We start from the raw sequence: 72,089 nt of genomic DNA on the forward strand, positions 1-72,089 counted from the left end.
TATAAGGAGGTAAAGGTCCTTAATTTAAGAGAAAAACCTCCTTAATATAAGGAAGAAACGTTCTTAATTTAAGGAGGTAAATGTTCTCAATAAAAGGAGGTAAAGGTCCGTAATTAAGGAGAAAAAACCCCTCAATTTAAGGAAGAAACGTCCTCAATATAATGAAGTAAATGCTCTCAATATAAGAGAAAAATTCCGTAATATAAGGAAAAAAACGTCCTAAATATAAGGAAGAAAATTCTCAATTTAAGAAAAAACATCCTCAATATAAGGAAGAAACGTTCTTAATTTAAGAGAAAAACTTTCTCAATATAAGGAAGAAACATCCTTTAAATAAGGAAGAAATGTCCTCGTTATAAGGAGGTAAATGTTCTCAATATAAGGAGGTAAAGGTCCTTAATTTAAGTTTAAAACATTCTCAATATAAGGAAGAAACGTTCTTAAATTAAGAGAATGAAAATCCTCAATATAAGGAAGAAACGTCCTTAATATAAGGAAGTAAATGTTCTCAATATAAGAGAAAAACTTTCTTAATAAAAGGAAAAAACGTCCTCCATATAAGGAAGAAACGTCCTCAATCTAAGAGAAAAAATCCTTAATGTAAGGAAGAAACGTTCTTAATTTAAGAAAAAAAATCCTTAATATGAGGAAGAAACGTCCTCAATATAATGAAGCAAATGTTCTCAATATATAGAAGAATCGTCCTCAATATAAGGAAGAAATTTCCTTAATATAAGAAAGTAAATGTTCTCAATATAAGAGAAAAACTTCCTCAATATAAGGAAAAAACGTCCTCAATATAAGGAGGTAAAGTCCTTAATTTAAGGTAAAAACATTCTCAATATAAGGAAGAAACGTCCTTAATATATGGAAGTAAATGTTCTCAATATAAGAGAAAAACTTCCTCAATATAAGAAAGAAACGTCCTCAATATAAGGAAGTAAATGTTCTCAATATATAGAAGAAACGTCCTCAATATAAGGAAGTAAATGTTCTCAATATATAGAAGAAACGTCCTCAATATAAGGAAGTAAATGTTCTCAATATAAGAGAAAAACTTTCTTAAAAGGAAAAAAACGTCCTCCATATAAGGAGGTAAAGGTCCTTAATTTAAGGTTAAAACATTCTCAATATAAAGAAGAAACGTTCTTAAATTAAGAGAATGAAAATCCTCAATATAAGGAAGAAACGTCCTTAATATATGGAAGTAAATGTTCTCAATATAAGAGAAAAACTTCCTCAATATAAGGAAGAAACGTCCTCAATATAAGGAAGTAAATGTTCTCAATATATAGAAGAAACGTCCTCAATATAAGGAAGTAAATGTTCTCAATATAAGAGAAAAACTTTCTTAATAAAAGGAAAAAAGTCCTCCATATAAGGAGGTAAAGGTCCTTAATTTAAGAGAAAAACCTCCTAAATATAAGGAAGAAACGTTCTTAATTTAAGAGAAAAACTTTCTTAATGAAAGGAAAAAACGTCCTCCATATAAGTAGTTAAAGGTCCTTAATTTAAGGTTAAAACAATCTCAATATGAGGTAGAAACGTCCTTAATATAAGGAAGTAAATGTTCTCAATATAAGAGAAAAACTTCCTCAATACAAAGAAAAAACGTCCTTAATATAAGGAAGTAAATGTTCTCAATATAAGAGAAACACTTTCTTAATAAAAGGAAAAAACGTCCTCCATATAAGGAGGTAAAGTCCTTAATTTAAGGTAAAAACATTCTCAATATAAGGAAGAAACGTTCTTAATTTAAGAAAAAAAATCCTCAATGTAAGGAAGAAACGTTCTTAATTTAAGAAAAAATCCTTAATATAAGGAAGAAACGTCCTTAATATAAGGAAATAAATGTTTTCAATATAAGAGAAAAAACTTTCGTAATAAAAGGAAAAAACGTCCTCCATATAAGGAGGTAAAGTCCTTAATTTAAGGTTAAAACATTCTCAATATAAGGAAGAAACGTTCTTAATTTAAGAGAAAAAAATCCTCAATATAAGGAAGAAATATCCTTTAAATAGGTAAGAAATGTCCTCATTATAAGGAGGTAAATGTTTATAATATAAGGAGGCAAAGGTCCTTAATTTAAGGTAAAAAAATTCTCAATATATAGAAGAAACGTCCTTTATATAAGGAAGTAAATGTTTTCAATATAAGAGAAAAACTTCCTCAATATAAGGAAAAAACGTCATCAATATAATGAGGTAAAGGTCCTTAATTTGAGAGAAAAAAATACTCAATATAAGGAAGAAATATCCTTTAAATAGGGAAGAAATGTCCTCATTATAAGGAGTTAAATGTTCTCAATATAAGGAGGCAAAGGTCCTTAATTTAAGAGAGAAACCTCCTAAATATAAGGAAGAAACGTTCTTAATTTAAGAGAAAAGTATCCTCAATATAAGGAAGAAATGTCCTCAATATAAGGAAGTAAATGTTCTCAATATAAGAGAAAAACTTCCTGAATATAAGGGGAAAAAAATCCTCAATATTAGGAGGTAAAGTCCTTAATTTAAGAGAAAAACCTCCTAAATATAAGGAAGAAACATTCTTAATTTAAGAGAAAAACTTTCTTAATAAAAGGAAAAAACGTCCTCCATATATTGTTAGTTAAAGTCCTTAATTTAAGGTTAAAACAATCTCAATATGAGGTAGAAACGTCCTTAATATAAGGAAGCAAATGTTCTCAATATAAGAGAAAAACTTCTTCAATACAAAGAAAAGCGTCCTTAATGTAAGGAAGTAAATGTTCTCAATATAAGAGAAACACTTTCTTAATAAAAGGAAAAAACGTCCTCCATATAAGGAGGTAAAGTCCTTGATTTAAGGTAAAAACATTCTCAAAATAAGGAAGAAAACGTTCTTAATTTAAGAGAAAAAAATCCTCAATGTAAGGAAGAAACGTTCTTAGTTTAAGAAAAAATCCTTAATATAAGGAAGAAACGTCCTTTAAATAGGTAAGAAATGTCCTCATTATAAGGAGGTAAATGTTTACAATATAAGGAGGCAAAGGTCCTTAATTTAAGGTAAAAACATTCTCAATATAAGGAAGAAACGTTCTTAATTTAGAGAAAAAAAATCCTCAATGTAAGGAAGAAACGTTCTTAATTTAAGAAAAAATACTTAATATAAGGAAGAAACGTCGATCTCAGTATAAGGAAGAAAAGTCCTCAATATAAGGAAGCAAATGTTCTCAATATAAGAGAAAAATTTCCTTAATATAAGGAAGAAACGTCCTCAATTTAAGTGAAAATAATCCTCAATATAAGGAAGAAACGTTCTTAATTTAAGAAAAAATTCTCAATATATAGAAGAAACGTCCTCAATATAAGGAAGTAAATGTTCTCAATATAAGAGAAAAACTTCCTCAATATAAGGAAAAAACGTCATCAATATAATGAGGTAAAGGTCCTTAATTTGAGAGAAAAAAATACTCAATATAAGGAAGAAATATCCTTTAAATAGGGAAGAAATGTCCTCATTATAAGGAGTTAAATGTTCTCAATATAAGGAGGCAAAGGTCCTTAATTTAAGAGAGAAACCTCCTAAATATAAGGAAGAAACGTTCTTAATTTAAGAGAAAAGTATCCTCAATATAAGGAAGAAATGTCCTCAATATAAGGATGTAAATGTTCTCAATATAAGAGAAAAACTTCCTCAATATAAGGAAGAAACGTCCTGATTTAAGAGAAAAAAATCCTCAATGTAAGGAAGAAACGTTCTCAATATAAGGAAGTAAATGTTCTCAATATAAGAGAAAAACTTTCTTAATAAAAGGAAAAAACTTCCTCCATATAAGAAAGTGAATGTTCTCAATATAAGAGAAAAACTTTCTTAATAAAAGGAAAAAGTCCTCCATATAAGGAGTTGAAGGTCCTTAAATTAAGGTTAAAACATTCTCAATATAAAGAAGAAACGTTCTTAAATTAAGAAAATAAAATCCTCAATATAAGGAAGAAACCTCCTTAATATAAGGATGTAAATGTTCTCAATATAAGAGAAAAACTTCCTCAATATAAGGAAGAAACGTCCTGATTTAAGAGAAAAAAATCCTCAATGTAAGGAAGAAACGTTCTCAATATAAGGAAGTAAATGTTCTCAATATAAGAGAAAAACTTCCTTAATATAAGGAAAAACGTCCTCCATATAAGGAGGTAAAGGTCCTTAATTTAAGGTTAAAACATTCTCAATATAAGGAAGAAACGTTCTTAAATTAATAGAAAAAAATCCGCAATGTAAGGAATAAACGTTCTTAATTTAAGAAAGAAATCCTCAATATAAGGAAGAAACGTCCTCAATATAAAGAAGAAACGTTCTTAATATAAGGAAAAAACGTCCTTAATATAAGGAAGAAACGTTCATAATTCGAGAGAAAAACATCCTCAATATAAGGAAAAAACGTTCTTAATCTTTAAGAAAAAAAATCCTCAATATAAGGAAGAAACGTCCTCAATATAAGGAAGTAAATGTTCTCAATATAAGAGAAAAACTTCCTGAATATAAGGGAAAAATCCTCAATATAAGGAGGTAAATGTCCTTAATTTAAGGTAAAAACATTCTCAGTATAAGGAAGGAGCTTCCTCAATTTAAGAGAAAAACATCCTCAATATAAGGAAGTAAATGTTTTCAATATAAGAGAAAAACTTCCTTAGTATAAGGAAAAGAACGTCCTCAATATAAGGAGGTAATGGTCCTCAATTTAAGAGAAAAACATCCTCAATATAAGGAAGAAACGTCCTCAATATAAGGAAGTAAATGTTTTCAATATAAGAGAAAAACTTCCTTAGTGTAAGGAAACGAACGTCCTCAATATAAGGAGGTAAAGGTCCTTAATTCAACGTAGAAACATTCTCAATATAAGGAAGAAACGTTCTTAAATTAAGAGAAAAAAATCCTCAATATAAGGAAGAAACGTTCTTAATTTAAGAAAAAAATCCTCAATATAAGGAAGAAACGTCCTTAATATAAGGAAGTAAACGTTCTCAATATAAGAGAAAAACTTCCTCAATATAAGGAAAAAAACGTCCTCAATATAATGAGGTAAAGGTCCTTAATTTAAGAGAAAAACATTCTCAATATAAGGAGGTAAGGGTCCTTAATTTAAGATAAAAACATTGTCAATATAAGGAAGAAAAGTTTTTAATTTAAAAGAAAAAATCCTCAATATAATGAAGAAATGGTCTCAATATAAAGAAGTAAACGTTTTCAATATAAGGAAGAAATGTTCTCAATATAAGGAAGAAATTTCCTCAATATAAGGAAGAAATGTCCTTATTGTAAAGAGGTAAAGGTCCTTGATTTAAGAGAAAAACATCCTCAATACAAGGAAGAATGGTTGAATGATTTTAATCACTTGACTAGAATAACAAGAAGGTCTTCTTGAGAATAAGAAATATTTTCAGTGTACAAAAGAGTGGTGACCAATTACTTATTTTTCAACCGTCGAAATTCAGAGACGGTTGTGTTTCATATTGAGCGCCCTCTCTTGTCAACCTTTTTATAGAAAAAAAATAACATATTTTATTCTCTTTCAAAGTTAGTAAATGGAGCTTATCATAACTGCATTAGGGAATAATGTAGTCAGAATTGAAATAGTGAAAGATGCATTTGGGGGTATATACCAAAGGAAAAGGCACGCTTTTACTTAACGTTTAGCATTTAAAAAAATGCACAGGAGAAGGAAAGCCGCATAATAATCATGTGAAAGACATAAAACGGGCTAAAATCATTTAATGCATGTAGCTTGATTTACTCCTGAGCATAAACAGAGACAATATAGAAAATTCATGTCTGAAATTCATGAAGTCAGCAAATATTATACTAAGTGCCTCATCACAAAGCTAGGGGTGGGGAAAAAGTACAATAGTAATTCGTTGAAATAGATTTGATCACAATATGAACAATAACTTACCACAAACTCACATAAATCAAGGAAAACAAGGAAATTTAAATCTGAAACAACATCATGATTGTCATCTCGTTCTCCCACTAGCTCGTACAATAGTGTTGTTAATGAATAATGATGAAAAGGTTACTATAAATATTTGATTGGTGTAAGGCAATAAGTCATGCGCGGTAAAAAAAAAAACCAATGCATAATATATCAATTGCTGAATAATAGCACGACGAAACCTGAAATAAACAGTGAACTATACACATATAAGCACATGTAACCTGTTCGTTGAAAGGAGAAACTTGGTATTCATATTAAGTCTACTTTCTTATTTTCTCTTTGAAATGTGTAAAATTATATACAGTGATGCATTATATAGATATACATGACAAGTGAATGAAATTGCCCCTCTCCACAATCCAACTACAAAAACTAGTCGCTTCTCTTTATAATGTCATATGGAATAAATCTACGGAGGCTATGCACGGGTTATTGATGTACAGCTGAGATAGAAAAACAAACAAATCCTATAGCGAACACATGCCAAATGCCCAGAGCGAGAAATCTATGTTGTCGCCCATAAAAAAGTAGTTGTACTTTTTTTGGTCTGCATCGAGTTAATTTTCAGTCGATATTATAGACACGTCTTACAATGTTTTAAAACCATGTTAATATGTGCTTATGTAACTTTCTATTGATTTTTTTTAATATAACGATATTTCTTATATGAGTTTGTCTTTACACCCCGTATTCATCATCTTCGTCTCCCTCTCTCTCTCCCTCCCTCTTTCCCTCTCACTGTTTCTCTTTCTCTCATCCTCCACTCAATCTCTCTCTCTCCCTCATCACACCTCTCTCTTAATCGATCTATTTATCATTTATCTATCTATGGAGGTGCCGTGGCCGAGTGGTCTAAGGCGCCTGGCTATACATGAGTCCGGGGTTCGATCCCGGCCGTGGCACCTATGCCCATGAGCAAGGCATTTAATCTACAATGCTCTTTTATCTTGCTTTCAAATAAATGGAAATGCTATAAGCATTATTGGTAACTAGGTGTGCACTTGTTTGTTAAAAAAATCTATCTCTCTATTTGATAAGATTTCCATTGTTGCTATTTTCGCGAGGTCAAATAGTGTTACTATTTACAGAGCAAACCACATTACCAAGCCACATTGTTTATGTTGTTATGCTAGAATAATAATTTTCTATCATATTTTTGTATCCTCAATTTTCTTGTCGCCTTTCGATTCGGTTTGTTTGTGCCACTGTATTCAGTAATTAATGAATGCAGATTAACTCAGATCATTTGAATATCGATGATTAATCATCATTATTCAAATGAGTTCGCTTTGACACTCATCTATGATTTAGGCCTATACGTTCTCATTTTGAATAAAAGTATTAATGATAGTGGGTATTTTTTAAGCGCATGATAACTAATATAGTTCTCTATGCACTTGACAATTGCGAACATACGAAATATAAATGTACCAAAAGAGAGTAAAACTTGTTCAATTATAAAAATTTTACCACCTCTTTTGGTTAATGTTATATACCTTGTTTAACTACTGAACATGTTTGGATGAAAAAAAAACATGCCCGCAGATCTTACACCGAATGTATTCCACGTTAACACATTTCAACATATATTTATGGAATGTTGCACATGCATGCACATAAAAACTTGCGTTCCATAAGAGCGAAAAGTGTAACCTCCACTGAAAGCAGGTACACCACTCTTGCAGCGAAACACCACCCCGTCATGACTCCGTGGATACGCAGAAACTTTCAGCCAGTGAGCAGCAGCGCGTGAAGCAAGTTGATCATCAACTAGCCAATCAGCGACTTCCTTTGCTTGTCGCTAATTCAACCCACATAGTATAGAGGCGAGACAGCTCCACTACCCGTCTGTACTTACAGTGCACTTCATAGATGACAACCCTGCTACGGGGAAAGTCTGGCGTGGGCAGGCTGGCTGTTGTGTGTCGTGTTGGTTCCTCTCTCGCAGCTATCATCTATAATCTCGCCCGCTGAATGTGTGTGGAGGTCATTTTCTAATGATTGCATACCAGAGAAATAAACGCACAAACAAACAGGGCCATTCTTTGTTTGGATTAACCAACTTTACTCACTCGTTGCCTGAATAGATGTGGACCTAAGAACACTTTCAGTACATGCACTGGTCAAACAGCAAGCTCTGGCAGTGGACTTCATCTCATTTTACCCAAAGATGATCGTGAGCTAGCATATTATAATTGAGCACGAAAGCTAGCAGTTGCACTTGGGCGACCGTGATTTCTCACGTTACTTTTTACTGATTTGTGTACCATGGAGCTATTATATTCAGTGAATACCCTCCTTGTTCTATTGGCCTGTTTCTGGTGTCAAGTGTCTTCCACTGGTGTTCTTTCTTCAAAAGGAATCAATGTATGCCAATACACGTAAGTATAATGATAATTTAAAAAAAAATCCTCTTGGCTGTATTTGCATGGTGCAATATAATGCAAATTATTGTTATCATTTATTTATTTCATATTGTTTATTGTTTGTTAACCAGCTTTACTTTAAAATTTATGACTTAATAATAATCCTTTTTGTTGCTTCCACTAAAACAATCAGTGATTATGATATTAACATGTTGACCGTCTTCATAGGTTCATTAATATCGGTTCAAGTCTATAAATACGAAAGTTTGGTGCATAGGTTCTGCGCTATTGTAACTTCTGCTTTTGAAAGCTGATATCTCTACATGTATGCACAGTAAAAAAAAAAAAGCACGTCCTTTAAGCCTGTCACTCTAACAGCAAGTTGTTTAAACTTTTTTGTAATTGTTTAAACCTATTTAACAACTTGTTTAAACGATTTAAACAATAGTTGTTAGAGTGACGAGCTTAAACAACGTGTTTAAAATTTCAAAAAGCGTTTTTACAATGTATACCATCATTCTTCAAGAAACAGTTTTAGTTTAGTTATTAAAAACAAACTGTTATGTATGACAAACAAATCAAACTAAATAAACTTAGGCCTACATATTGCCGTGCTGTAGCATCTATACATAATGCTCCTTCGTTGCTAATGACAATGATTATCTTGACGCAGTTGATAATTGATGATTATAAATACACGTGGAGATTACAATATTTCCCATTTCCTGTGCCAAACAGTCATGCCACCCACTAAAAGATTAGGAAGAGCCTCAAAAACTGTTTCAATATTATCATCTTTGATTTGTGTTAGAATTATCAGTATTTTCACTTTCCGTTCAATGATTACATGATGGTTTCGTCGATTTCATCTGATGTTATTGTTACTTTGTGGCTTTTTCCACCAAAGGGTTTCCTATCAGTTAAAACCGGTAAAATATCATATTTAGACCCTGAACAAAAAACATATATTACATATAAAAGCTATGTGCTTATGATTGAAATAAACATAAAGCAAACACCTGTATAATTATTTTGAATTTCATATTAATGAATTCGACGATTTTTGTTATTAATTATAATAAGACATAGAATTTGTGTAGTGCACTTGACATCTTAGGTAGATGCTCAAGGCACTTCAGTGCGAATTACACAAATGAAAAAATATTATGACGGCAAAAAAATGAGAACATATTCTATAGTTTACATGATTTTATATTAGAAATGTAATTACAGGTGCATATAAGAAAAGTCCTATCATTTTGTTGTGTTAAGCCACATGTAACATCAGCCAACAATCTATCAACTACAGTTATACACCACCATTGGTCTGTTATTAGTTGATTGATTGACAGCTGTCTTTTTGTTTGAGATTCATCCAGAATAATGTTGCATTGCCATGGCAACAAATCAACTGATTTAACCGGATGAGATATTGCTTGATGACATAGCCCTATTTGATTTTATCAGCTTGCTATAACTATGCGTTGATCCTTGCTTGTCTGTTTTCATGCGTTGGCTTTGTTGCCGTTTTCTTTTTCTTTTCTTTTTTTTCTTTTCCTTTTTTTTGGGGGGCTCCTCTAAATTTTATTCTGAAAGATGATGGGTACTGGGTAATCATGTAAATAAGGGTTTCTATGTGAAGTTGAAGATAATGTCTACTCGTACTCTAAAATTGTAATGTTTTAGTAAAGAGTAAAAAGTTCAATAAATTGAATATCTCATCCTCTGTCGTCATTATTCCTATTGACCCCCTGATAAAGAAAATGATATCACAGGGTAATTTACAAGTTTAATTTACAAGGAAGTAGATTTTATCAGATATTAAAAGTCGTTTCCTTGAAAGTTTGAAGATCAATTCCTCCACCAGGATGTAAGCGTCTTCGGTCAGGGATGTCTGTCTTTAGACAAGTAGGCATATGACCGACATTTGCTCCTGCGACAATTGCTCCGGGCTTTATTTCATCTATAAGATGTAGGGTTAGGGTGCTTGTGCCTGTAGCCCAATTGTAGAGCCCTTCGTTCTCTTTTTTTCAAACGACATACTACCTTTTTTTCATTTCAAATTTTTCACACTCCAAAGTAGTATAATTTATGTTTTCTTTTCTGTTTTTAATCATAAATGCATCTCATTGTCATGTCATAATTGTAATGCATTGTTGTTTTTAATTTTACGTTTTATAATGCAAATTTTGATATATTAGCTTTTAGCTAACATATGAAATCTCTTCAGAAAAAATAACCAAACCTTTGCCTCTTATTTTCCTGATTGAATTATAATGATAACATATATCAGACATAAATGAAATATAAATATAACAACAGCAAAAGTTCACTTTAACTCTTTACATGCCAGACGAATTGGAGATTCAATTAAAAGTCGAATTACAGACGAACAAATTTCAGAAACGAGGGACCGTTTTTATTTCGTCGACCCTCTTTTTAACTTTTCCCCTGACAAGCGAATCTGATATGAGTGATTTTCCATTTGTCATCGCGCTTGGAGAAATAGAAATGGTTCGAATCCAGGCGAGGGATATTATTAGGATATCTGGTTTGTTAGCTGTCTAACCGAGGGCATTAGTCGGGAAATGGTCCATTTCCCCCTCCTAGCTTTGCCCCCTTCTCATATTGACTTATTCAGTTTGTACGTGACCCTGTGCAGATAAATACACCTGTATTCCAAGATGTAAATGTTCATTATTATTACCGGTATATATCAACCAAAAACTCAAAATTATCACGCAGACCCCCCCCCCCCTTCCCCAATTTCCGTTCGAAGTTTTATGAGAGTCACGCAAACCCGAAAGTGTACTGGATTGATGAACACTCTAGATTTTAGTCATTATTTGAATATAGAGAGAATATCATAAGTTCTTGTAATTTTTCTTTGAAAATGTGATCAATACCTCGACCATTTTGAGTGGAATGGTCATCAGGAGTTTGGCCACTGTGTGTTATTGATCAAAATCAACCATTTTATTTTTAGAATCTACCAGAATTTTGGGGTCGATATTGACCAGTTTTACCTGTCTGACACCTTCAATAACATATTCGTTATTTTTACCAATTGAAGAATTTTTTATTTTAAGAGTGTGTGAAAGTGTGGACACACTGTGTGAAACGCATTTGATATAGTTGGGCAAAACATGCCCAACTTTTAACCAACCCTGGGCAACATACTGTCCACACAACTATTGGTTAAAATCTGCCGAAATTTGGTATTATAAAAACTAATGATTGGGTTATGAATTTGCTCAATTTAATAACGATTGCCCAGAATATATCTATTTTTTAACCGACATATACATTTCTACCCAACATTTTAAGTGTGCATGTACGCAACACTGCTCAAATTGAATGTGGTCTTTGTTAGTCTTGTTCACACCTTGATCGTGTTGATGGCTCTCCAATGGCTATCCAGACTGGTCAAGGAGTTTCCATATCTGTCTGATCGGAAAGGGCGATAGGTATATGAGCCACGAGGACATCTCAAGTCTCTACAAATATACATGAAAAGACTCGGATTTATTTTATCTGAGGTTTCTCAAGGTTATAACAGATGTAAAAATAGTGATAATAATGAACAGTCGTAAACATATTTTAGAAAATCCACGCAGCTTTGCAATTTGGACCTACATCACTTTAACGTTATTTTGCTGAAGTTGTTTAAAATGTCTTCATCATTTACATTCATAACCAAATTATTTCAGCAAATCACTAGTTTAATTAATTATCACCAATTACTCTTTCATTTGATAAATTGATCAATTGTTTGGGGTATTTTTGCTAAATAATTTATTAACTAGTTTTACCGTTTATTCTTTTTGTTTGTGAATAATTCTTCATGTTTTTATTATTATTCTATTCCTAGTTTGTTCAACATAGTACTAATATATGCAGGCTTATAAAGCTTGCAGGTTTTTTTTCTAAATGTGCCTTTAAACAAAATACAGGAACGGTCGTTAATGCCATTATTGATAATGTGTTCGTTGTGTCATTTTCTGCCTAATCAATTGAAAGAAAGGGAGGGTCATTGACTTTAAACAGTGAAAGTGGTTTGTTACCCTTTTGATTTTTATTACGTAATAAAGAACGTGTAGGTGAATGAATGACAGCCGAACCAAGATTCTCAGCCAAAATTTTAAGTACGAAACAGGTTGTTTGAATCACCACTCATTCTTTGTTTCAGTTGTGACGCAATCATGACGTCTGATAATGTTAGTGTTTTTCAATTACTCTGACCTTCCTAAACGCTAATTAAACACAACTGTCGAAATTAATTCGTTCCTTTACTAATTCAACAGCCACACCAGCGAAGCCTACCCGAGATCGATCAAAGTTGTTATGTTATTTCCAATAGAAAACAATCGGTTGGTTTATAGTTGATTTCGTAGGTGTGACCTGACGTAAAAATGTTACTAAACATCTGTATCCAGTGTAAGCTGGCCTCTTGACAATGAAGCGTTAATTGAGTAATTTTAAGTCACTCAAAAAAATCCGATGACCGGATGCATGAAAAAAGATTTTTAAAGCTACTTTCGATGAATGTTCAATACGAAGTATTTTTTTTTTAAATTATATGATTTACTTTTTTTAAGTGTTGTGATCGTTAGGCCTGTTTAAAAATTTTCATTGACCCAATGATTAAATTTTAATCTTGCAGATTGGGATTTGCTATTTTCCTTTGCGTTCCCTTCCCTTTTTTTCTAAAATGGTGTGATATATTAAATTATCAGAGGTAAAAAAAAATGGAATAGATGAAAAGAACAGCCCCCTTCTTGTGTGATTGAAAGAAGAATTCTGCACGCTCTCTATCTTTATAGAGACACAGGGAGGGGGACGAGGGCAGGGCAAAGGGCTGGGAGAGAACAGTGAACAGGGGCGGGGTTGATGCATTACTATAAGCAGGTGGGGTGGGGTGGTTATGTATTTAACCATCATGGTCATTGAGAATGTAAGGGAGATGCATGCATGATGTGGGAAAGGCACAATGCGGAACCAGGGGGCATTTTTTTTTTTTGCTTGTTAATTTATTTTGGAAACAAGTACCCCTCCACCTCTCGTAAATCCTAGATCTGCTGGGGAGGGGGATTGGTGCTAGTATGTCACTAATAACTGGCGTACAGATGTTGGTCCCCCCCCCCAAAAAAAAAAAAAATTGAAATAATAATGATAAATAGGTAAATAAATAATGAAAAATATATAAATAAATAAGTAAATAAATGAATAAATAAATAAATAAACAAATAAATAAATGAAATAAATAAAAGATTCACGACCAAGAAAAGAAAGTGAGGAAAAAGAGAGAAATTGAAAAGAAAAGGAGTGTCTTGTCAAAATTTAACACAAAAACAGATTTTTGTAAGAAGAGGTAGATTTTTTTGCTCACTGGCGAGATTTTGCCTTATACACCTTGTCTGGGCCCCTCAAAAAACTATGGCTTAATACTCCACCGTCACCAGAAACATAATTTTGGTGTGTTTTTTTTTTGTCAGAGAGGCTTTCAATACCCCCTGTTGGAATGAAGCCATGATCAATATCAACCCCTTTAGATATAATAGAGGAAGGGGCACTGGAAGGAAGAAAGGAAGGGTACGGTTGACAGGGGTAAAAATAGAAGGAAAAGGGATCCTGAACCTAGATTCGTAAGCAACCACTTTACCCAGTGGTTTTGTCGGTTATAGTTCTTTATAGGAACCGAAATAATAACTAGAATTTAATTCGTCATGCGGACGAATTAGGTGGTCTGTCATGATTTTTCATTCAGAGTCGGCTAATGTATAAAATGAATAATTTAGATATGATTGATAATCTGGATTCTAGACATCCTAAGAATAAATTTTGACCATTGCTCAATGTGATTATTAATGTTTCCCATAGACTTTACACGTAAGCAATTTTGAGAATTACAATTCCAATATTGCAAGTGAAAAACGGGCATGATCCCGGCATCTGATCAAAAAGTGGAGGGCACATTACCGAAAGCCCAGAATCTCAGCTATAACATATTAAAAGCTCCGGCAAAACTGACAAGAAGAAATGGAGATATGGCTCACGAAATAGAGGAATGTCGAATCTAGTTTTGAGAAAAAGTCATGTCCCATAGAGATTACACACAAAATACATGTGATATGAAAAAAAACAATTATAATCTGTTTTATCTTGCTAAATTTTAACTTTCATACCTTTTAATTATCATAAAGGATCATGTAAGAGGTGGCAAAAAGAAAAAAAATGAAAAAAAAATCATCTTTTCTACCCCAGGAATCGAACCTCCGCCCTCGAGAAAGCAAGTCAAATGCGTTATCCATTGAGCCACGATATTCCCCATAGAGATTACACGTAAGCAATTTTGAGAATTACAAGTCCAATTTTGCAAGTGAAATACGGGCATGATCCCGACATCTGATCAAAAAATGAAGGGCACATCTCTGATAGCCCAGAGTCTCAGCTACAACATGTTAAAAGCTCAAGGAAAGCTGACAGGAAAAAATGGAGATATGGCTCACGAAATAGAGGAATGTCGAATCTAGTTTTGGGAAAAAGTCATGTCCCATAGAGATTACACGCAAAATGAGGAAAAATGACATGCCTCTTTTCATCGCTGTTTTACGCAATGATGCGTTTCTCAAAACGAATATTCATGTTAACTGAGGAGAAAGAGTACATTATAAACTACAACATATTAAAATCTGGGCGAAAAATGATCTATATTCGAGAAGTTACAGCCAAATTTGCATAAATTTGATGACGTCATTTTTGAAAAAAATGAAATTTTTAGTTTGGGCGCCTATTTGATGACGTCACGATATAATTTAGGGACAATGGTGACATGAAATCAAATCTACAACTAATACTCTATCGATATATGAAAAAAAAATTGGGGGTCAACGGACTTTTTAAAGAGCTACAGTGAATTTACAATAGGCATGTTTTTGCCCATATATGGCCTATAGTGAGAGCTCGCGCGCACACGTGCTGCAAACTTTAATGGGTGTTAATTTCGTTATTAATGGTTGTAGAAGGTTGATCAAGGTATCAAATTGCTCAGAATTTTATTAGCAATGCAATGATATTAAAAGAAACGATTTTTCTGCGTTGTGTTAAGGTGTAACGCGCGGAAACGCGCGCGCATACGTGCGCGCGCGCAAATTTTTGAAATGCTTAAAATGACCTGAAACGTACCCAAAAAATTTTATAGGTCATTTGGACGATTTTTTTACCTTTGACGCGCGCATACGCGCGCGTCATGACCTCTACATGACCTTTGATGACATTGACAGTTGACCCTTGACATGAAGTTAATGTCATGCAAATATTGTTAATTTTTGATAATTGATAATGAAGATATGATCAAATGAAGAATTTTACAAAATGGCGCGTAGATGACGTCATCATGACCATATGACCTTGAAAAGCTTATTTTGCCGTCTCTATGATAGATTCTATATATGACGAAAAAATCAGCAAAATTGATTCAGCCAATTTCGAGAAAAGTTGGCGACAAACATAGGTGCCAAGAATAAAGAAAGAAATAAAGAAAGAAAATTCTGACGAAAACAATAGGTGATCTGTCGTAGACAGACCACCTAATCTCCAGGCGTAGGATACTATACACGAAGAAATGACGCTGAGTGTTCAACAGGTGAGCGGTATCATGTGGTAGCGAAAAATAGATACTGATGACTGCTACAACATGGCGGTTTCTTCACAATGATGGCAAAGGTTGTGATGACGTAGGTTAACAAAGGGCAGGTGAACATGAGCAAGTTGAAGCCCCTTAAATATTTTTGTGTCCATTATCTTAATTTCCTTACTAAATATTGCGGTTCATAGATGACCAATGGAACAGTCCATTTTTATGGCGGCGCCCTTCTAACAAATCAATGAAAATTTACAAGGGAAGCTGGTTGATGTGGTCCTCATTATCATTAATATATTTCTAACATGAATTTTCATATTTTGTCACGAATTATTTTAATAGTTTTCGCCTAGTTTGGTCGTTCTTATTATCATTAGAAAAATTTCATCGCTATTTTCTTTTGTTATTCTGATTCAGTTTTAAAAACATTTCCTATGCCTATGGAGTTGGATGCTCAAACTCATAAGATTTCTGTAGGGATTTCGATCGCGTGTCAACTGATTACGTCTCCGACTATTTATGATAATGTGACATTCATTCCTGTCGGGAGTGCCCTAATGTCATCAATTATGTTTCATTCATCGGATTTCAAATGCAATGTACCCTAAAGATGACAGATTGGTCGCAGAACTACAGGAAGTTTATGATCATTCATTGCCATGTTTGAGTTCATTGTACTATCATTTTTTATTTAGGACTATATGGGAGAAGGCTGAAACACCCCCCCCCCTTCGAACATTCCCCTATCTTACTCCTCGCCCACCCTCCTCTCCCTCTCTTAGTTGTTGCCCTTTATCTTTTTCCTCTCTCTGTCCCCACCCTCTCCTCCCCTCTCTCCCACTCTCTCCATACCCCTTCTCCTATCCACTTTCATTGTCTTTTTTTATCTCACTTTCTCAAATTGACAAAATAACGAAGAGTACTACTTCCTAACAATGGATGAGAAAAAAAGTGCTAGGATTTTTGTGAATGGGTTTGCATACCAATCAGGCGTTAGGGGAAAGAACATGGCGTTGGCCTTTGTGAAAAAATTCTGAAATTTCTGGCGGGGAAGGGGGAGGTGCCATCAAGCCCAACCCCTTGTTTATCTGTATGGCAGCGATGAGGCCCTTCACTACTGATTTTTCTTTACCAGTAAATTTCCCCCATCGATGTTGACGATGATGCAATAGTAAAATCTTTAGACGTAATAAAACATATTCCTGCTAAGTTGCGTAATTTGCAAGGAGTGTTTTCTGATTGACCGTGATTTGACCACTTCTACTTGAATAATTACATGAGTCATTGCATTTTATTCCTCGTGTTTACAAACATATAATCTAATCATGAATGAAAAGTTACGTAACTCTATCGAAAGTGTCAGGCCTTTGACCTACTTATATAGGGCTAATCATGACGTTAGTCATACAACATTATCTCCCCCAACTTCTGATCTGTGAAAGACATTCAAATGCCATTATTATCTCGAGTAGAAAGTTACGTAAGTACAGTGAAGGTATAGTATATTTGACCTACTTCTGGCGCCAACAGTAGTCACTTTAAATTTCTGTCAGAACTTAATCATAAATGGAAATGAACGTAAGTGCAATTGAATTTTAATTAAAGCGTAATCTATGTGACCTACTGCATGTGGGCCATTAGTCATCCAAAATTGATGCGAGACAAGTAAACGAACGCTATCGAAATGGCAAGAAATTATATTTCGAAACAAAATTCCAGAGTTTTTAAAGTTGAGGTAAGTTGACTAATTTTTAGGGCAATTTTAGTCAATTATTTATTAGGCGACTACAATTTCTTACTGCTACTTGTGGTATGATCATAATTCAGCTGTGAAAATTTTACTTTCATGCTTTAAATTAAAGAGAGAAAATTGGCATAAAGTTTACATCCGATGTCCCTGGAAAAGAACAGGGTGGGCACTGTCTTGTAGTATGCTGCTAAATATTGGTAAGAAACCGCTCGTTCTCGGTCCAAAGATGTATGCTTCTAACGCTGTCCATCACAAACATGTCGCCTTCGTGCCTAAAAAGATTTTCAAATACCTCATTATTCCATGGACATTTTTATTGGATTTACGATTCAGAATAGGCGCGAAGTGAAAACACATATTTACACGTGTACTCTGGGGATGCTTAGTCCAGGTCTTTGAAATATTAGGGCTCAGCCTATTCAATGAATATCATAAAGTCTGTGAAGGTCTTGTACGACGACCAGGACGACAAGATATTTTATTTCCTTCTTTGCATTTCCAATAAGAGTTATGATTTTACCGATGGAGATAGAAAGGTTCAGAAGATGTTAGCTCAACTTTCTCAAGGAAGTCTATCTAGCATATTGCTTCATTGAATATGAAAATGATACTTTACAATACAATGTTATTTTTGCTTCTTCGCTTTTCCCTTGTTCGTTTTCTATTTTTTTTTTCATTTATAGATTTGCACTATATGCATGTCTGTAATATGTCTGTAAAGCGCTTAGAGGCGTCGTTCCGATGTAAGTGCTATATAAATGCGGAATATTATTATTATTTTCATATTTTGTTTATCTTTTATTCGTTGTGCTACTTTCATGTTGTATTTTTTTTTTGCATTGTTCACGGCCTTTGCAAAAAAAGCATAATTTAGCTGATAGAAGACTTTTTAACTGAGCAAAATGAACTATCATATATATAGATATAAAATATCAAACAGGCCTACCACTTGTAGCCTGATTCATTTTGCTCAGATTTGAAGACGTTTAGCCTGGCATATTTTGAGCATGTCCGCTTTAGACCTTGTTAACCCTTGAACGAGAAGGGTAGCCCCCCGGGATCGGGGAGATTATCTCCCATATTCGTCATCACATGGGCGGGGGACAGAAACCCGATTCCCTTACAAACACCCGGTAGCTTTAGACCACTGAACTTGACGGTTTATATTAAGTAGGTGAGCTTTGTGGAAAGAATAGATCCTCATCACTCTAAATGAAAGACATGTTAAAGCTACTGTCTTTGCCGAGGATTATTCGTGTTGATCCCGGCGAGGATTAGCTAAAATGGGTGATTCTGTTCTGGAGATGACCCACACCATTTTGAAATATTATGTAGAAATAAGAATGAAAGTAATTATTCTATGAATTATATGATATTGTAGTTACACAACATTCTTCGGTATTATGTTTTCCATAAATTCTAAAAGGTCTAGATATTTTGCTTCATATCAATGACAACATTATATGCCTATATAAGGTATACATGTTTGTGCCCTCATCGGAAATTGTAAATTTGTATAAGTATTTTTATGTCTAATTGCATTTGTGATTTGTAAACCCGGTTGAATCCGTGGACATGGTGAAACAATTTCCTTAACCGTTATCGGACGATATGCCCTAAATTAAAGGGCAAGGAAAGGCCCTAAAACAGTTTTAAATAGTTGTAATGTCCAATATTAAACGATGATAAAAAAATCTCAGACTAAAATGTTCCTTTTCTTTGCTTAACTTTTAAAGTTTTGGTCATAATGATAACGGAATGGTTTACAATTGTAGTAGTAGTAGCGTAGTAGTAGTAGTATAAGTATAAGGCCAAGTAAAAAAAGATAGTAGTTGATCGTCCGGGTTTTTTGAGAGCGGTGATGAGGGAGGTCCTTGCTATTTGCTATCTTACTATTTTTTTTAAGAATACGGAGCCATTTTCTCGGTCCGATTTTTGACATCAGTGATGAGGGAGGTCCTTACTATTTACTATTTTTTTTGCTATTTTTTATTCACATGATTGTCAGGCCATGTCAAGCTCGAATTATGTGATCGATGTATGCTCAATAGTAATAATAAATGATTAGAAATATATATATACATATTATTATACATGTATAAATATCTACGATTGATTGGAAATCTATGAAAATAAAATCTATTGATGAATTATTACTGATGTATACTGGTACTGTATTGTTGTCAAACAGAATGTTCATGTCAAGTGAATAATTTAAACATTTTAATTTATGTAAGGGTAAAAAAATGCATGGGGGTCTTTTTTATTGTCATGGAGTCTTGTTCAATTTTCCAGAGCCAATCTCATTTGTAGCTCTGGGTATGGTTTCGCATCGCAGTTTTCGGGTGCTTGTTCGTTTACATAATGTTTAATACTACTGCTCAATTTTTATTCATTTTTAAAATTGATATTGAATATTAAATCCCTCATTGAATATTCGATGCATTGCCTCCTGACATTAGAAAACTCGCCAGAAAATTCAATGCATTTCACAAATTCACATGTCACGCCAGCACAGTCAATCACATCATCCAAGCACACATGCAGTTCTCCCAACAGAGTCACAAGCACACAATCACCGTAACACACATCTAAGTACAGGCGCTATCACTCACCAAAAAAAACCCGCTGAAATACAAATTACGTCATTAGAATTGATTTATCTGCGCCATATTTCAAGAGCATGCGACGGATTAGTTCAGATTCAGTAAGCGGGGTCCCCGAAAATGCACTAAACATGAAGAAATCCGCGATCTTTTCCGAGTTTGCAAACTTTATTTCCTCGCTAATTTATGATGGTATCTTCAAAATCCAATAAAAAAACAAATCAGAATTTTTTTCTTTCTTGCAATTACGGCGATATCGGACTTTGCAATTGTTTTTGAAGTTGCGAGAGAGATCCCACAGTAATCTTGTTAATTCTTTCGTTATTCAGCAGCCATAAAAATAGTTAATAACAAGAAAATTGATGCTGCAATTAAAAAGGGAAGATGGCGAGGACGAGAAACAACACAATTTTTTTTTTTTTTTTTTTTTTTTTTTTTTTTTTTTTTTAGAAAATAGTAAATAGCAAAAATTTTCATGCGGCGGCCAAAAGTGATGCGCGCGAGGACGATCAACTACTTTCTTATTTTACTTGGCCTAAGTAGTAGTACTAACAATAATGATAATAATATGTATGATAACGGTAATAATAATAATGATAATGATAACAATAATAATAATGATAGTGTAAACTCTTGAGACCCACCTCCTTGACAAAAAAAATGAAAGCTCTGATAAATCGATGTCAGATTTTATTTTTTACCAGACTTTTAACCCAAATTGATTTTTTTGCAGCTCTTCATAAAATTTAACATAATAGGTCTGGTTGTATACTTTGAAAACAAAAAAGTAAAAATTACTACATTTATAGTCGGCTGAGAGCAACAGATATATCAACTACTGATCTCGACATAACCTTACAATATTCTAGTCAGACAGTTAAATATGAATGTGTTCTAATCAAATTCAATTGATGATTAAATTACTGAAATAATAGTTTCATCAAGCCAATTCTTTCAGTTTTACTATCTTCGAGTGTATATCGGCTCAGAATAGGCCTATGGGTACATACTCCATGCATCTTACTATATGCCCCCTTGTGAAATCCATAGGATTATAGATACGGTGACCGTGATAGAAGGGCCGTCTGCACCATCCCGAGTTTTCAAATTAGCGCGCTATTTCTGATCCGGCAAATTATCCCGATCTGAAATATCTCGAGATTGTTTGTAATGCAGACGCAATTATCGCGCTAGTTCGTAGGATTAATCTCGAGATTGCAATCCCAAGTCAACTCGGGTTTATTTGCAAAATAGCGCGCTATTTACAAATTATCGCGCTAATTCGTAGGTGCAGACGCACTCGGGTTTGGACTCGGGTTAATTTATTCATGACCTTCAGTCCATAATGCAATTCGCGTTCCATTTCCGCCTTGGTAAAAAAAACATAAACAGCGATTATACCGAACGCATGCGAAAGTCAACTTTATCATAGCGTTCACGGAGCGTTCATCAATTCCCCAATCAGCAACGATAGTGTCAAGCCCCCGTGAATGGATTTTGGGAGAGACCAGACCGATGGGGGAGGCGCTCATTATCGACGATGGTCATAGTCAATAACAATACTGACGGCATCATGTCGTCTTATTCCTTCGCAAAATGTGAGCAAATAGCATTTCTTTCCTCCCCCCTCTCTCTCCCCCCTCTGTCGTTGCCTCGGAGTCCGCCATCATATTAAACGAAGAATACTTCACTCGCTTATAATTATAGCGCGGCTGAGCTGAGAGGATTGTTGCATAACAACGGTCGAATTCGGCGAAAGAGTACATGTACTTGATTGCATATCGCGGGAAGTTATTCAAAAGCGCGGGCCGTTGAAACTCCAAGATCGAAAGTGCGCATGCTCGGAATATCGGCTTGTTGCCTCGCTCGAGCAAGAATCGCTCTTCGTGCGATGGTGGAGACGGGGTTTCTTGAATCTCGAGATTAATCGCGAAGAGGGCTGATCGGGCTAAAATCTCGAGATTGAGCAAACTCGGGATGGTGCAGCACCGCAGACGCAAATAAACGTCTTGGGGGGTTCGACCCTCTAACGGAAATGCAAACTTCCATATTGCTATCTTGTTCATACAAACTATTAAAGATAATTTATACTGTCTTTTGTGATCAGCGGGGGATGTGCACAAGCCATGTAGACAAACAGCCAAATCAGATATACTTCTGTTTCCCTGTAGTCAAATAAAACCATAACCCAGTGGCATTTTAGGCGCAAGGATATTAATTTATGTACATTATATGGATAGGAATATGTTCGTTCTGAACTTGACTTATCTATAGACGTATATTAAGTTTTGGTAGAGACGCTCCTTTTCAAAGTGTGAATTCATTATAATAATAATAATAATAATAATAATAACTAGCATTTAGTACGCTCTCCATAGTTAACTATATCACAGCGTTTACAAACGAGTTTAAACAAGAGTACATAATAATTACAATAAAAATACATTCAAAAGAAATTAATCAGAAAAGAGGTATGTTTTTAGAAGTTTCTTGAATTGATCTGAAGAGTTTGATGATTTAATGAAAGTGGGTATGTTGTTCCATTCTTTAGAAGCAGTAACACTGAATGTGCGATCACCTGATTTTGTACGAGTTTTGGGTATGGCAAGCAAATATGGGTCTTTAGATGAACGGAGATTAGGGCGAGTTGGTCTATGGGAAGAAAGGCTATCTTTGATATATTTTGGCATCTGGTTATTAAAGGCTTTGAAGACAAAAAGAAGTAATTTAAAGACAATTCTCTTCTTTACTGGGAGCCAATGAAGAGATTTAAGTAAAGGGCCAGGATCATGACGTCGGTCCACCCTAAAGATAATACGGGCTGCCCAGTTTTGTAAACTTTGTAGGCGCTTCAAATACACTTGGGGAACAGATGTTAATAGGCTGTTACAGTAATCTAATCTGGACAAAATATGACAACGAACAGCACTGTGGCAGGTTTCTTCAGTTATGTACTTTCTTATCTGCGATATGTTTCTCAGATGGAATCTGACAGATTTACATAATTGATTAACTTGTTCTAACATATTCATATTACAATCAAAGTAAGCACCAAGGTTTCTAACAGATTTGGATGATACAATAGTAGCAGAACCAATACCAAGGCTAACATCACTAAGGGAACGAAGGTTATGACTTGAACCTATGACAAGAAATTCAGTCTTTCCTTCATTGAGTTTAAGTCTGTTATGAGTCATCCAACTACAGATGTCTGTGACACAAGCACAAAGAGTCTTCTTTGCCTCATCTACACTGCAAACCTTAGGATCAAATGTTACGTAAAGCTGTATGTCATCAGCATAAGTATGGTAGAAGACATTATGATGACGAGCGATGTCTCCTACAGGTAAGGTGTAGATACAGTAGCCGATCGGCCCGAATACAGAATTATCAGATGAAAAGAGGATATCATTAAAAAAAACGCTTACTGTTTGATAGATCATGTAGGTCCATGGATAGATGCAATCGAAAATCTGATAAGATTTATAATTAAATACTCTAAACTTTGAATAAGACTATTTATGATCAAATAATTAAAAACAAGTATTTACTATGTCATGTAATTTTGGAATGTATATAGAATTATCAAAAATAATCTAACATTGTAAAATTTGGAAGTGATTCCTTACTCAAAACCAATGCGATCCTTCAGTATTTAAAAATATTTATTGGGGTTATTTACTCTGTATCTATATGGGATTTATATAGATCCAAGATAAGAGGAATTTATTTGAATTAAAAAATATATATTTATTACAGTTTTGCATTGTTAAAAGTAAGAATATTCATCTCAACATAGAGTATAAATATTATTTACCAGGGAGGGTATAATGCGACGTCACCTCTAGTTCAAATGAATGTAAGGAAATATTAACACAATTCCTAATTAGATTCTGGAAACCACGGGAAGATGTGAAGAAGCGGTCACTAACCGCTGACAGAGGAATTAAATATTAATTAAAGACAGTTAGGCTTTGAATCGTAACTATCTACACCTGTGTGTCTTCGACCTTCTCATAGGCTGGCCACTTTGTTATTACTTAACGACATCCTACATTTAATTTCTCTCAAGTAGGTAAAGATTATTCTAAATTCATTCACTCGTGTCATTAATTTGTATCTCCTGTTTCAAACGCGGTTAACTAAACCGCTGTCGCCGTGCTCATTCCATGTAATTATAATCACACACTCCACAATTTGACATGGGCGACAGATTTCGGAGGTCAGGTGAGAATTCGTAATTGGTCTTTCTGCTCTCAAATAAGGATTTGACCTAAAAATCCTTTTAAAATCCATTTCTCAGAGTGAAAATACTGTTTGCACGTGGATAAAGCGGTTTTTTTTACATGCGTCAATACTGTATTGACGCAAGAGTATGTCGGATAAGGGCGTGGTATGCGATGCGCTATTATCATACATGTAGCTTGAAGTGCATGGCCATTCTACCTTCACATTTTTTAAAACGAAATATCACAGACTGACAGTGGAGAGACTAGTGGGGGTGGGGTGGGGGCTGACCTAAAACACCATTTAATTGAATATTTTGATTAGTTTCACAGACCAAGATTGTTCGGCAGTATGTCAAATTAATTTTTGATAGACTTTTTGCCTCTGTCGTGTGAAAGCATATCAAATAATACGGCTATATTGTAACTTCTTTGTTCTGTGTGGGGTCTATCTGAATCGCCAGAAGGTATGGGGGCTCATTGAGCATATTGAAGTTAATGATCTATTACTAACGCCATAATTGTCAAGTCTTGTGTCCAGAATTGACAGGCTTGTTTCTTTTTAATCTCAATCTCATGGCAATTTTCGTATCCACATCGTCATTTTCATTTCACTCAAAAAGTTATTTTCCATTTTATCATTTTTGTTTTAATTATCTTAGGATGACGCATTTCACAATCGTTGCTACATGACAGACTTTGTGAACATTAGGAACATAATTTATTAGGCTCGTTAAAACTTTTTTTTAAATAAATAATCTTTTATTTCGCTCTTTTGCAAATAAACAAAGGCGCACTGGTGTGAATAAATTCCTCTCTATTGTTGTGGTGTAAACCATACCATCCATTGTGACTCTAAATTTCTGCGATTCGTTTACAAGCCGACCACGTTACTTAACACTTCACTAGTCTTTAATAGTGGCTTTGAGATTTAAAAAATGGCTAAATAGTAAAACATCATTATCTTTCTTGGTTTGCTTATGAGTAGAATTATCTACGTCATCATGTTTAGATGAACTTTTACAAGACTTTTAAAATTGAAATTCATTAGTTGTTTGTTATTATAGAGGACATTAAAATGAAATATTAGCCTTAAGAACAGACAACAGACATAATATTAATATCCATTGAAAGAAAGAACACTTTGTGAGGAGAAAAAAATATATATACCAACTTTCGGAAACATCTTTAATGTCAATCAAGGTGTTTCAGTTATTTTCGAACTCTGTCAATAAAAATTAATTTGACCGATATTTTAGTTATAATTTGGCTTGATCCTCATATTTTGAGGAAATCTCCATAAGCCGTGAAAGGAACTGTTGACCCTGGGATTTATGGGTAATTAAAGGATGTATCCGTTTTGTGGAACCAATGCCAAGGGGAAGATGTGCAAGGAAATTGCATTTGACAGCGAAAAACAAAAAGGAAGGAAAAACGAGAAAGAAAAAGAGGAACATGATCGATAAGTAATTATGGAAATGCGTGTAAACGGTAAGAAAAATACAAAAAGCAAGTTGCATAAATTTTGTTCAACTTGGTTCTCTATACGAACTTAGATTGTTCTTAATAGCAATGTTAAAGTTTTAAGCAAACATTTAGTTTAAAGTCTAAATAAAATGTGATCAGTTCATTTTTATAGTTTTAGTTTTTAAACAACGATGTACATATTTCTGCCTTTCGAAGTTACACATCAACATTTATTTTCTTTCTTGCAAAATCACTAGGGTCGAAAATTTATATGCCGTATTGCCATAGGTTCTTGACGTGGTTATTTTTAGGATTTTGTTAATCCTCCGATTGCTATTCGGCAGGCATGACAAGGGAAATATTAAATATTTACACGCGATCATTTTAAAACCTTTATCCAAACCCTATTCAAATCAAGGATAAATAGTGAATATATTTAAGATATCTATTAAGACCTGATTTATGGGAGCTTTTGAAGGTCATCGCGTGTTGTTTCTGATCTTGAGAAAACGATTGAAAGGGTTTCTTCAAAATTATTGGTTTCCCAGGTGATGTGATGCAAATATCTTAATAAAACAGGTCAACAACGAAATATGTCTCATTAGTATCTAATCGTTTTCATTATGTGAGTGCGATTAGAAAGGAAATGGAAAAAATAGAGTCGTATTTTTCTGTAATGGAATTAATTGCTTGTTGATTTGCCTGGCTGTGATTGCAGCCTTGGGAGATATATATACTATATTTAGGTATTTATATATATATATATATATATATATTATATATATATAGGTATATATATGTCTCATATAGCGTTTTCTTCACCTCTAAAGGGAATCTAAAGGTAAATGATTCAGAACTTGAGACCTATTAGCTGTATGATATTCACTAGCCTGAGAAAAATATTTAGAAATCATATTGTCCAATACGCAGTAAATCATAACTTGCTCTGAAGAAAAAGATGTGTAATGGGATTCGCCCACTAATACCGAATCAAAATCACTTATGGGGACAGGGATTTTTTTTCTCCAAAGTTTCGTGGGCCAGTTTCTTGTAAAAATCCTCAATTGACGCAAGTATTAGGCTTGGGTGAACACTTGCAACGTGAAAAATAAGAATCGAATATACATGTATCTGTAACATCTCGGATCTGGGCATGAAGTCAAATGGATTTATCGCAAGACTGCTTATTCTCCAAAACGTAGCCATAACTCTTGTAAGCAGAATACCTGGACATGTTATAAACATGGATTTCGATATGAATGTTTTATCTCATAAAGGATGACATGCAAATATCTCTGTAAAGATGAAATGAGCCGAAACATAATCCACTTTTCTATCCGCCCGGTGGCCATTTTCTTTGCCACACGCTGGATAGGGTATCACTGGTAAGCCACCCCGGCTCTGAACCTCCAGACCTCCTTTCGAAGTCGTCACACCGGGGCGGTAGAAGTAATTCAAAACCATGAAAAATTGTAATATCTGTAGTCTCATCTTAACCAGAAGTGTTTAGTTATGTGTAATTTTGCAATGGTTCAGTTACTACTGGGAAAATGTATATTTATCAGCAATTCAGCATTTATCTTACGATAACATCTTTTTAAACTGGGCTAAACATACTGAAGCGAAATTTTGAAACGAGATTAAAAGGAGCTCTACAAATTCTATTGAATCGTGTGTAGTGGCAAGGAGGCACCCCAAAGTATGTATCATGTACACAGTTCAGGAGATATGACGTCATCATGGTCCTCTTGACAAGAATTGAAAATATATATTCATAACAGGAAAACCCAACAGAAAGTTTGAAAATTGAATGTTTGCACAATGTCTGGGAACAGCCAAATGCCATTTGATATTAATGAAGTACATGGATTATAAGTAGGACTGTAACGAGTTTCATGGGATTTGCGATTTTGCTGGAAGTTAAATTTTCTTTATAAAGATAATTTCAGCGAAGAAGAAAAAGAAAAAGACACAACAAAAGAACATTATGCAAAAAAAGTAACAAAAAAGAAAATGATGCGATGAGAAAGAAGGTGAGATCGAGCGAAAAGGAAAAAGTAAAAAAAAAAGAATCAAGGTATAAAGAAGAAAGAAAGAAAAAGAAGAAAGAAGGAAGAAAGAAAGAAAGAAAGAGAGAAGGAAGGAAGGAAGGAAGGAAGGAAAAAATAGAGAAAAGAAAAATATAGATAAAGAGACTCATATACCTTTAGAGAAGTAGAAGTTTTGGGGCGCATTTGGCATTAACATTTAACCCGCGCACTTTTTGTTCATAAATTGCGCTGACCACGTGACCCCGCTTGAGGCGACGATCTCGGCTATCACTTACGATTGATGACATCAACATTCAGCTTCATCATGACCGTGGACTTCAACTTCTGAGCCGGTTCGTTTAGTTCCTATATTTCTACGAATAATCTATCATTGGGAATGTACATTGAATCCAAGATGAAAATGAGTTCCCCAAATGTTCTGACCAAAACAGCGAGATCCTTTGTTGGCTGTTCGAGGATAATTTGAACACAAGACATACAGCAAACGTGAATAAGGATGACGTGTAGGGGCTTTAGGTCGAGTTGGATGTAACCCCCACCCCACCCTCTCTCATTCGAATCCACAAACAACTGCCCGGTATCTCAATGTATAATGACACACCAGAAAAGTTTTTAAACTGGTTTGGTATAAGATTAACACAAAGGAAGGACTTAACGAAGATTGGTTAACTGGTGTTGATTCAACATGCATTTCCCTAGTGTAGATACCAACAAACAAAGGAGCAACTGCATAGGAGTTGGAAAGGATGCAATTCCAGTGCTTACACCGGGCCTGTTTTGACCGGATACAAAGTTGTTATCCCCTTTAAGTCTGCATAATCTACCTTTTACATACATATACATAAAATCTACAAAATAATCAATAATGGGTTATCAAATTACACGATGATGGATGATTAGATAGCTCTGATGCGCGATTCAATTTGACAAAGAGAATATATACATGGTAAAGTTGTTGTTTCACGGGACTGGCCAACCATTTCAGAAGCCGACGGATATCAGAAGATATCAGATTCATTGTTTGAATCATGAACATGATGGAGGCATGCGTGATTTTCATAAACCACGTACCATAGTCGCGTATTGCTAAATCTGAAGATAGAGTTTCTCAATGATTGTTGCAAGCGCGTTGGCGATCGAGCGCTGCAAAACTCATCAATTTTATTTCACCCTTTGGTCATTGAGTGGGAAAGAGGCGCGGAGTCAGGTGCCAATGACAGAGTGCCGAAAACCAATCGTATGACAGGTTAAAGAACTTGTATATGATCACAAAAAAATATTATAAAAGCAGTTTTAGTCATGTTTGAACATGTAACCAGGTAATTTTTCACTCCCCGGTGTAACGTAACTGGAATATGACTTGTGTAGGTGTTTTGATATTTCATTTCATAGGTGGAAGATAATGTTTTCAAGTGTTTTAACAGAGACGATAACTTGTTTTGTCATGCAAAACACGGAAAGCTTGTGAGGACAGGCTATTGTTGATGTAAATTCCATGTTAAATTAACATTTTTTCTTTAACACACATGTAACATCAATCAGTAGTAAGTAGCCTGTGTCTCTTCAGTCTTTTGTAAAAATCGAGATAAAGTCTTTGTACCCATTTCACCGATATTATTAGATCAAAGAAGGACAAATATAATCATAAATCTTAGAAGTGACATTAATTACGTTTGCAGTATCTTTGTCATGTCTAATGTCCCCGCCAACTTCCACTGTATCAATATTATTGATAAAATTGATAGACGGTGAATAATACGGGGAAATACTTGTTTTGAACGAACGGAACCAATGACTCTTCTGTACAGGAAACACTAAATGAGACAGGGAAGTATTCCTGGTTCTACATTACCTGTCACCAAATTAAGTTCATTAACAATGTTTGAGCACTGATACACTTGTTTATCATCCATGTCCTCATACCGGGTTCCCTGCAAGGCATGCTGGGACAACCAGGACGATGATTGTTGCCAATTTACGGATGAGCAGATTCTCCCTGGCAATGGAACAACGATCTTTTTGTGATCATGTCAAATAAGAATGCTGGCTTATTGTCGGCGCGCACGCTTTGTTGACACGGTATCAAGGGAATCTCGGATGATTTTTTTTGCTGGTCCATTAACCATTAATTGTTTACCTCTATCATTGTTAATTAATTCATTTTTCATAAATAAATATCATAATAGTTTGTCGAACGATAATGGTTCCGTCGTGTTGGAAATATTTCCTGTTTCTCACACCTTCGCACATTTTTTAACTTTTAGAAACCAAAGAAAAAATTGCTATGAACTTTTAAACTGTAAAACAAATGATGGAATGCACTTGCAAAGGTTTTATTGAACTAGATATTTCTAACTGATATTGTCAAGTACTTATGTAAAAGCCAATTAATAAAACTTCGCGACTCAAACCTTATATAAAATGCTATCTCATGGTTAATTTCTCTTTAAACTCAGGGAAGAAGAAAATGCAACACCCCAAATAAGGTGTTGACTCTCGGTTTTTGGTAATAGTTTGCAATTATTCACACCTTTATAAAATCAACTTGAGGTACATATCATAGTTTATTACTTCTCCCGATAGCAGCTGCAATGGAAGCGGCGAATTTGAAGCATTAATTCAGTAAAACCTTGATCTCCATATTGAAATTCAAATTTCAATTCTTAATAACAATACAACTACTACTACTTCTACTGATAATAAAAATAATAATAACAATAATAATAATAATAATGGGCATTTGTGTAGCGCCATCTATCTAGAAACAATCCATTCCGAGGCGCATTGTTATTGTTATTACCCTGGCTTTAGTTCGAGCTGCCTTTCAGCGCTCGTGATTCAAAGAATTAATCATGCCGGGTACCCATTCACCTCACCTGGGTAGAGTGCAGCACAGTGTTGATAAATTTCTTGCTGAAGTCCACGCCATGGCTAGGATTCGAACCTACGATCCTCTGTTTGAAAGGCGAGAGTCGGAACCTCTAGACCACGACGCACCCATTCTTATTTACAACAATGAAATTGCACTTTAGTGTAACAAAACTTGGTGAAAATTTGTTTGAAAGTGCCATTTGATGCATAATAATTGTGAACATTTAATCATATGACAACCGAGCATAATTACTATTTATACTGTATTAGGTAGTAAAAAAATGGTCAAATGCAGGAGCGTTTTATATAGAATCAGCAAATCTCTGTGGATGAAAACACTTAATCACATTACCTGTATAAAGTTCATGAAGATATAAAGAAGACAAAATGAAATTGCTAAGTTGCCCTAATTTTGGAGGAGGCGTAAACTCTGCTCAAACAAAATTCAGGTATGACTTTTTGATCTGAGGTGGGAGGTGAGAGTTCTGTTACACCCGCCGTACGTCTGGAATGCTCTCAGAAACCACAATGGTTTCCTTCCTTAAATTGATAGTGTGAAATCAAATCAGCTTTGAAGTTGAAAAATAATTATCTGGTTTTATAGAATGAACGTGACATTGTGCACATATCTTCAATGGTTCTGTCTTTCATTTGCACCCCTCTCTTTCTCTCTCCCTCCTCCACCCCACACTATCGATTTATATCTATCTATCTACCTACCTATCTATCTACCTACCTATCTATCTACCTATCTATCTACCTATATATCTATCTACCTACCTATCTATCTACCTACCTATCTATCTACCTATCTATCTATCTACCTACCTATCTATCTACCTAGCTATCTACCTATCTATCTATCTATATATTTATCTATCTACCTATCTATCTATCTACCTACTTACCTATCTATCTATCTATCTGTCTGTCTGTCAATCAATCAATCTATCTACCCATCTATCTACCTATCTATCTATCTATGAATCTACCTACTTACCTATCTTTCTGTCTGTCTGTATATCTATCTATCTATCGATCTATCTATCAATATATCGATATATCTATCTATCCATCTATCTATCTATCAATCTATCTATCTATCTACACACATATGATGTTGGGCAACATACTGCCCACTCTGTTGGGTAATGTATGTTGGTAAAATATGTATATGATATTTATATATTATTCTGGGCAATTATTAAGCAATTGAGCAAATTTATTACCCAATTATTAGTTTTTATTACCCAATTTGGGCAGATTTTAACCAATAGTTGCGTGGACAGTATGTTGCCCAGGGTTGGTTAAAAGTTGGGCATTGTTTGCCCAACCATTTTAAGAGTGCATCTATCTATATCTTTTCTTTGGGGAGGGGAATTCTCAGCCCCCATCTTTACCTAATGAACATTTCGTCAAATTTTCATTCCTATCCTATTTGTCATGCAAGTTGGAAGGACAACGAAGAATTGTATATCAACAATTGCGGTTGTTAACATTACTCGCTTTTGTTGGTGAAATAGCTGGGCGATTTGGAATACAACACCCGTTTTGTACAACACAACAAAAGAAAAGTCACCCAAATAACTGGCTGTGTAAACTGCTACCGACAACACTATAGTTGTGAACCCTGTAAGGTCATGTAATTGTCGCATCACACTAAAAGTCCCTTGTGAAGAGCTAAGTGTTTCAATTACTCAAGTATGAATTACCATTTTTATTCGATTTATCATCATTTAGTCATCATTTCTTTTGACGGTCATAGAGGGGTCAAGTGACCATTATGTTATTGACCAATTTTGCAATGTATTTATATTTATAGGCCTGCATACTTTACAAGGCATGCAAGTATAATGATCGTTAAATTACATTTAATAAGACAGTCTGAAATTTTCGTTAGGCTTTCCTGACATAGCAATGGATAAAGCTTGCAAGTGGTATCATGGGCATTGTAGTTCATTGTATGGAAATGTTGATTAATCGAATAGCCAATATATTGGCGGTCAGAGGAGAAAATATTTTTAGAAAATTATACTTTAACCAGTTTGATAATATATCAAAATCACATTATTTCAATCAATATTGAGTATTGGAGTATTTCTGTGCATATTGACAGAATGTTATTGGGACGAGTTTAAGAGTTTCTCCACTTTATTCAAATATTTTCCACCTTATTAACCCAAGGTTAGACTGTTATTGACATGATTGTGGTAAACTATACTACCACAACTCAAAGTCAAATGACAGCAATCTAAAACATGACATTTCCTTCTAATACTGGGCTTAAAATTGTTGGTCTACATATCCTCCGTGGTTTCACTGCCTATTTCCTGCCTCTTTTACCAATCTTTTGCGATGAGCTTGCCCTTGATTGTTGACACAAAGTCAGGCTTGGATCAGGACAAACCATTTATTCAGGTTTAGGAAAATTCATAAAGCCGATCACCAGGCCTCCAAATTCAAATGCACAAAGGAAGGTCCACTTAGCGGGTCCGTCAGGGTCCGATAAATATAGCTCGTCTGCTTGGTCTAAAGTTGGTCGGCAATGAATCACCCGATTATACCTATCAGGGTTACCATATTCCATTTTTATCAATAGATCAGTGTTAAAAATTTGCCGGGGAAATTAAATACAAGACCGCACCTTTGTAAAGAAATGTGGTTGAGTGCATGATATACCGAAATTATGCGTGAATTCTCCAATATGTAGTAAATCACCCCCTCCCTTCATAAGTGACACAACTTAAATCGCACTGAAATATTTTTTTGGTTTGACAAAATCGTATCGTGTGACACTATGGTGTCACCAAAAGTAATTAGGATACAAGAAACTCTATAGTAGCGTCTTTGGCATTCGCTCTTGACATTCAGTACTTTTTTTTTCTTTTTAACAATTAAAAACCTGTTTCATGATTTCTCTCTTATGAATATTAAGTTGTAAGTACCTGGAGATCACAATCAATATTGTTTATTTTGCATAGGCCTATTGTAAAGCACTTTGGGCATATCACAATGGAAAGGCACTATAAAGACAAAATATACGTAATAACTATGTGCGTTATCGTATGATAGCGTGAAATCGTCATGACAGAAAGCGGGAAATCCCATAAAAAAAAAGAAAGAAACATGACTAATATCATGATTCATCAACTAATTTTTATCCAAATCAATATTAAAAGCTCTAGTGGGACATTAAAAAGAACGTTTACCTCGTCTAATCCCAGATTATCAATTGAATGCGTTGCATCAAACAAAAGCATGAAAGCACAAATTGATGATTACAGTTTTATCAGTCTTGTTATCTTTTGTTTGAGTTCATGGTCGATTCAAATGAATTTCCACTGAAATAAACGCCGCAATCGTATTGGCCTGGAGAGGAAACAGAAAGGAAAGTTCTACCCACCCTGTATCTGTCTGTTAGTAGTGTGGTTTCCTTAACAATTGTTTGTTTGCATGATGATAACTCAGCTCATGATATACATGATTCAAACAACAGGCTTCCTATAGTCCCGAGTCCGTGACTCAAAAAGCAACCTCCAAAAATTATTCAAAAAGTTGACACACTGGTATTTCGTCTCAAATATCAGAGGTCGATATCTGTCGAGCGTTTACTGGGAGTTCGTTTAAACAAAAAGAAACTGTGCAATACACATGATACATGCAAGATAAAGGTATTGATAATTACATTTTCCTTCGATTTTGCTTTCCAGTGTCATTATTTGCAAAGTCATTAAACTTAAATTCTTGTACAGAATTTTTGGTAACGATTCAACTCTATATAATTATTTAGATACTGCAAAACAGAACATTCTCTATTTTTTTCTTTAATAGAATGTCTTTTAAAGGAATGAAAATTATTTTCATTTTCATATTAATTTGACAAGAATATTTGACAATTATAGTCATTTATGAATAAATCTTCTATTAAGTGTCCCCATTACAATCATCTTTGCAATCAGAGTGTAGCAGAGACAAAGTTGTAATTCATACTTTTTAAGCCTTTTATCTATTTTAATTTCATTTTAGGGAGGAGATTTCAGGACGTAATGAGGTGGTTTTAGATTGCTGTCCTGGATGGAGGAAAATAGGGAATGAATGCCCTGATCGTAAGTCCGTTTTACTCATTAATTTCATTTATATATATTTATTTTTCCCCATTAATTCATTTATACATTCATTCGTTTATTCATTCTTTGATTGATTGATTGATTGATTTAATGATTCATTCATTCATTCGTCGTTTGTTCGTTCGTTCATTAATACAATAAATTGTTCGTTCCTTATTCATTCATTCATTTGTTCGTTTGTTTATTTATTCATTTATTTATACATTTCTTTTCATTGTATTGCATTATTTAAAGTCACTACATTAATTTAAATCATTGGTTTAATAACATGAATTTACATGAAATATTAAAGTCGAGACCACATTGTCCCTTTTCGCACTTTTTTGGTGACTTTGAACAAAAAACAATTCCCCTTCATTTTATCATTTTATTTTTTTTGCATTTTCCTAAAACTTCACAATTTCACAATAGTGTTTCTCTACAGGATAAATCCATGGACAAAGATGAATCAGCCGCTATTATTTCTTATTCGAAATTCGTGAAAAAGTATATCTTATTCGAAATTCATGAAATATATATATATAACTTTTTGTTCTTTGGTACATTTCGAGTCAAATTTCATCTTTAAACATTCTGACCCTCGACTCCCTCGAGTAACTCAAACAAACATTTGGGATCAGTTAGTCATCCAATCTATTTCTGATGGTTTAATGAGAAACAATTAATGGTGAAATCACTTTCCTGATATAAGAAATAGTCAGTCATGTCAATCGATTATTAATAGTGATTAATGACAGCAATTACAGATGGTTCTTCTGACACCCTTTTGTATAAGATGGACACGCTTAGAAGTAAATGGAAATACAGATGCCACGCAGAGGGTAACTTGGGATTTGCTATCTGTGGAATTCTAATGTCTTTCTTTACGAAGTAATTAGAAGCTATGCTTTGGAAATTAAGACTGTTAAATATCTGGACATGCAGTGCCCATTAAAAATTGCATTTTTGATAGGGAAATTCGTTTTTTCGAATAATTGTTCATTGCCTTCATGGTCAGAATAGCTTTAGGGTGAATATGGCTTATGATAATCAAAACTATATGAGATAGGCTATATCATTTAGTCAAACCAGGAAAATGGGAGTTGGACTAACGATTCCTTGGTCAAACCTACTGATAGGCTTCAGTATGGAAATACATGACTTTAGAATTACGCGATCATGACCAGTCAGACATAGACATCATTTAAAGATTGAAATACCATTCAAGTCATGTCAGAGTGGTATCACATCTATGAACAAGTTACCTTATTGATTTACCCTTATCTATACATTCTTGAAATAGCATGTTTCGTTCGTACACATCTGAGCGGCCCTTTTCGGCTCCCGCCTTCATCGGAAGAAAACTTTCGGGATCTTCTCTGTACACTGTCTTAACGATATCGTGTTCATTGCTATTAATCTAACAAAATATTTGTTGATAGTCTAAATGCATTTCATGTAAAATGGTTAGAATATGGCAAACGAACATTCTATGGGCTATGAAATCTATGAAGAGAAGAAGGAAATTATTTTACCGATTAAAAATGGATAGATGTGTATGTCTTCATCTTGATGAACATTGTGAAAGGAAAGCAATGGGCCTATGTATAATATTTACTGTACATTATATTAGTTTGTATTATGCGTTAAGGGTAAATTTGTTTACGTTAATAGCCCTCTAACCAAGACATAACAATCCAAACATCATTGTGGTTCGAGCATTTAGTTTTATTCTCGTCGGTAAATGTTGTCAAGTTGTCTTAAAATGGACCCATATTCATGATATTGGCCATGAATATACTGTGGGGCGGTAGGCATTTTTCAACGGTGCTTTGCTCTGTGACATTGCCCGATCTCACTTCTAAACATGTAAGCTAAAACAAAATCATGATAAGGAACATTTGGCTAATGGGCCGGAGTATCCCCTATCCTCTCATCCAAGCCGACTGTTCAGATAAGATTAGAATATGCTTCCAGCATGTCCAGAGAGGACATGGAGGATGGAGAGAATGTGACCATGATGTGCTATGATATGACCTTACGTCTTGAGGATGGCGCGAGATTCCCGAGATAAGGGCGCACTTCCGAGATCACGTGGTCAGCCGGATTAAAGTATTGGTGACCGCAATAAACGGCGCCATAACAGGCCGGTTTGCATGGCTTTACTAGTGTTCCACTTCTTTAAAACCAAGGTTTTTCTTCTCGATCTGATTTTTTTTCAAATTGTTAGGGCTTATGTCTTTAATATGTTTCAAAGTCAAATTCAACATTTAATGTTGATTGTATAGACTTTGTCAAGGCGAACCCGACGAAGAATCATTAATAAATCTGAATAATCATCAGTCATTATCCGAGAATGCATGATTATGTTTAAAAAGGGCTCCAGACGTCATATCCTATATATATCGCGCCAACTTGAATTATCATTCCAAACTATGGAATCAATGATATCAAATGCCAAGAAACAATTTAAGAAAACACAAAGCTTTTTTTTTTTAATTCATCAGCTCTTTTCATTAGAAATCGTATTATCCTACATCTATATCGACGAAGTCCTCACGCAGCTTCGTCCTGCACGTCCTGACATCGGTATTCCAATTCGCCCCGTCACGGCATTTATGATTAGTGTAGTCAACGACATCTTCATATTCAAATTTTCTCGGCAAATACCGATGAGGAGGGTAAAAATCCGCGATGATCACAATGACTACTGTTTCAGATAAAAAAAGACTCATAATAGTTATTCCAAGCCATAGCTTTTATTAAACATTTATTTTGGTAATTCATAAATATAAATTTTGAATTTTTTTCTGCTGCTTTTAATAGTAAAATTTCCGCCTAGTTTTGTTTTTATTGTTATCTGAAGGTTACTGCCTTCTATATCAATCACGTTGGTCAAAATATTTGGCAGGAAGACTGCTATCTTTTTACGTCAATCGTCATTCTCTTTGTCATGGTAATAGCATTTCCCGTCGAATTGTGTTTCAGATTTGGACTCTGAATACCATCTGATATCGTTTCGTGGTTTGCAATCGATGGTAATTAAGCGTTTTATGTTATATTTTTTGGTGAAATTGTTCGATATGTCGACAAACAACTGCGAAAGTTTGTCTTTCTCATGTTTCATAAAAAATCATGACCATGATTGATGGTGTCATAAATAAATATAGTATTTCCGAATGATATACCATGTTGTCATAATACTTGTCCCTATAATACCCGGAAATTGATTTCAAAATGGCGTCAACAAGCGGTGATGTTACTTTTGAAAGTTTCCATGGCGAAGAAGAAGAGTGTTGCGGGTTTCATCTTTCGTGGGCAATTGTTGATCCTTAAAAGGACCACCCAAACTCGACGTTTTGACAAGTGTGTTCTTGTCGTCTTCAGGGAAACAAGAAGTGATTGCGAGTTACTATACCTGAAGCATGTGCAGGAGGTATTTGAGTCGTAGTGCAGGACATTCGTCCTCAAACTGAGGTCATGGAGGTGCCCATTTTTAAACCAACGCGCCACCCGGGAACCGGAACCCTACGTTAGGAGTACTGATATAAATCCCCACAACCATGACAACATGTCTTTAAGATTTCAGTTTGTTGTCTGCTATACACCTGTTTTATTCATTTTCCCAGCATTAATTATTTAAATTCAACAGTTATCTTTGCTTAAAACATTTTGTATAGATATAAATTTAATTTGTAAAAAAAAATGCCCACACTGCAAAAAAAAATCGTTGTTGATTTAACACCAGCCCGGTATTATGTACACACCAGAGAAGTGTTAAGCAACACCAGTTTGGTTTTTGTCTAACACCATGCAGATAGGTGTTTATATAACACCAATTAGTATTAAAACAGCATCGGCTAGATTCCAAACTGGTGTTGTTTCAATATTTCTCTGGTGTGGACATACATGTGTATAGATTCCGGTCTGGTGGTAAATAAACACCGGAGTATTTGCAGTGCAGTCGGAGTAGAGTTATGCACGTTATCTATTTACCATTTGTGTTAAGGTATTTAGCAATGGAGACTGTTTCACAAAAGAGTTAAGAGGGTGAGCCTGTTTTCAAATAATAATTATAAACTTGTTACACTCGGTTCAGTTTAGAGAGGTTTTCGACGAGTTGATCTTAGGACGTTTTCGTGAAACCAACACCTGATACCATCAACAAATATGATGGGGGAACTAATTAATAGGTATTTCCCTCTATGAGATAGGGTTCCCTATCTCAGAAATAAACTGCTTCTCGTTTAAAACATGGTGCTTGGTTTCTGTTAGCAAATCACCATACATGTCAACCATTCATTACCCCCAATCGTTGTTAATCTCTTCGTCTTCCCGACAAGTGGAACATGAGGTGGCGCCCAATGTCGAAGGGGTGCTTGTTTCTTACTCCTTCTCAAGTGAGCTCTGATCTACTCCCTAATCTTGACGGCATTGCATTTGTGGGCTGTCAAAATTTTACAGACAAACATCCGGGATATATCCGATGTGCAACCGTTTCTCAATTACACTTGGAGTTCCCCAAATTCAATAAAAACGATGTCCGAATTCTTGGGTTCTTTGCTTAGACTACAGTGAGCTGTGAACAAGACGATATGTTTGCATGATTGGTATTTCTGAGAGTGAATATTACAAACCACTTGAAAGATCTAATTAAAAAAACCTTCTTATTCGTCGCATAGAATCAGAATTTATTGGATATGGTTATTGTCTTACAAAAAGCGATTATACAAGTTTATGCCTTGCTCTGTCTGTCAATCAGTTGCAGAACTGCCTTCGAACGCGGTATATAGAGGCGTCAGTTCTAACCAATGGGCTACGACAGCTCTTTTCTGAGAAAATTTGTAATCTATTTATCGACCCCCCCCCCCCCGTTTAAGTAATTTTTCTCTATTATGCCACCACCGCCATTGAATTAAAGATGACGAAGTAAATGTTTTTTTAAGTGAGACATGACTGTATGCGTATTTGTAGGTATTATTACCTCTTCGAGCTGATGTATACATGGCAAATATTCATTCGGAGAAGTACATTTCCCTGAATCATTCTCCATCCCAATCCCTTTCCAAATTGAAACCTTCAGTTGGAAATGGTCCCAATATAAAAATGTTGCTTTTCATTTCCCCATAATTCCTTCGCACGGGTCCCCCTCCCTCTATTTCCGCGCTCCGACGTAAAGTTTCCGCGTTGAGTGGCGCCCCTAATCAATCCCGATTGAGAAGTGTTTAATAACTTAATCCTTGGTGCTTCTCCGTTTCGGGATGTGTTCCATTTAAGATTGGTCCGGTATAGATGGGAGCTTCAACGTACAGAGTCAGTTCTGTTTTCCTTCTTGACTGGTAGCCAATATGAATGAAGGAAACATTAAGACTTCCTGATGAGGAAGCATTGGATATCCCATCTTAACACGGGTGGACACTATCTTGTCAATGGATGTACTTTTTATGGATTATCTTATTTCGTCTTGAATGAAAAGGCAAAAGGCAGAAGCCTTCGTCGGGTTTGCTTACTGCTGCCTTTTACTAACGTTTACAAGCGATTCAGCGAAAAAAAATTATATCCTTTTGTGTTTTTCTATGAGTGTCGGTGGCTGCGTGTGATGTTGAGATGGTATGAGAGGCGTCGTCCCCTCACTCAAACTTAAGAATAAACTGTAGAAAAGATTGCACCCCCAAAACAAACCATAAAATGTCTTTTATTCAGTTCCCGTTCCCTCCAAAGTAATGTTTTCATTGTTTATCAGACAGTACGTCCATTTTTTTTTTTTTGGGGGGGGGGGGCTACGAGTAAATCGTTTAATCAGGTGAGCGCTTAATTTTTGTTACAGGCTCCTGGATAAGAAAATGCATTAACATGATTAAGATGACTTGATTAACCTCATGCAACTGTTACCCACATATTGGTCAAGTGTGTACTCTTCGAAGGTCTCAAAGTAATGGATTCTTCTTTTTCTATCAGAGTTGTGGTGGTCGAAAACATGAGATTTTTCTCTGACTCAAGGCCTCGCAGACAATCAGGTGAAGGAGGGGTGGATTAAACAGTTAAAACTGAAGCAAGTGTACCGCAATTTGTCATACTGTATCTAGGATATAAAGATGGACATTGAGTTATCCCAAGAAACTGTTTGTACCCAAGATAAAATAGATAAGCCCCTGTCGGTATTAATAAGTGTGTCATCGCACAGAATGAACTTGACAAAAATTGTTAAGACATGATGTGTTAAGCGCAGACAAGGGGGTTACTCTAAGGTCATTCGGTGCTTCTTTTAACATTTTTATTCGAGATGGATAATGCGTTGGGGGAATGCCATCAGAGAAGGAATCTAAAACAGTTTCGGTGATATTTGGGTGACGAGAATCATGAAAGTTGGATAGGAATAAACCTTGGAATGATAATTATGAATAAATTATGATTCCATCTTAATCCGAGCGTTCGAAAATAATCTGCATCATATTTGTCAAGTCTTGTTATGATTAATCTCGTTTCTGTGTTTGTATAGCCGAACAAAATTTGTAAGAAATACAGACTCCCTAAATATAGAAAAATAGGTCTTATTTCGCATCACTTTGATAACATATTAATATATTGCTTTTTGCCGTAACTTCTGACGTTTCAACGATCGTTACTTTTATTTAGTTTTTGCCATTGAAAGAAACATATCCGCACTGCTAACAGTTCCCAAATCTAATCTAGCTTTAATTCACTTAAATTCTCTGCGTAGACTTCACTCTATCGACCGACTGAATTCCAACTAAACTTAAATCCGATCATTCTTCTCCCTCTCTCAGTCAACGGCTACTCGCATATAATGTACTAATGAACTTGTTTACGCTCTCGATGGGCGTGGCTAAATTAGCGTTGCCAATTGATGCTTTCCGACTGCACAGAAAGCTTAGTGATCATCGGGTCACCTTGCACTTTCACGGAGTCATTGGGAGCTAGACTTGTAATTAGTCCACCGACAGGTTGACACAGATGGCTTGAAGATAAATATGGAAGAAATAAAAACGTCTGGATGAGATTCTTTTCGAAGAGTTGAAATCATTTGTCATGCATTTTGTCGCGACACACGAAATAATTATGAAGAACATGAAGAAGGATGTGTACAGAAATTAGATTTCCTTTGAGTAAAACCCTTTGTATCTTTGTTATTTAAAATGCATGTTATAATTCATGCTTTTGTATTATTCATAGTACAATATCTTTACCGACCATTCAATATTTTGGTATACTGATATATGCTCTTTAACACAATGTCGCTGCAATTATTTTCAAAACAATTTTCCAAGTTCCCGTCTTCTCCTGGGTTAAGAATTTTTAAAGATTCGAACCAGGAGCCCCAACCTAGGCTGAACTACATAATAAATTATATGATGAAAGTTTCCCATATGCTTATGTCATGTATGTAATTCACTTTGTTTAATTTCCGTCTAACTCTATTTTTTTTTAAACAGCCTGCAGGTCGGGTACATGGGGCCGTAGCTGTGCTAATCCCTGTGACTGTCCCCCAAATACAATCTGTAGCAGTGTGAACGGCACTTGCACCTGTCCACCTGGCTTACAGGGTAATCAGTGTGAACAGGTCTGCGACCCAGGTCGGTTCGGACCCGGATGTACAAGTGTTTGCGGGTGTGCGAATGGAGCAGCCTGTGATGCGGTGACGGGGACATGTGATTGCCAACCGGGATGGGTTGGCGAAAACTGTGATATCAGGTAAATAAGAATAATCATGATTAGGCTAGGAATTAGAACATCCAGAGGAAAATGAACGGAATCATTTTGAATGGATGATAGACCATGTTTTTTTTCTCCAATTCAAGGTTTCTTCAACATTGTCCATGAGGGCCCTTGGAACGATTTTTTGACTGGGGCTGATGATGTAAATTTGACAAGCAAAACAAAAATAAATAAAAAAAAATAATAATTACTACAGAATTACTGAAGGTTATTTTTGGTCCTGAGAAATTTGACCAAAAATATAAAAATAAGAAAAATGAAATAAAAAAATTTTCACTACAAAATACAGGTCGTTTTGCTAACATTTCTCAATCTTTTAACAACTACTCGCAACACCCTCAAGGAAAATCTCGGGGGTGCTTAAGCAGCCCCAGCACCCCTGCTTCCAAGGGTCATTTTGTCCGTGAAATCTGCATACGAGTATTTTTTTTTAATATCTTCCTTTGTATTTTCAAGCCTTCCTTCCTTTTCAATACCCAACTAAATCAATAAAGATATTATTCCTTGTAAGCCAGAAGTAATCGATTAATGTTGTTGTATTATGTAATCAAGTAATTAATCAAGTGTAAATATTTATTAATTTCCACTGTTCTAATTGATAATGTATAATTTTATTTCTGTACAGCGCATTGAGAGTCCTTACACGTCTGAAATTCACAATAAAAAGACTTTATTATCATTATTATAATCATTATTGTTATCATGATTATTATATTGAATTTCCAAAGATACTGAAGATTGTGAGTGTTACTTTTCTTTCCTAAGAAACCTTGCTATTTAAACAAGGGGAAATAAAACAAACATTTCACTCTCTAAGATCGAGACAACCTTCCTCAATTTAAGACGATATTTGGAGTTTTCTTCCGTCATGTTTAGCCAGTGTAAGAAATGAGGGACAGTTGGGCCTCTAACCAAATCTGTATCGGGATCAGTGTATTCGGATGTGTTTTTGTCAGAGATGATTTGCAAAATCCACATTAATATGATGCACATCACATATCATTATTAAGTTGTGCAATGATATTGATAAAACAATTTTAAATATCTGCTGATTGCTGAGATTACTGTGGTCACCCATTGGATGCTTGGTCATCGTTGATGCTGTCTGTTGATAAAATAGGGTCATGCATTACCGAGGTCCCTAAAGCCCCAAATATAAATTCCATGAAAAATATAGTTAAACAAAATTATCTGTCATCCACAAATCAAAATCAGAAAGGGAATATGGTTTCCTATCTGCCCATGGCCAGTGCAAATAACAAATTTACAATGAGTGGACAATTTCGTCAAATCATCCCGGCATGGTCCGACAGCCCCAAATCAAGTAATTCTTCGGTTCCCGATCTTTGTAAACGATCTCAATTGTATCCTGTTTTTCACATTTCTACAAATTTGAGGAAAATCACAATCATCCGGAGGCCGACGATTTATTTTGGGTTGATGCGGGATACATTTGGGATGATTTAAAGATGAGTAGTTCGTCAGATGTCGTGTGTGGTAAAGCCAGAGTTTGGGAGGTGAATCACTGGGTTGGAATGGCCATGATGATGCAACCATATGCACATAATTTAGACATCTCATGGCGATACTGTAAGGTCGGATACTTGAGCAATCTTACAAGAATAGAAAGCTGCGGAAGTCTTCGGGCTGATGTTTCACAAAGCAGTTCCTGATTTATGTTTTTCTTTAAGCACGAATTCGATTTGTTCTTTTGCTTAATGAGATAACCCGAGTTTCATGTTTGAACAAATTTTTTAACTTTGCAATCAAATGTTTGTTGACGAGAAGAAAAAACAACTTTTTGGCGCAAAGTCGTGCGCTAAGTCATCCGTAACCCTCGAAGGGATTTGTGAAACAGTCCCCTTATTAGTTAAAGAGGCAGTTTGGTCACTAAAGAAAAGTATTGGTGAATTTTCAAATGAGAGAAAATTATGTCAGTTTTTTGTTAATACAAACCCTCTAAGTTGAAATAATTTCGTTCACCGATCAATCAACTGGACATAAAGAATACAATCTTGAAATAAATAAAAAACTATTTCTTATTCATAAATGAGAACAAACGTGTCATGGTTTCCTTAATCTTCTGATTTTAAGTATCAAAATATGCAAATTGGTCCCTTATGATGCTTGAAAATTATGAATACTTTGGTTGTGTTGATACAGATTGCTTGTTGTTTCTCAAGTTCACTATGAATATTTTTGTTTTTCATTTTGTACCTGTTTTGATGCTATACATGCTCGTATGAGCATTTTTCCTCTTGGAATACACAAATTATATACCTGAATTGAAAAGAAAATGTCGTCATGAATATTCAAATAAGTAATTTATGTTTCGATTTGGAATGAAGTAGTGGCATTGAATGCTAACAAACCATTTTATTTTGTTTTCTTTGCCATATCAGGTGCAGTTGTATGAATGGAGGAATTTGTACTAATTTGGATGGGACATCCTGTAGTTGTCCAGCCGGCTGGACGGGTGATAGATGTGAGGAACCTTGTGCTCCAGGATTCTACGGCGAAGGTTGTCTTCAGCGGTGTACCTGTCAACATAACGGAGTTTGTAACCCTGTGAATGGATCTTGTACCTGCGGGCCAGGTTGGATGGGTGAGCGATGTGCAGAGATGTGTCCTTGGGGTTGGTACGGAAAGGACTGTGTCACCGAATGCATCTGCAACAATGGAGCAGGATGTAGCAATGTGGATGGATCTTGCTTCTGTCGGTCTGGTTGGAAAGGTCGACAGTGTGATGTACCATGCGAGCCGGGTCGGTACGGACCAGGATGCAAGAGACCCTGCAGGTGTCAACACGGTGGACGATGCAACCACCAGACTGGTCTGTGCTACTGTACTGCAGGATGGACGGGACGATTCTGTCATCTTACTTGTCCAGAGGGATATTATGGCGAAGAGTGTGGAAACAAGTGCCGTTGCCAGAATGGGGAGTGTGATCATATCACAGGGGAGTGCTCGTGCTTTGGAGGATGGACAGGAGAACGTTGTGAAGTGCCATGCACAGAGGGTTACTACGGAAGGGATTGTAGAAATAAATGTTCGTGTATGAACGGGGCCAGTTGCAACCCTGTGGACGGATCGTGCGAGTGCTTACCTGGATGGGTGGGGGAAATTTGTAACCAGGTTTGTGAAGAAGGTTTCCACGGGAAAGCCTGCCGGATGACATGCTCTTGTGAATACGATGCAAAATGTAACCACGTCACTGGAGAATGTGGATGCCCATCAGGGATGACCGGACCAGGGTGCAATGAGACTTGTCCTGCAGGAACCTTTGGTCATGGATGCAGTCAAGAATGTGAATGTCTTCATGCAAGCGGGTGCGATCCTAAGTATGGAACCTGCCAGTGCGAACCTGGTTGGACTGGCAAGTGGTGCCAGTATCCGTGTGAGAAAGGTCGGTACGGTGACGTGTGTTCAGAAGTATGTCAGTGTCAGAATGGGGCTTTATGTGACTCGGTAAACGGTTCTTGTTCATGTCTTCAAGGATTTCATGGGGAGTTCTGTGACATGGAATGCCCACATGGTACCTTTGGACAATCATGTGTCAATGATTGCACATGTCTACATGGTGCATCGTGTCATCATGTGAATGGTTCGTGCACGTGTTTACCAGGATACGTTGGGAAAGACTGTGAGTTCAGATGCGATACAGGGTTCTTTGGCGAAGGATGTACGGGTGAATGCTCTTGCAAGAATGGCGCCCAGTGTGACCACGAGACCGGTTTTTGCAGTTGTACCTCGGGGTGGTTTGGAGAACATTGTGATTCACCATGTCCAGTTGGACGATTTGGAATTAGTTGCTTGGAGGACTGCAGATGTGAAAACGGTGCAGCATGTCTACCAGGAGATGGCACATGTATCTGCCGCCCAGGCTGGACAGGTACAAACTGTAGTGAAGAGTGTCCTACAAACACCTTCGGTGAGTTTTGCTCAGAGAACTGCAGATGTGAACATGGCGGGGAATGTCATCATGTGAATGGCTCATGCAAATGTCAAGCAGGTTGGACAGGAAAATACTGTCAAGATTCATGCCCAGAAGGCTATTATGGTACGAACTGCCAAGAGCCTTGCTCTTGCTTTAATGGAGCAACATGCGACTCTGTTTCAGGAAATTGTGTTTGTTCTGCAGGGTGGGCAGGTCAAACATGCAATGAAACTTGTCCTGAAGGACTTTATGGACTTGACTGTTCAAGTGTCTGCTCATGCGAAAATGGAGCTGTCTGTGACAATGTACTCGGATGTATTTGCAAAGGAGGGTGGCAAGGACTACGATGCAACCAACCATGCAAGGAAGATACATTTGGAGACAATTGCCAGGATGTGTGCAACTGCCAAAACGGCGGGCATTGTCATCATGTAATTGGATGTGTATGTCCACCGGGTTGGGTTGGGCATCAATGTCAAAATAGATGCCCCACCGGGTCATTTGGGACAGACTGTTCTCAGAAATGTAACTGTGGAGAAAATGGGGACTGTCACCCAGTACTTGGATGTGTTTGTAAGACGGGTTGGGTGGGTCGGGATTGCCAGGACAGGTGTCCAGAGGGCCACTATGGGGATCGGTGCGAGGAAAGATGCAGCTGCCATAACAACGCGACCTGTCATCACGTCTATGGATGCCAATGTCCAGACGGCTGGACCGGACCATTCTGTAACGAGTCCTGCGCTGAAGGTTTCTTTGGTAAAGGCTGTCTCGAAAAGTGTAGCTGTCATCATGGAACCTGCGACCCTGTGGTTGGGTGTCTTTGTAAGGACGGTTGGCAGGGGGAACACTGTAACGTCACCTGTTCAAGTGGGTGGTATGGGCCAGGGTGTATGCGGAAGTGCCTGAATTGCCAACATGACGGTGTTTGTCACCATGAGACGGGAAGCTGTGTCTGCCCACCTGGATATATCGGGAAAAGGTAAGCTTGACCAAAATATTTATGTCTGGCTCGTGCACTTCAGATTGCAATCATAAATATAATCTAATACCGACAATTATCTATTTGTGCATGTACCCCACTCGAAAGGTAACTTTCGGTTTCAATCTGACTTGTTATGTTTCCATCCTGTTTTGACTCAATTTTACATGAATAAAATACTTCATATGATAAATCGGAGGAGGGCGCCATTGCAACAAGTAAATACTCTGTAAGATACCGGAGTGATCAGATTCGTTATCCTCATCTATCCCCCCTCTCTCTTCGTCTTCCACCTCTTCGTCCTCCTCTACTTCCTACTCCTCATCATTCTCGTGAGTGGGCAGGGTCATGCCTTTTCATCTCTATAAGAGTTCATCATTCGCCAATTCAAAATCAAATTACTGTCTGCCCTCTTTGGTGAAATCAATCCATATATTTTTGGACCCCCCCCCCCCCCCCTTCTTCCCCTCTCCCCATTTTCTTACTGCCAGTCAGATCAAAATCATTTACTAAGAACATTGTATAATAAAATACATTTGTACAATATTTTCTGCTCTTATTCAGAGAAGTAAGTTTGAGCCGAGCTCCAGGTTTTGAGATTACAAGGGCACCTCTTACCTTCTTGTTTTTTTCAAATGTAGAGACCAGCTTCTTCATAGATTATTATAGGTTCAGTCCTGGGCCCCGTAACACGAAGGTTAGCGATTAATCGCTAATTGAAATTTTCTGTCAAAATCGTCGTTGAATGCGCATTTCGCTCAGTTGCCTGACTAGGAACTAATAAAAAAAATCTTCAAATCAGCGATTAATCGCCCCTGATCAAGTAAACTATTGTGGACCTTATTAGAGTTTTAGAGGTGGACAACCTTACTCGGGGTGTACATTAGATAAGCCCGATGGAGACATCTTGGGGAGTAATATTTCAACATCGATAATGTCTGGCATGATGTTCCTTTCCTGTTGATCGGAACATGAACCTTCAAACTTCCTAGATCTACTCCCATGTGTACCAACACGGGTTGGTGAGTGACTCCTGATCTCGGACAGTTCGGTGCTTATCAGCACCATCAGAATATCTAACCACCCCCCCCCCCCTTCTGCAAAAACGTATTTTGTATAATAAAAATCTTTCTTTCATTTTTTATATATATATTCATCTTGCAGTCAACGCAGTTGACTGAAAGATAAATGTTGAGAGGAGGATGATGATGATGACGATGATGATGTTGGTGGTGATAGTAGTAGTGGTATTGCTTGTGGTGTTAGTGGAGATTATGACGGTGCAAGAACAATAATATTAATTATAATAATAATGATAACGATGATGATGATGATGATGATAATGATAATGTTGATAAATAGTTTATTAATAAAAAATCAAGACATCATGAGGGCTAAAACTTATTATAATGTATTCGCAAGGTAATGATGACACGTAAGTTGTTCAAGCAATAACACAGATATTACAAAATAAATATAATATAATATTTAAATAATAATGATGATGACAATGATGACGATCATTATAAAAATAATAGCAATAATAATAATACCGAAAATAATGACAAATGATAATGATGATAATGTTAATAGTAATATTATTACAACATAATGCTGGTATATTTGTGATATGAATAATAATAATCCAATGGAAAGTAGATGTACAGTTAAAAAGATATTAAAATTTTATTATTTCATTTTGAACAAAACTTTAAATAGCACTTTTGTTCAATATCTTGTGACTTTCTGATATCAATATTCCCAATGTTGCAAGAAGTCGTAGACAGCTTACAATATGTATTTTCGTATTTTCGATATTGTCATTTGGATTTTGATTATCTCGACGGTCTGGCCTAAATTAGATTTCAAGGAAAGCGATGAGTGGCATTTATGTGTGAAATGTTGTACTCTTATCACCTAAATGATTTAACAGAAACAAAGTCTAGACTCCAACATCCTCTAAGTTTCCCAAATGGAATTATCTAAGATTCACTAGACTTTCTCTCCTCGTAAATCATACAATAAAACGAAGAGCAAGATATCATATTCTACATGGTATATATAAGAAATATCTTTAAGTGGCCATGGCTATAATTACTCATTACTTGCCGCAAGATGCCAAATAGGGAATGTTATTAACACATTAATGAGTTGCGGTCAATGGTCGCCTAAAATTCTAACACCTTTCTTTCGAGTCTTGCATTTGGTTATAACCAAATGGTTTTCTATTTAATCTTATAGGTGAAGACATTAATAACTGAAGTTTAATTGAACGAAGTGGATCGCAAAAATTATTACGAGCCTTAAGTGTTGATTTATTGAAATTCGCTCGGGAATTACAAACTTGTTATTAATCTTCAATGCATTTTTTATTATTACAAGGGATTATTTCTTCCATACGCTACTTTTTTATATTTTTTCGGGAGGGTGTTCTCAAATTTCCGTTAATTGGATCCCCTAATTTCCCGCCCCTTCCCACTTGGGCCTCTACGTTTCAGCCAATTTGTGATCATTATTATTCATGTGCAATTATGAACGTATCCCATTTTTGTTAATCACAGATGCCAGAGAGCTTGTCCAAGAGGTTACTTCGGGTCAGGTTGCAAGCAAGTCTGTGACTGTGGTCTCGATAGCGACTGTGAGCCAATAACTGGCGCTTGCAAAGGTTAGTTTGTTTGATTTTTTTCATATTGTTTCAAGCTGGGATGTACATTTTCAGCGTCGTATCAAAGTATTCACAGGAGAGACATATTTACTAACAGGGCATGCCGGCCAGCCAAGGTACTATTGCTAAGTTGTGAGAGCGGTTGATCTATCATGTCCATTGGCGAGATGTCGTTGGTGCTACCTGTTGCCGAGTCAAAACAAAGTTTTTTCGGAATCTTATGCCTTTCTGAAAACTGAGTTTCTGTACGATTCTTTTGAATGCCTAACGAGCCTAACAAGAGGATCACCAAACATTGTGCGAATTGCTCTCCTGACCACTATGCATGCTAGGTTGTGGTATATTATCTTGTCTTAGGAACCTTTGAAGCAACTGTGTGCCGGGACTGTGAGGGTCCGATTTGCTCTCTTCAAAGTCAGTCCAGTCCTCAAACACCCCTCTAATTAGATCTAGAACTTGCTAATTGACATTCCCTTCCCTGTAGCCTCAGATTTCTTTCACATCCACATAGCTTACACTTTACTGAGCATTACCATTGGCCCCTTGGCTATGAGCTTGTCCGGGAAGGGGTTTCCTTGTCACCTTCGAACATGTTAAACAAAAAACCCAAAGTGCCAACAGCGTAGGAAACCCAACTTCAAGGGTGAAAGTTCTGTTTCCGCCAACCGCGGGCAATATGCTGAAATTAGGTTTAAAGAGCTTATCTACTTCCTACATAAATCTAAAACATATATACTGAAGAAATATTTATATAGGTTTCTTTTTGTATTCCATGGTTAAACTGTTATTGCTTCAGTTCTCATTTTTCCTGTTAATGATTATTTTTAAATTTTTGTCACTACTCCGCAAACCAAAAATAAAAACCTTGCAATGTAAGTACGGGTCCCCTCGAGCTGATTCGAATTGAGCGCAAATAAACCACAATTTAAACCACTATGGAGTTTCTCAATTTCATCGTTTAATATTAAGTGACCACAATTTGATTCTTGAAATATATTTCAAGCCAACAAATTAGAATGACGAGCACTAATGAGGCAACTCTTAGTTGGTGTACATCATCCTGGTGACAAATTATCGTGTGTGTTTTTTGTAAATTTTTTTTTTGCCACGGAACGATTTTCATTGTTACATATTTCAAAGGAATTTTATTTCATTCTATTTTTCTCCCTGTTTAGATACCTTTGAAGTGAATCTCACAGAGAGGGGTAGCGGCAACATTCAAAGGCAGGAGCTCCGAGATACGATGCCCACTCCCTTCTTTATGTACGCAATCATCGCTGGTGGCGCTCTTGCACTTTTAGTTCTTATCGTGTTCACGCTGGTTGCTTCACATCGATTCCGCTTCGTTCATCGAGGCACATACGAGTAAGATATTAGTAATATCCCTAATTTTATTGAAAATGTTTTTTTTTATTTCATGGGCGGCGTTCCTTCCTAGAATTTCAAAGTTTGTACTGCCGCCTATGTAAGTGGATCGTCACGCCCCCTTCTTTTTATGATTATGATAAATTTAATTTCAATTTTATTCATTTATTTATCTATTTATTTTTGTGGGGGCATTTCCTAATGAGCAAAATGGATACATACTTTTTTTGATGGATAAAATCAGCCAATTTCTGCCATCTTTTGTAAAATGATGCATATTTTTCACTCGATGATTGACGATAATACTGAACAGCCCTAAAATATGTCCATATTATGGAATCTGCTTTAGAGTATTGTAATTAATGAAAGCATCCTCATCGCCCTTATGTCACAAGGGAAGCAAATATACTCATCGGGAAGAAACAAAAAAAATGTGAAGGAAATCATGAATGACGCTCATGGTTGACATGGAAATCATTTTAAACCGATATCGTGACTTGGCTGCGTTCGTATGTGTTTAATCTTCGATCATTTTGGACAGAAAAATATGTTGTTACTTAATTTTTTTTCATATAATTGGCCTTCATCATCAACGACAAAATGCGTCAATGAAATTTTGGAAATGTAAAAATGTTCTTGTGCAGATATCACCGGTTATGTTATAAATAGCATTGCTTGATGACTTAGTCAATTCTTTGAACTTTTGTCCTCCTTTTTTAATCATCTTATTTACATCGTCAATCTGTTTCGTCTTTCAATCTGTTATCCTTAGCCTCATATCGTCTCCTCTCCTCTTTATATCTATTTATCTTGTCTTCCTTCTTTTTTCCATCAATTTCCCTTCTCATTCTTACCTTCCTCCTACTTATTTTTCTTTAGCTCATTGTCCTTTTATTTTTCATTTCCGTTATTTCTTTTATGTTCTCCCTTTTCACATTAATCATCACGGCATGAAGTACTCTCAAATATAATTGTTTAACTTTACTTCTCGATATTGTTTTTACTTTTAGAACGGGTGAACGCTTAGAAGACCTACTTACTGGTGATGTAAAGAATCTAGATGTTAACAGAAACAGGACAAAAACAAATGGTAAGTCGCACCGCCACAATCATAAATACCTCAAACAGAAGCAACATTACAACTGCTGCCACAGCTAGCACCTTGATCACTACTAATGCCATCGATACCATAACCACTGTCGACATCATTTCCATTATAAACTACCACTACCAGCACCGATACCACCTTTACCGACGACACGCAATGCCCCACTGCCTTTGCAACCACCGTCACCACTATTGCTCTCGCCAGCCTACTCCACCACTCACCAACAATACCAGAATCACACATGTGACCACTACTATCATCGTAGAAAACAACATTGATATTGATTCCATCACCGCCATCACCAAGGCCACCATTGACTGTTAACAGACCTCAGTGCCCAATAACTTTACTATCGTAGCCTATTTTTGCAGTCAAATAATTATCATGGAGCTTTCATTTTGCCCAAACGAATGATTTTACGATCACGAAGTTAATTCACGATAGAACAATCTGCGCCGACTCTCTATAAACCACAATGTTTACTGCACATTTTGTTTTCAGTCCTTTGACAGTACATGTCACTTTCTTGTATTATTTTGTTTCATTCACATTGATGATCATTATGTACACAAAGTACTAAAGATTTGTTTTACAAATTCTGATTAACTTTCAGGTGCTTTAGCAACGAGAGTGGCTGAGGAAAGACGGCGTAGCATGACTTCACTGTTGTCATCTTCAGACAAACGGCATTCTCGGACCACCTCGTCACTCTTTAATTTCCAGTTTGGCAAGTGTGTGGAAGAAGAATACGATGTAAGGAGAAGCACGACAAACAGTCTCAACCGGAAACCCATCCCATTTCCTCGAGATCCGAGCAAAATACGAACCATCCTATCGCTGGCGCCGAACAGAACGTCATCGGACGTCTCAAAATCGGTAACAGACTTTTTAAGATCGTCGGGTGTCGATCTGAGAATACCCATTGACGATGTCGTTGATGTCGAAGGGACGGACGATGTATTTGTGGAGGACAAGAACGATATCAACAAGACACAATTAGCTCTGGAAGACATTGCTGAATCAGAGAAGGTTGAACTGTCAGTCGATGTCACGCAAACTACAAACAGTGTTCCTTCTGCACCTCCGGATGTTACTTTGGAGAGTGGCGAGGTCACATCATGAATTTTCATCATGTGATCTACTGAAGAAGAACGAAACCAACTTTTATAAAGTTGATGGAAGAAATACAGAAATAAAGGTGCGGTGCACTGAAGGCTTTAATTGACATCTGGCATTGCAAGCCGAATGGTCAAGTTTTTCAATTGGCACACAATAAAATCCTATGCAATAGGCTACTATGCAGTGTCCATGATATGCATAATAATCTTGGTGCTATGCTTGGTTTGGCAAGTTTGACGATTTCTTCATCCATTTGTTAAGATGAGTCCAGAATCTTTTTGAAAATTCACTCTTTAATAAAGATTTGCGGGGGTTTTTCAATACATTACACCATCATGACAAACGTAGCGAAATCAAATAAGTTTGAGAAATGATACAATTCTGTTGTCAGCAGATATCGACCTACATAAGCGTGTGATGCAGAAAACGCGTAAAGTAAAAAAAAAATATTGATAATTGAAAGTTTGTTGAAAATTAAAAAAAAAATAAAAAGTGACAAATAGAAATAAAATAATAGAATTTGAGCGCATATTTATTATGATATTTACATTTGTTTTAGTTTTCAAAGATGAGAAAATAGAGCCTTGATGTATTCTTTCCATAGAGTTGATTGATTGATTTACAATGAATTGGAGAGGTCAGTAATTCAAAGTCAAATTGTGTATTTTTCTTTATAGAGTCGTATGATAGAAAATGTATATGTCCAAATACTGAAATATTGCTATTAATGAATAAATATTTATCACCAAGTAATCAACATTTTTAGATTTGTGTGCATTGTTCTCACTCTCTGGGCGGGGCCCTAAACAGACATGATATAAACAAATAATAATAATAAACAAGTGACGTAACTTCAAAGGTTTTTTCTTAAGGTTTAGCAAATTTTCGCTATTGTACAAAAATGTCAAAGGGAATACGCATGTTTGTTTGATAAAATTGATAGAGATGTAAGGTAAAATTTTTGTCTGATACGGAAATAACATATTTTCATGTAAAATTATAATCAACATTGGATAAATTTTTGCATTGTTTGGATTGATTTTCCCAAACATGCACTTGTTGTCGAATATTTGGTAAATCTTCCTTAGAGTCTGTGTACAACTTTTTTCCTAAAGGGATGGTCCGGGCTGAATATATTTATATCTAAATAAATAGAGTAAAATTCACAAAGAAAAATGTTGAAAATTTCATCAAAGTCAGATAACAAATAACGAAGTTATTGAATTTTAGGTTTATCAATATTTTGTGAGAACAGCATATTCATCAGGTGGGCTGATGATGTCGCATCCCCACTTTCCTTTTACTTATGTAATTACATAAAATCAAACATGTTTCATTATTTCATTCATGTGTAAATGATGTGTCTCCACTGTGATGAAATAAGTTGCGGCAATAAATATCTAAAGCACTTAATCAGTTGTCAATCCAATTGTTTTAGTTGAAAATTTTTGAATAAACCTAATTTCATTTGATAAAATACAAAATAACAAGTGGGGATATGACATCATCAGCCCACCTTCTGAATATTCATAAAGACATACTTAGAACTGATTTACCGGAATAATGCAAAAAAATCTTTAAAATTCATTAACTTTGTTATCCTATTTTGATGAAATTTTTAGCATTTTGCTTTGTTAATTTCACTCTATTTTATTGAGATATAAACATTTCCAGCCTGGAACATCCCTTTAAAAAGAGAAATATTTAGATATGAATGAAATTGTATTTTGTGCCTGTATTAGGCAAAGGTACGTAGTATAATAAACTGCCTAAAATGATAAAATTGATCTTTAATGCTAGTATTCGTTTAAGAAATTGTATGTTTATGAATGTAAGGGTATTATGTGCAATTTGTTTTTACTCAAGGTCAAGATAAAATTGGCGCGTGGAGCTCAAGATAATGATTTTTTGTTGTTCTAAGAGCGTGATTTGTTTATTTCATCCATGATATCGTGGATGCTAAATGCCAATCCTAGATAATGAATGTATCGATTATGTTTTCCTAGTCAGTTGAACTTTCAAACTCTTATTTCAGTTATTCATAGAATTTCTTTGTATGTTACTATTGCATCATGATTATTGTAAATAGCCTAAAACTGAATATTAAACAGTAATTGTAAATAGAATGCAATTTGCAAATGTTCTTGAAAAGACAGTTTTATTGGAATTTCGTTACAAAGTGTACATGCTGTAAATACATTTTTTTATTTAACAGTGATTAAATTCTATATAGTCTGTTTCTTATATAAAAAAAAACCTTTGTCTCTTTTTTATGCGTTCAAGTAGAAGTCATATTTTTCTAATTGTCATCTTTGGTTTTGTTGCAATCAAGAACAAAGGCGCCTCACAAAGAGCCATTCAGTACTCATGTTGTATTGCAGTTCCGATGGGGGGAGGGGTAAGGGCATGATTTTGATAGGGGAAGGCAGGGGACAAGACGATCTGAAAGTGGTGTAAATTTTCTCAATTGAATATACATTGTCCTATTTACACGAATCACTGATTTTGGTTAATGAAGTTTTTTTGTGCTGCACCGTAATGTTTCGAATCATTCAAATTTGGCCATAATTTCAGTATAAAAGGAAGGTGGAAACTGTCCACTTTCTCAAATCATATATCATAAAGTCAATAAAAACTTACGTTTTTACATGTCATAAATTGTGTAAAATGGGACAATATGGTCTAATTGCCATTTCGTCCACTCACCATTTCTTCTGATAACCAGTTGGTCTAATAGCTATTTAGTCCATATACCATTTGGTCTAATTAGACTAAGTGTTCATTGGGCAAAATAAATGAAAATAAAACGAGCATTAGACCAACTGGTTACGAGACGAAATGGTCATAGACCAACTGGTGATTAGACGAAGTGATGATTGGACCAAGTAATTATTGGACCAAATGGTTGTTAGACGAAAAGTTGGATGGACGGACCGGCATTAGACTAAATGAATAGACTATTTTGTGAGTGGACGGTTGGCAGTGGACGAATTGACAATTTTCCTATAAGTTAGGGGTAATGGTATAAAGATATGAGGCTCAATTTCACTTCTTGATGTTTTACTATCTTATATCCTTTTCTTTTCCTTTTCTCTTTTGCTTTCAATATATTTGAAAAAATGACAGGGTGACCCCTGCCTCTGTCCTGAACCAATTATTTATCAAACTGAAAGACAATTTACATTTACCACGAACGTTTCGTCAATTTATATTAAATGCAACGGTGTCGTTTCATCATGATAAACACTCAAAGCTCCAAAGACAATACAAAGAAGTACAATACACTTTATTACGATTTGAAGTGCATTTTGGTCAAGACTCATTGGTCCAAGTCTACTCAGCATTTTCTTTTAAAAATCTGAATAACCTTCATAAAACAGCGAAAATTAAAAACTTTGACACACATATAGGTCTATTACATTTCCTTTTTATTGTTACAACAAATGACTGCAAATAATAATACTTCAAATATAACCATATTGATAGTACAACAAATCGCCATGACAATACAAAGATATCTACTTCAACTCAATAATATGTCTTTTTGCCAATATTTACAAACTCACGCAAAAGTATAAGAAAATAAAAACCATTTTGACATTCCCCGTAAGCGTGGTCAGCAAATAAACTATGTTTAAAGTTGATGATAGCTACATGATTTACAACATATATACCTGAGCATCAACATTTAGCACTGCGTACATAACATGGACAATACACTAATATAACATTACTTTTTTCATGTGTAAAATATAAAGTAGAAAATGAATATTTACAACCATCTGTTTGATAATCCTAATATCAAATGCACTACTTGTATAGAAAAGCAAAATCGGTTTATAAATGCACGCACGCTTAGTCTAAAATAACTCGGTGCTCGGTCTTAATACCAGATGTGTAAAAACCATTCGGGCTAATTCTTACTAAGTTCATCCACTTTTCTTTTGACTAATTGATGGTAAGTCTGATTCCCATGACCACTTCATTGGGGGCAAATTGTGTGTAATTACCAGGTAGTCTTGGCTGAAGTGAAAATGAACCAAAGTACAGTAGAAGGAATGGAGTTAGCCAAAATGGATATACACACTACGAAAAGAGTGGTATTAAAAGCAACACCACCGAGTTAAAAGGAGACTACACCAAGCATTTTAAACCAGTGTTGAAAACAAGGTGTTAGTTCAACACCTCTGTGTTGATATAACACATGCTGTTCGTTATTCTAACACTATTTTGGTGTGCTATTCAAACCCAATCGTGTATTGTCAACGCATGACGGTATTTTGTTCTCACAGAACACCGGTAATTTTACAGTGTAGATTAATTTGTTACTAGGCCTAATGGAAGTTACTCGAACTGGTAAGTCATGGAAGTAGACAAACTGGTTGAAGGCAAGATAATGTACACTATGTGAATTTGGACAACGTTAAGAGTTGGTTGACAAGATCAAGCGCGATCGTACAAATATTTTCGAGACAGTCAAGTATAAAATTTATAGTGCTGGGAAAGGGGTGTCTTAGTTCCCCATTAAACATTTCAATTAAAACATTTTATATTATAGGTTGAAAATTAAAATGTGAGGGAAAAGCAATCGAATATGAAAGGGTATCGTCCGACGTGTGGTAATTTTTTTTTAGGGGGTGGAGGGCGGGGGAGGGGCGCCACGTCATATGTTTAGGCAATAGATGTAAAATTGCAATGTATAAGTGTCACTTTTAAACGCATCAAATTAGGCCCACTGGATACTTAAAAATTGATCGGTAGGTCAAAACATTTCAGTCACATGATGTGACTTTTTAAACGTCAACCTGACTTAAATCACTGCCAAATGTCAGAATGGCTATCTGTTGCAGTGACTTGATATTTAGAATGCTACTCAAGAGTTGCCCTAGATACCATGAATTATTCCAAGATACATGAGCCCATCAAAGACCATGTTAAGATGATTATATCTTGATATCCTAGTTATACCCCCCCCCCCAAAAAAAATGATCTTTCTTCAATTTAACGGTCGCGAGACTTTGGAATTGGAGATCCTTGGTCAGGGAAAATTATAACATTCGCAGGACCCCCTGAAAAATCTTTGGGGTACTGCCCCCAGCACCCCGCTTCCTAGGGCCATGTTGTCGAATATAATGTGCAAGAGAATGAGCAATGCTCTGACAATGGACTGTTGTTGGTCCATGCTCTGAAAATGCAAACGAAAGGAATAGTTATCTACATAAATCATAATCTAACTGTCCCAAGTTACGCGAGCACATAACTATTCAAAATAAATTGCGAATCAATCAATATGGCATTCATTATTCAAGGAACAGCCCCCATATTGGCAAGTATTTCGTTACTTTTTGCAAATCGCTTTGTGAAACATCCACCGTGCCCACATGACACTCCTTTCTGCAGCAAGTTTGCCTTGAATATATAAGAAGAACTTTAATGTGTAAATTTTACACATGGTTTCCGTTTTTGGTTTTCACTGAAAAAAAAAATTGTTCTATGTTTTGAAGATCATAATTCGCTTGATATTATAAGCTTGATTCCCGTTCGACGATGTCATCCTCTGGCATCCGAACGCTGATGACCTCAACACTTCCTTTCAAGAACTGTTGCCGAGTCTCTATCGTATCTCCATTCGATGACGACTGCGAGGACATGGTCGATTTCCAATCCGACTGCGATCTCGGCACACCTGTGGGGGTAATGATTATTGAATCTCGATAAGTGGTGGAAAATGTTTTTAGCGTACACTCTTTGCTATTTATGGTTGTATGCGTCCAATGTGCTGAGCATGGCTGTACGCAGCGGAAGGGGGGTGTAGGCGAAGTCCCCCCCCCCCCGAAATTTTAAAAACTCTATTTTTTTTTACTACTTTGATTTAATGCACCAAAATGGTGCATAATCTTTTCAATATCACTTTAGAATTTGCAAAAGCGCTCCATGACAAACTCGGTCGCTCCACTCCCTCACTTTAGAGGTTCTCTGAAAATTATTAAGTGGCTTGCACCCCCCCCCCCCCCTCGGGAAAAAATTATGCGTGCGGCCATGATATTGAGTAAAATCACGTAAAAACATATTAAAACTTACGCATTGGACAGGCGATGGGGCTGAAAATGATGGTGATTTTTTTTTAGCAATGATAGGCTATCAATTTGACCATATTTGACAGATATCAATATATCAAAGTTAGATATTTAAGAGTAATATTAACCCAGTCACCAGTGACTAACAACCCATACCACCATCATACGAACACAACATCGACATACTGATGCTTTATTGAAAAGTCTCTCACAATTAAAAGGGACAGTCAATGTTCTTGTTACATACGTTTTTTTAATGACATTCGCGAGAAGGCATATACAGTGAAAAATTTATTAATATTCTGAAGTTTTATTTCGAATGCCTGTGATATCTTAAACATAGATGGCGCAATAGCACAAATATTTCTTAGCCACATTCATCTATATTCATCATTACCAGGGCCCTGGGAACGATTTTTTTAACTGGGAGTGCTGATGTTGACAAAAAAAAAGGTTTCACTTCTAAATGAAGGTCAAGTGAATTCAATTCAAATAAAACATTTACTTTTCTTCCATTTCATCACATATTTTTCTTGTAAACATAAGTTCATACATAAATAAATATGTTATGAAAAATTATTGGTTACATTTCTCCATTTTGTCACACCTTCACGAATTCCTTGAGGTTACTGCCTATACACGCTGCAACCTCAAGGAAAACCAGGGGGTGCTTCAGCACCCTTAGCACTCCCGCTTTCCAAGGTCATGACCAGTACCGTGCACAAATGAAGGCGTATAATGAATTTTCTAGGAAATTAATTTCGCCATCATGGACTTACCTAATAAGTTATGATTTATTTCATCTGGTTTATCACCATTACTGTCTATTCTATGAGAACGTGCTGCTGTGGCCTTTGGAACACTACATGAAAAGAAAGAAAATATTGAAAGAAATGTTAAAGAAATCAATGTTGATGACATTCAGATTTTAGTGCTTTAACACATTGATACGATATAACTCCGTTCGATTCGGTACATTTCTTTTATTTTCGTATTCAATTTTTGTCATATTTACCATCAGAAACCAGTTATCGGATCTGGTCATGATCAAGATGGATGCACAGTTAACATTATAACATATAGTTATGGGATTCAGGGTTGTTCGTACACACTCCACTCCCTGGTGAGTATTTCAGCAAGAGCCTCCTAGGTCACATTCCTGCGCAGTAACGCAAATAAAATGACGGCTTTCGCATCATGAACATGATGAAGGGTACTCATTCACCAACTCGATGGGGAGTAAATGGCAAAGTATGGATTAATGTTTTGCTCAAGCACTCGAATGCTGGGTTGGGATTCAAAAACACGATCCTCGTATTTTCAATTCGAGAGTCAAAGAAATGCACAACATCCTCCTCACTTTATTTCTGAGGCAAGAAAGGGTGTTTTATGCCAATTGTGATAAGCCACGTTGAAGCAGATACGAACCAATAGCGCCATCTCGAGTCCTCAACTACTCATACCTGGCCAGTTTCCTGACCCATAATGCTAATGAATTCTAGTAATATAGACCCACTTGAATGGAAACATGCCGATTAACTACTCAATACATTACAATAATTATGTTACCAAGTAGCAAAACAATTACTTTTCCTCTACAATTATAGGTCAATTTATTCTCTGTTGTATTAATAGATATCTGAACCTTACTTTTAAGACTATGTATTTATAACACACAGTCTATGAGAGACCACACAGTTCACTCCTCCTTTAAATCATGGTAAAATAGAATGTGTCAGAAAGAGAATACATAAAGACCAAGATTTGAAAAGGTATCATAACACAAACAATCCTACATAAGTATGATTAACATGATCAGTTCTGAATATATACCTAACCATAAACCGACTTATAAGAAATCACCTTTAGTGACAAAACACCTATGGAAACAAATAAAAATGACAACTACGTACCTGTATACTGCTTGGGGTGGTCGATCCTTCGATCGTCGAAGGATGTAGATTACTCCTGCTGTAACAACTAATATGACTATAGCAGACCCGACGGTTATACCAGCTATTACCCCCAGTCGGTCCTGCCTGAATGTTGGATCTTCGGTCTGCACAGCAGCAACATTGATATCTGTCAAGATGGAGAAATTGGTGGTTTATTTTCACCGGGTCTTCTCCTCAGATCGGTGGCGGATCGAAGGGGGAGTGGACACGTGCCCCCCCCCCCCTTGAGAGCCATAATAAAAAATTTAATGTAAATATGCCGTTTTTACCCAGGTGTGCCCCCCCCCTTCAGAGTGATGGCTTTTTTTTTGGTTGTCGAATTTTTATTGGGAAAATGTGCCAACCCCCCCCCCCCCCTCCCTTGGAAAAATCCTGGATCTGCCCCTGTCTCAGATAGACCAATGTACCACATGGGATAAACTCATTTGGTCTACTTCCCACTTTGGTATTGCCTAATACCCACTTGGTGTAATTCTTATTTATTCCAATGCCCCGTTAATCAAATTTGTGGAATGAAGCTACGGGCTGGAACAAGTTCACCTTGCCATAGACTAGATAGGGTTGCACGTAGTGGCTAATAGATGATACGGGTATAGCCTAACAGGAAATTAGACTAAATGGTACATGGCAATTAGACCAAACGATGAATAGACGAACTGGTTAAAGACAAACTAGATGTGTGATGTGACGTAACGGAAAGTGGACGGAGCGGGTGTAAACCAATCGGCAATGTATCAAATGGGTATTTTAAAGAAAAAAATTCGGTGGCCCATTTCAACAAAACTAAATTCGTACTAAACAAACTATTCCTGGTTATTAAAGAGAGTAGGGGAAGCCGACTTGCTCCCAAATCCTGATGGCAACAGATATAACATTGAACTAACCTACCAATGCATGTTAAGTCAACATTACTACATTACACCTTTTACTACAGCTGGGTGGAGAATGAATGTATAGAAAAGCAGTGCCAATGGCGCGAGTAATGCAATGAGATTTTAACCCCTGATTTTGTGGATCAAAGTTCGGAGACTTGTCCACTGATCCACAACACCTCGACAGATATAGATTTTCCATTTTAACTGTATAACAGTAACTATACGTGAAAACATGTAATCGTATAAGTTTTGTTTTATATACAATATAAATAGATAGTTCAAAGCCTTATTACAATCCTAATGGGTAGACACCTTTTTTTCAGCGCATCCCTTATCGTGCTCCGATAGAGTTTCCATGTTGTCTTTTTTTACAATCCTGGTTTAAAAAAGTGTTTGATCACCTCCCATACCTGGACAATACCCTGTCTCGTGATCACAGAAGTCTATCAGTGGACAGTCACACATCGAGCTGCAGTTGAGGCCAAAGAATCCATCTTCGCATGTGTCCTGACAGCTATTAATAAGAATAAGAGATACCGAAGCGTCAAAAGAATTACATTCCATACTTGATTTGATTCAAGAAGCACTTATGACAAAGTGCGAGGCATGAATAAAACATGAAAACTAAACGCGAGACACGTGCCCTCAACTACTTCTTATGTAATTACATTGAGACTATCCTATTGCATGATCCATAAGAGAAGCAATTGAACAACTTCTAAATTATGACCTGATAGAGGGAGATGTTGCTTGTACAAATCCTTAAAGAATTACAGATTACAGTAAAGTCTTTATATACTTATGCTTCAAATAATTTGTCTATTACCTTTTTCCTGTATAACCAGCAGTGCAGACGCATGAACCGGTGATGTGGTGACACATTCCGCCATTTTGACAAGCAGGACAGGTGGATTGACAGTTCTTTCCAAAGGTACCATCATGGCATTCATCTTTACACCCTTGACCTGTATATCCTGGAAGACAATCAATGCATCCAAGGATGGGATCGCAGGTTCCACCGTTCATACATCCGCAGGTATGGGCGCAATTTTGGCCAAAGGTGTCATTTGCGCATGGCTTCTCACAGGTAGGGCCAGTAAACCCAGGGTTACAGAAGCAGCCAAGTTCATTGTCACATATGCTGTTCACACTGCAGTTGCATGTCGAAGAACAGTTCACACCAAAGGTGCCATCAGGACAGGAGAGTGAGCAATTCTTTCCTAACCATCCTCCACGACACATGCATCCGACTTCAGGATCACAGGTACCGCGTTGGTTGCATGAGCATACCTCGGAACAGCCGATTCCGTATGTCCCATCTGGGCAGTTTTCACTGCAGATAGTACCTCTCCATCCGGCAGTGCAAAGACATGAGCCATCTACTGGATCACATGAACCGCCATGCTGGCACAAACATTGCTCAGCACAATTATGTCCGAAGAACTTCTGAGTGCATTGACGTTCACAGTATCTTCCTTCCCAACCAGGATTACAAGAACACGACCCATCAGCAGCATTACAACGACCATTAATATCACAGAGACAGAGTTCGGTGCAATTAGGTCCAAATCTGCCTTCTTGACAAGGCATGGTGCAGATCTCCCCCATCCAGCCAGCTGAACATGTGCAAGAACCGTCTACATGGTGACATGTGGCACCATTTTGACATTGGCAGACTAGAGAACATTGGTAACCATAGTTTCCAGGAGAACATCTTTCATCACAGAGATCCCCATTCCATCCTGGTTGACAAGTACAAGACCCATCTATATGATTGCATTCTGCGTCGTTTTGACAGCCACAGGGTTCCTGACACATATTTCCAAAGTAGCCGTTCTGACATGTTTCATTACATCGCAAGCCCATCCATCCAGGAGAACAAGTACAAGAACCATCCATTGGGTCACACTGTGCATTGTTTTGACAAGTGCATGAGTCCATACAGTTGTGTCCATAATATCCAGAAGGGCACGTTTCTTCACACATAGCCCCTATATATCCAGCCTGGCAAGTACAGATTCCATTAACATGGTGACAAGAACCATTATTCTGACACAAGCATACCTCTTGACAATTTTGGCCATAGAGGCCCTCTCCACACTGGTCTCCACATGTAGGCCCATCCCATCCTGGTGTACAGGTACAAGAACTGTCAACGTGATGGCACGTTCCACCGTTTTCACACTGACACTGTCCTAAACATGCACTTCCAAAGAATCCTTCTGGACACTTTTGACTACAGCTTTCACCAACCCACCCTGGCGAACAGGTACATGACCCATCGACGTTACTGCATAATGCGTTATTCTGACATGCGCAACGCTCTCGACAACCTTCTCCATAGAAACCTTGAGCACACTTTTCATCGCATACGGATCCAATCCATCCTGGTCCACAACTACACACGCCGCTGATATGATTGCATTCTGCATTATTCTGACACTGACAAATTTCTTGGCATTCGTGACCAAACAATCCTTCTCGGCATCTTTCATCGCAAAACTGGCCAGTCCAACCCGGAGAACAAGAACATGACCCATCAATGTGACTGCAGGATCCACCATTTGTACACTGACATTCTTCTAAACATTCAGACCCGAAATGTCCATGCGAGCACGCATGTTCGCAAAATTCTCCAATCCAACCAGGTCCGCATGCACACGACCCGTCTATATTATCACATGAAGCTCCATTGTGGCATTGACAGCGCTCCTGGCAATCGTGTCCATAGAAGTTATTGCTGCAGGGCTCACCACAGGTCAAACCCTGCCATCCCGGAGGACAGGAACAAGCACCGCTCACGTGGTGACATGTTCCTCCATTAACACACTGGCACTGTTGCAAGCATTCGCCACCGAATGATCCTACTGGGCACTTCTCTGAACAAACTATCCCTGTCCATCCAGATTCACAAGTACATATTCCATCAATGTGATCGCATATGCCACCATTTTGGCACTGACACGGTTCTTGGCAGTCTTGGCCATAAAATCCACCTTCACAAGGTGAACTGCATGTCACGCCAGTCCAACCTGGATAGCAATTACATGTGCCGTCAATATGGTGGCAAGATCCACCACTTGTACAGTCACAAAGAAGCGAGCACTGGTTGCCATAAAGGCCTTCTGGACATTCTTTTTCACACAGATCGCCCACCCATCCAGGGTGGCACAAGCAACTTCCATCGACATGGTTGCATGTAGCGTTGTTTTTACAGTCGCAAATCTCTCGACATTGTAAGCCAAAATATCCGGCTCCGCAAGGGGAGGTACATTGTTGCCCTTCCCAGCCAGCAGTGCAAATGCAGGTGCCATGTACGTGGTTACATGTTGCCCCATTATGACACTGACACTGCTCTAAGCAATCACGTCCATAACTTCCTTCGGGACATTGCTGTTCACAGGTGTCCCCAGTAAAGCCATTACTGCAGGTGCATGACCCATGTACATGATGGCACATGCCACCGTTGAGGCACTGACATTCATTCTCACAGTTTAATCCAAATGTGCCATCAGCGCAGGAATCAGAACAGAATTGCCCTTGCCAGCCTGCTAAGCACGAACAAGTGCCGTCGACATGATTGCACTCTGCCCCATTTTCACACATACATCTATTTCCGCAGTTAACTCCGTATGAACCCTGCGAACACATTTCATTGCAGATTTCCCCAATCCACCCAGAACTGCAATTGCAGCGACCGTCCACAGGATTGCACTCTGCTCCATTCTCGCAAAGGCAAACCTGCTGACAACCTTCGCCAAAGAAGTTTCCTGGACACGTCTCAGAACAAGTCTCTCCTATCCAACCTGGTGCGCAAGAGCATGAACCATTCATAGCACTGCAACTCCCGCCGTTCAAGCAAGCGCACTCCTCTCTGCAGTTAGGTCCGTAATACCCATTCTGGCAGCTTTCATCACAAATTTCTCCTGTCCAACCTGCTGTACAAGTACATGTTCCATCTGTTTGATTACATTGTCCTCCGTTTTGACATTGGCATTCCTGCGAACAGCCGCTTCCGAAGGTACCCTGCGGACATGGTTGCTCACATGTAGGTCCAGTCCAACCTGGTCCACATGGGCAAGAGCCGTCAGGTTGACATGGTGATCCGTCTGAACAGAGACAATCTTGCTCACATAGTCTACCGGTAAAACCGCTGCGACAAGTACAAGATCCATCAGCAGGATCGCAAGCAGCATTGTTCTGGCAACGGCATCTGAAAGGAGAAAATGAAAATGATTTGTCGGTCGTCTTTTTTCAAGCAATCTCATACCAACTTTGTCATCATCAATTTAATTATCTATTATCATCATTTTAATTATTAATGTTATCGTTATTATCACATGACTATATCTATATAATATTTATGATAATTTGTTTACACTATATACTTTGTTTTGTTTTACCTATGGAAAATATTATATATTGTACATACCTGAATTCATATTGTTTGTATAAATTTTGTTTGCAAATGTCATTGTAATTATTTTCGACCACTTTACTCTGTTTTGATGAAAATGAAAAAAAAAACTTGAAACAAATTGAATTGAAACTATTATCATTATCATCATTAATATTGTCATTAACACTGCTAAATATCATCATTATCACCTACATTGATATTAAAGTATAGTTTGTCTTATGGTTGACATTATGAAAAACAATGGTTAAGTAATATCCAACTGATGGTCAAATATTTCGACAGTAATAATATTGGGAGGTGTTGATCGCTAAAATTCCTTCTTTTTTTTAAAATTGTGCTGTTTGAAAATGTCCATTGATAATCTGATAACAAGAGCAATGTTTTATTCATAATCTTGATATTATTTGGTTGTGTTATTACTTACCTTTGTAGGCATCCCACTCCGTATCGTTCCCTGGGACATCTTTGATCACACGACTTTCCAGTCCAACCAGCGGTACAGGTACATGCACCTGAGAACCGATTACAGGTGGCTCCGTTCTCACAGCTACAGTCCTGGGTGTTAAACGATACAGATTTGAAAATGTCCAGTTAGAACACGAAGATGCCAAATCGAAGGAGATGGTTCATCATGGACTTTAAGACATAGTAATGATAATAATTGCAACGCAGTTCTTGTACATGTATAGCACGTATCACAATATGAAAACGTCCTATGCGCTCCCAAAGGACTTGGATTTGACCTTAGCCAAAAGCCTTTCCAGCGCGTTTGCATTTCAAGGTATAAATTCCAATTTACCTCACCTGGGTTTAGTGCAGCACAATGTGGACCAATTTCTTGCCGAAGGAAATTAGGCCATTGCTGGGGATTAAAATCCACGACTCTGTTTAAAAGTCAGAAGACTAATACACTGGGCCACAATGCTCTATATTATTTGAACAATCCTGATACAACAGTTCTAAACAGAGGAAACTGTTCTCTCTTTTTTTGGGGGGGGGTAGAACGACTTCAATTGTCCGAAAGGTTAAAGTCTTTACAAATGCATTCATGCAACATAGGATCTGACAAGTTTTCCAAACTAAAAATGTTATGACTAAAAAAATGTTCATGATGGTAGCAAAGAAATGACCAAAGAGTGGGGGCGAGTTGGCCCCTTGAACCCCCCCCCCCCTCATGGTAACTATTGGATCCGTCGCCGACTTACCATTAGACAGTTTCTGCCATAATGTGTAGAATCGCACATCTCCTCGCACGTTGCCCCTGACCATCCCTTGTTGCACGAACATTTTCCAGTCACCCGGTTGCACTTGCCATTTTTCTTCTGGCAGGTACACGTGTTAGTACAACCTACACCCCATCTGTTCTTAGGGCATTCTTTAAAGAAGATCAGAAGAAAAGGGGGGTGATTGATGAAGCTTTAAACACTTGACATATTTGAGTCTCAGAAAGTTATTGTATTGTTGCGTATTTATTCCTCAAAATAAAAAGCAGCATAAATTGTTACAGATAAAGGATACTGAATATTCATTATGACGATGCTCGAGAAATTAAGGAGTGAGTGAATAAATGAAATGAACGAACTAACAAATGAATGAATGAATGAATGAATGAATGAATGAAGGTTTGAATAACTGAATTAAACATTATTATCCCGTTGTTTGCCTGTCACTAATGTATTACAAATACAAAGGTTTACAATTAAATGAAATAATTTATTTGAGGATAAATGATTCAACACTGATCGAAAAAAATTATGTTACAATTACAAAACCTGAGAATAAGTAACTTCCATTAATAATCTTGGCAAATAAGCATTCACCGTGCTCTGATGGATAATAGTATCTAATCAAACGAAAGTGTAACTTCCCATTAAATTCGTAACAAAATTAAGAAAATAGAATAAATAAACTGTTAGCCACTTTAAACAAGTCTTCATCGTTGACTATTTTTTTTATTTTCTACTTCCCAAGACGGTTTTCACTAAGAAAATGTCGATCGGTTATCTTCAAAATACCAGCAACAAACGTTTACTTATTTGAAGGGTTCTCACTCCGTGTATGGAGTTCGCACATGAGGGGAGCTGAGATTGTACCCCTCCCCCCCCCCCCCCCCCGATGATTTTCTCCCGACAAGGCCTAGACCTGCACATAATGATCCGATACTCAGTTGAGGGAAGGAAATAGCAATAAATACGTTCATCGCTATCAAACAATTTCGAGACACTATATTTTTTTTCCGGTAGATTTTAAGATCAGGTATTTATAAACAAATTGCACAAAGTTGGTACTTCACCATTTCCTTTGTTTCTAAGCCTTAATGACTAATAAAATTTCACGATAGGTTTTATTGTTTATGCACTTGATTCTATAAAAATGAAAATTTTAGTGCTTTTAACTATTGAAGACTTAATATACTCGTTTTACTCGTGTAACGAAAAGATATGAAACATGATTATTTGCACTGTGGTGTCATTAGAAAAAAGAATTTCGTCGGGGTATGATCTAAATGATATCTGCTCGTGCCTGAGGGTTTAAAAAGGCTATTAAAAAAATCCGTAAATAATAATTGTTTCGAATAAAATGGAAGACTTACTGCGGGTGCACCTGCCGCTCTTTTCCAGCCAACCAGCACAGCAGAAGAGATCTGTAGTCCCGTCTGGATTCCTGAAAGGAGACAGAATCAAAATCACAGCGTTACACCCCACTGTCACGTCATAACGTTATATCTTACCCAGGGGCGGGTCCAGTATTTTCCAAAAAGGGGGTGGCACATTTTTTCGGAGGAAACATTTGAAAAGCAAAAAAAAAGGTAAAAAGGTTTTTTAACCAAAAAGTGTGGATATTACGTGCCCGAAAAAAAATGGACAAGCAAAAAAAAGTCTTCACTTTCAAAAACCTCTGTTTTAATGGCATTTTTACATTACAAATTTTAATTTTGTTTCTTAAAATGGGCCGAGTGTGCCCCCCCCCCCCCCTGGATCTGCCAGTGGTCTTACCGTTACGTCCCATCAAAATGTAACACATCACTTTATATGGTTAATTGTGATGGTATGTTTCATTTAGGAAGTTTTATGAATCAGTAGCCACATTGTGAGTTTTTATACGGAATGAATGAGCCCCAGTTACTATTTCAAATAACTGCTCTAAAATTCAAACTTAAAGGACAAGTCCACCCCAACAAAAACTTGATTTGAATAAAAAGAGAAAAATTCAGGAAGCACAACACTGAAAATTTCATCAAAATCGGATGTAAAATAAGAAAGTTATGGCATTTTAAATTTTCGCTTATTTTCAACAAAATAGTTATATGAACGAGCCAGTTACATCCAAATGAGAGAGTTGATGACATCACTCACTCACTATTTCTTTTGTATTTTATTATATGAAATATGAAATATTTTGATTTTCTCGTCATTGTCATGTAAAATGAAGTTTCATTCCTCCCTAAACACGTGGAATTCCATTATTTTAACATTTTGTGCTTCAGGCAAGGAGGTCCTAATTGTCAAATTCGTAAAAATTGAAATATTGTATAATTCAAACAATAAAAAACAAAAAAAAATAGTGAGTGAGTGACATCATCGACTCTCTCATTTGGATGTAACTGGCTCGTTCATATAACTATTTTGTTGAAAATAAGCGAAAATTTGAAATGTCATAACTTTCTTATTTTACATCCGATTTTGATGAAATTTTCAGCATTGTGCTTGTCTGATTTTTCTCTATTGATTCAAATCAACATTTTTCTGAGGTGGACTTGACCTTTAACAGTCACTGAATTTAAATTATCGATAGTCCCCAAAGTGGTAATGACCTGTTCTGATTTTCATAAGTGAAAGTGTTTCCAAGAGTCGGGTGATTTCTCCTTGTCAGCTTTGTTTGTCCCTCAAGATGAGCTTTGTTGGATACCCAACAGGTAACAAAATTGTAAAAAAATAGAAGGAAAAATCAATGGAATAGCACTTTATACACCCAAGTATTACTGAATTAAAGTCAAAATGGGTATAGGCTAAAATGCATTTTTTTAAAATCATTGTTTTCCATTATACTTCCCCTCTCTCGTGACAAATACAAATGAATTTCACCCATGTTACATCAACATAAATCATTATTATAGACATCATAATGATACACATATTTGGTGGATTAGCATTAAGACAAAGGATTGGTCATGCTGATAGATATCAAATTTCGTATGTTAGCCAATCACTGAAACTTCTCTGTCAATACAAAGTAGTTAACATTTGCTTTGGGGGTTTTTCGCGAAATACTTTCGTCAAACATAAATTTGTTGGGGAATTCCACTTTATATTTTTGTCAGTAAAACTACCATAATAATTTGTAACAACAGGATGAACATGATATCTTCACAAAAATTGATATTTTTGATGTCGATCAAGCATGATGGATGCGGCAGAGATGCGGGTATGAGTGATTCTAACATACATGCTATGTTTGAGACATATAGTGAATACCGTCTTTGCTTGTCTGATACATCAATACAAGTATTTATCGCTTGACATGCTTGATGACTTTTTTTGTAATGGTGTCAAGGAGACGATAGGTGATTACAGTATTGTTGTTTGTTTTGTTTTTTAACTTGTCACCAAATTTTGGAAGAAAAAATGGATCCCGGAGTAGACCCCCCCCCCCTCCCGCTGTGGGAATATAATTTATATAGCCAAAATTTGATCCTCGTGGTCAGATAGTGCTGCAATAAGGTTCTATGTATTACTTGATGCTATGTCATGCAAGCTTTTATGCAAGCTTTCAGCAAGTTCAGGTCATGACGAACAAACTTCGTTTCAGATTCATGC

General features: G+C 36.3%; 2 protein-coding genes across 3 annotated transcripts in view; one reads left to right on the forward strand and one right to left on the reverse strand.

Annotated features, from left to right (window-relative positions):
- The first annotated feature begins 7,690 nt into the window (after positions 1-7,690).
- Positions 7,691-54,617, forward strand: LOC121411549 (multiple epidermal growth factor-like domains protein 6). 2 transcript variants are annotated; one of them, XM_041604341.1, is made up of 8 exons: positions 7,691-8,331; positions 34,956-35,035; positions 42,490-42,748; positions 45,175-47,688; positions 50,250-50,353; positions 51,541-51,718; positions 52,729-52,808; positions 53,440-54,617. In XM_041604341.1, the coding sequence occupies exons 1-8, from the start codon at positions 8,219-8,221 to the stop codon at positions 53,946-53,948; spliced, it is 3,837 nt and encodes a 1,278-aa protein (XP_041460275.1). In that variant the 5' UTR covers positions 7,691-8,218; the 3' UTR covers positions 53,949-54,617. The 2 variants fall into 2 exon arrangements, with proteins under 2 accessions (XP_041460275.1, XP_041460274.1); XM_041604340.1 differs by having other exon boundaries at positions 7,692-8,331; positions 51,529-51,718.
- A 3,077-nt stretch (positions 54,618-57,694) lies between these two features.
- Positions 57,695-72,089, reverse strand: part of LOC121411550 (multiple epidermal growth factor-like domains protein 11) — a 21,735-nt gene continuing 7,340 nt past the window's right edge. The window contains exons 2-9 of the mRNA XM_041604342.1: positions 69,866-69,936; positions 68,478-68,647; positions 67,697-67,827; positions 63,679-67,065; positions 63,263-63,366; positions 61,936-62,104; positions 60,802-60,884; positions 57,695-59,631 (exon numbers count right to left, since the gene is read on the reverse strand). Coding sequence (XP_041460276.1) covers positions 59,468-59,631; positions 60,802-60,884; positions 61,936-62,104; positions 63,263-63,366; positions 63,679-67,065; positions 67,697-67,827; positions 68,478-68,647; positions 69,866-69,936 — 4,279 coding nt within the window. The 3' untranslated portion in view covers positions 57,695-59,467. The remainder of the gene's footprint in view (positions 59,632-60,801; positions 60,885-61,935; positions 62,105-63,262; positions 63,367-63,678; positions 67,066-67,696; positions 67,828-68,477; positions 68,648-69,865; positions 69,937-72,089) is intronic.

This window comes from Lytechinus variegatus, chromosome 3 (assembly GCF_018143015.1).
Source record: "Lytechinus variegatus isolate NC3 chromosome 3, Lvar_3.0, whole genome shotgun sequence".
NCBI classification, from domain to species: domain Eukaryota; kingdom Metazoa; phylum Echinodermata; class Echinoidea; order Temnopleuroida; family Toxopneustidae; genus Lytechinus; species Lytechinus variegatus.

Bases quoted from the DNA above. Each gene is read 5' to 3' on its own strand.
- LOC121411549 (XM_041604340.1), top strand. From the start codon at position 8,219: ATGGAGCTATTATATTCAGTGAATACCCTCCTTGTTCTATTGGCCTGT. The intron at 8,332-34,955 runs GTAAGTATAATG...ATTTCATTTTAG, and splicing joins ATCAATGTATGCCAATACAC to GGAGGAGATTTCAGGACGTA. The intron at 35,036-42,489 runs GTAAGTCCGTTT...TTTTTTAAACAG, and splicing joins AGGGAATGAATGCCCTGATC to CCTGCAGGTCGGGTACATGG.